At 39.5% G+C, this 72,089-nt stretch overlaps 1 long non-coding RNA gene across 1 annotated transcript; it reads left to right on the top strand.

The window, feature by feature from the left end:
* The first annotated feature begins 31,085 nt into the window (after nucleotides 1-31,085).
* On the top strand, nucleotides 31,086-63,982 carry LOC120638428. Its single transcript, XR_005660086.1, has 4 exons — nucleotides 31,086-31,586; nucleotides 38,337-38,461; nucleotides 45,897-46,021; nucleotides 63,704-63,982. It is a non-coding gene; the product is annotated as an uncharacterized LOC120638428 (long non-coding RNA).
* The last annotated feature ends 8,107 nt before the right edge of the window (nucleotides 63,983-72,089 follow it).

The following is a 72,089-nucleotide window of genomic DNA, read 5'->3' as shown; positions in this document are numbered from 1 at the left end:
TGTACTCTCTAAATACCTATCAAGAGAGCCCAGATTGCATGATTATCAGCAAATTCCCACTCTGGTAAATCAAACAATAAACCCACAGTATGCCATTGAGCTTCAATTAATACACAGCCTGTGAACAGCAACTGCAGTGCAGCACTATCCATATTTAACCAGCATCAGAGCTAGACAGAAGTGTTTAGCAAGATTTTACAGCTATTCCATAGATGCTCAGAAAATCCTGAACAAAACATTATTCAAAATAGTTCAAAAAGAAGAACACACTCATGGTAAATATTGAATGTACAAAGACTGCATACCTGTTTTTCCTAACTTCAATAATAAGTAACTACTTGGGTAAATACAGAACAATAAGATCAGACCCAGTCCCTGACCCTAATGAGGCTCACAAGAATATATACCATCTCCATATTAGAAATGATGAAATTTATTATGATTAATACATTTATATTATAATTTATGAGGGATAGCATTATAATTAATATTCTTACAAGAATATCAATATCACTAATATTAGTAATATGACTGATAGTAATTTTAAATGTGGTATTGTTAAGCGATTATAAATTCTGGGGTAGATACAAGATAATCAGGTTGGATAACGTTTCTGTCCCACATGAGGCTCACAGTCTCAATCCCCATTTTACAGATGAGGAAACTGAGTTACAGAGAAGTGAAATCACTTGCCCAAAGTCACACAGCAGACAAATGGTAGAGCTGGAATTAGAACACAGATCCTCTGTCTCCCCTGCCCATGCTGTTCCACAAGACAGAGAGAGGTTAAGTCAAAAATCAATGGTATTAATTGAATGCTTACTTTCTGCAGAGTGGTTGGTGGAGTATACAGTACAGTAAAGTTAGTAGACTTGTTCCTTGCCCACAAGAAGCTTGCAGTCTAGATGTGACTTGATGAAGATAACAGAATAAGCCAATGTCTAAGGTGGGAGTGGAACCTGCATCTTCTGACTCTGACTGATATTTCCACTTAGCCGTGCTGCCACCCTTCTTTCTGTCTTTTTTGTCAATATCATGAGCCATCATTTATGTCTCGTTAACTGTATATCTGTAATTTAATGTTCTTTTATGCCTTGAATGGGTCTGATGCTGTCCCGGTTTTACTTTTTCTGAATGCCTCTTGAAATTGTAACAGACATATTCCCCTTTCATTTTCCATCTCTTCCTCCCATCTTTCATTTCCCATTTCCTGATGCTGTCCTCCGCAGTTATAGTTGAGATCAAAATTGATTTCATTCAGTGAACTTAATCCTGAAATATGTGTGTGGAAGAAGAAGAAGAGAACATAGAAGAAGAGTATGTAAAGGGGATAGATGTATGCCTAGTTAGGTCTTCTATAACACAACAATTTCATTACCTGAAAATGTTTGCATAACTGCTTTTTCTGATACTATACCGCACTGTATCTAGCAGACATATTTTTCCAAATAACATTCCCTAATCCTGTCATTGAATTCTAGCCAAGATATAGTAAAATATATCTTGTCAGTCTCTTATTCATATATAAATTTCCTTATAAAAGGTGCTATTATAATTTTAAAATTGTAGTAGTGCAATAAAATTTAAACTCCATCCTTTCATTTTAGAATGACCAGTAGTACTTAGTGAGGGATTATGAAAAACATATGCAAGCAAAAAATTTTCTTCCTATTATAACTAATAATTGTAAGTTTTCTCAACATAAAAATCCCTTTTCAGGCAAGCTTCTGGATACCTACAAATATTTTGTTTTCCTAAGAGAGATATTGGGTAGCAGTAGCAGAATAAGTGCTTTGAATCATGTATCTTCTTTTCAGGCCTTAGTTCAGCTTCATCCATGGAAGTTAAATTGCTGTTTTTTCTTACTGTCAAAAGGACTCACAAAGAGGAATTTATTACTTATAGCTTCTATGTAGTGTGCAGTTACTGAATTCAAAGGACCAAGCAGATCAGCTTTGAAAGCTATTTAGTTCAGTTGTGCAAAGTTTCAGAAATCCAGATTGATTGTGGGAAGGGAACAATGACAGGAAAAAAGGGTGGAAATTATATATTTTGGAACAATTTATTTCAGCATGTGGGCTATACAATATCACAGTTTCACAGATAGATACAGTCAGTCTATCTACTTCTAGGCTTCTCTAGAGCATTCTTTGAATCTGGAGGGAGGCTGAATCCCATTTATACCTAAATGAGGATATTAGTCCAAGAGATGGAACCAGAAAGAATAAGTGGCTCAAAATTAGCAATCTATGAATTTAGCATTGAAAAGGGAGAACTAAACAATCACTGGTTTGACATGAATGTCCTAATGAAACATTGGATATAATGACCACATTTTCAGATATCACTTCTTGAATGTAATGGTAATAACCAATGTAATTCTACATCTTAAGCAATGCAAGCCAAAAATAGCAGTGACCAGTAGTACAGTTAGTACAAAGTTTGTGATAATGAAAGTACTGTAATGAATTCTGGGGTACCACAAAGCCAATCAGAATTTATGAATTAGGTTTCTCCAGTTTAACAAGTTCCTCAAATACTGACAATTTAAGTGACTTGTCAGAGTGACTTCCTCAGGCTCGGTTTTGCCACTGCTAGCAAAGACAGGGTGGGAGGAGAACGGAGAAGGCAGAGAAGGACTCCGTCTTCAGCCAGGTCAGGGCAAGCAGTTAGAGGTTCAGTGTTCTCTGTTTTACCAGAGTGATTAATCAGTCCATCAATCAGTCATATTTATTGAGCCTTTACTGTGGGTAGAGCACTGTTACCCAGTCTGCTCACTTTGCTCCTCTAATGTACCTATTCAATGTACCTCAGTCTCATCTATTTTGCCACGAACCTCTCCCCCACATTCTACCTCTGGCCTAGAACGCCCTCCCTCTTCATATGCAACAGACAATTACTCTACCCACCTTCAAAGCCTTACTGAAAGCAAATCTTCTCCAAGAGGCTTTCCCTAACTAAGCCCTTATTTCCTCTTTTTCTACTCCCGTCTGCATTGACTTCACTTGCTCCTTTTAATCACCATCCCTACTCCCAGCCCCACAGCACTTATGTACATATCTGTGATTTGTTTATTTTAATGTCTGTCTGCCCCTCTGTACTGTGAGCTCATTGTGGGCAGGAAATGTGTCTACTAGTTACAAGTGTGTAACCCAACAAAAATCCCCTACAGTTGCATGAACTCTTATGACAATAAGTATTTTTTCTAATGTGTAAAGCCCTGCTCACAGTAAGCTGTCAATAAATATGATTGATTGTGCATTAAGCATTTGGAAGAGTACAATATAACAGAGTTGATAGGCTGCCCACAACAAACCTAGAGCCTAGAGGAGATTCACTTCTCACCTCCATAGTGCTGCACACATGATCCGGATCTGCTACTTTCTCTCTCCTCACTCCTCACTCCTTTGGGACCAAGGACAGCACTGGACTCTGGTCAGGCCAAGCAGCAACAAGCCCAACTTGTCTTAGACAACATGAGGGACTTATGCAGATTTTACCACCAAGCAGATCATAGGGAACACAAAACAGGCAGATTAGACCACAAATCATAACCTGCCTGATGAAACCAATCAAGGCCGGGAACAGATGAAAAATCAATGTTTTGAGAAGATAAATCCAAACAGCATTTGTTATGAGAGTTGTAGATTAATAAACCACTTACCTCTACACTCAGGAGAAGCAACAGATAGAGCATGAGACTGGGAGTCAGAAGTCATGGGTTCTAATCCTTGGTCCACTACTTTTCTGCTGTGTGGCCTTGGGCACGTTACTTCACTTACTCATCCTCACTTACCTCATCTGTAAAATGGGGATTGAGATTACAAACCTAACATGGGACAGGGACTGAGTCCACCCCAATTTCCTTGTACTTCAACCCAGCACTTAGAGCAGTCCTGGCACATAGTAAGCACTTAAAAAATACCATAATTATTTATATTTTAGTCATATGTTTGTTACTATAGCTATTTCTTTAAGTCATTATTTCAGTGACTTTAACTTGTAAAATAGAGAACATGGGAGGGTCTCCCCAGTGAACGTCCTGATAGTAGAGATTATTTGATGGTTTCCCCAGTAAATTCTTGAGGGAACAGATCATGGGTGTGTCTTCCTACTTTCTTTTTAATGGTATTTGTTAAGCACTTACTATGTACCAAGTGCCATTCTATATGCTAAGGGAGATTGGCTTAGGGGAAAGAGCACGGGTTTGGGCATCAGAGGTAGTGAGTTCTAATCCCAGCTCCACCATTTGCCAGCTGTGTGACTTTGGGCAAGTCATTTCACTTCTCTGTGCCTCAGTTACCTCATCTGTAAAATGAGGATTAAGACTGTGGGCCCCACAAGGGACAACCTGATTACTTTTTAACTACACTGGCTCTTAGAACAGTACCTGGCACTTATTAAGTGCTTAACAAATGTCATCATTATTATTATTACTACTAACCAAATACCACACCTATCTGTAATTCATTTTGATGTCTGTTTTCTACTCTAGATTATAAAATCTATGAGGTCAGGGACCATGGTATATTAGTTGAATCAATCAACCAGTAATATTTTTTAAATATTTCCTTTGCACAGAACATTCTCAATAAATTGTACATTATAATTACAGTCAATACTTGACTATTAAGTAACTGACCATCCAATTTTAAAATTGTTTCCATCCTTATATTTCTTTTTCTGCTCCTTTACTACTTGCTGTTTTACAATTTATCAAAATCTCCTTCACATGGTTGGTGTGGGATGGGAAAGTAATTGAAACTCAAACCACTTCATTTTGCTATTTATTAGTAATTTTTGAAAGCGGTTGATGAGAGATTGAAGCTTTAGACTAAAATTAGTTTCACATCATCTACATCATTTTACATCGATTAGACTGTAAGCCCGTCAAACGGCAGGGACTGTCTCTATCTGTTGCCGACTTGTTCATCCCAAGCGCTTAGTACAGTGCTCTGCACATAGTAAGCGCTCAATAAATACTATTGAATGAATGAATCATCTGTGGCTTTAAATTTTTAATGGTATTGCAACCAATCATGAAAGCTGATGCCATTGGATTTCAGATCATTAAACTTTTTTATTGATTAAACATTGTACTTCTCAGTACATTTAGGCAAAGAGGAATATCAAAATATGAAACTTCCCAGTAATAGATGACTAAGCAAAAGCAATGAGAAGTTATGAGCGCTTTTCCATATGCTGCATTTCTAAAGGCATGAAATTACTGGCTCGAAAAAAGGATTTTGTATTTTTTTGAAAAAAAAAGCTTTTCATAAGTTTGCTGTTTTCAGCATTCTGAATGATTCTTTCTTGGCCAAAAATTTGTGCTTTCATCACTGATTGGACAGAGTGACTTGAAAAGAAAAGATTAGTGGAGAGAGAATAACACAGAAAGAAATGACAAAATTGTTTTATGTAAGTATCCAAAAATATTGATCAGAAAATGTTGATGTCACCCTCTTAGTTACCAGAATAATGTGTTCAAAGGAAGTTGATGCAAACAGCTCATCGGTATTTTTAGGCTTGACTTTGCAATGTTTTAGAAATGATTTACTTAATATGTAAATGTATTTCTTTTTCCCAGTTTATTTGAACTCCTATTGATCTTCTATTTTTCAGCAATAGAAGTATTGTTTAGCAATGGTTACTTTGCATGGGGTTTAGTTTATAATGCTAATGGATTTCATAATACTTAGATGTGTACTTCAAAGTTCATCTGCCAGCACTGGAAGAGTATAGTTTAGTGGATAAAGCATGGGTCTGGGAGTCAGAAGATCCTGGGTTCTAATCCCAGGTCTGCCACTTGTCTGCTCTGTGAACTTGGGCAAGTCACTTCACTTCTCTGGGTATCAATTCCCTCATCCTTAAAATGGGATTAAGATTGTGAGCCCATGTGGGATAGGGATTGGGTCTAATCTGATTACTGTATATCTACCCCAGTATTTAGAATAGTGCCTGGTACAAAGTAATCACTTTACAATACCAAAACAAACAAGCAAATAAACAAGAGCTGCAGTTATTTGCTTGATTTGTGATTCACTGTGTCCCTACCTGGGAGAGAGCCTTTACTCTCAGCACACTGGCCAAGGAAACGGTAGCCATTGTTTTTAATAGGAGTAATGCACCCTAACTACTTTGGCAGTGTCTGAGGAAAAAATTATTATTGGTGCTACACAGAATAGGTACTCATTAAAAGGGTGGAATGATGACCCCAAATCAGACCCAAGCTGGAAGAAATACGGGTGTTATACCTACCTTCACTAGTTCTCACTTCCAACCAGACATATTCTTAACTGGAGGAAAGACAGCACAGCTGCAATGGGCTAGATGCAAAGTAAAATAGATTCAGAGTGAACATAACATTGTCTTTAATAATAATAATAATTTTTGTATTTGTTAAGTGCTTACTATGTGCTGAGCACTGTTCTAAGCGCTGGGGTAGACAGAGGGGAATCAGGATGTCCCACGTGGGGCTCACAGTCAATCCCCATTTTCCAGATGAGGTAACTGAGGCACAGAGAAGTGAAGTGACTTGCCCACCGTCACACAGCTGACAAGTGGCAGAGCTGGGATTCGAACTCATGACCTCTGACTCCAAAGCCCCTGCTCTTTCCACTGAGCCATGGTCTTTCTTTACTAGGCAGCACAATTACAGCTCTCATCCAGGTCTGGCACTTGTCTTTCCAGGAGGATTTGGCCCAGGATATATAGGGTAGTGTTCACTACAATGCTTGTAAATATAGAGGGGTATTTCCCACAATTCTCCCACCCCACCTAATTTGGGTTCATAATATAGCCTTACCTCAACATATTGCTGCCAATATATGTAACAGGAAACTGAGCCTCAGTGAACCCAACTTTCTCATTTGCCTAGATTAATCAATAACATTTATAGAATGTCTGTTGCATTACAGAGAGAACTCAGTGCATCTTAGTGCATTTGTCATCCAAGGGATGGCAAAGATTCCTCAATTGATAAAGAAGTAAATCAATCAATATTTATTAAGAGCTTACTATGTGCAGAGCACTGTGTGCTAAGTGCTTGGTAAAGTACAATACAATACAGTTGGTAGACATGTTTTCTGCCCACAAGGAGTTTACAGTCTAGATGTTAAAATTATTTTCAGATATGTACTTGTGTACTACAGAGCTGAGGTTCAGAAGAATATTAAGTATTTAAAGGGTGCAGATCCAAGAGCATAGTGATACAGAATGGAGAGGGAGTAGGTGATATGAGGGTTTAGTTGGGGTCACTGTCTTGGAGGAAATGTGATTTTAATAGGCCTTTGAAAGTGGGGAAAATGATGATCTGTCACAGATGCAATGTCATTTTCACAAAGGCAAACTCCCTACATATCTGTAGTTATGTCATTTGTAAAATGGCTGGGAGCAGGTCAGAAAAATTAAGTAGTAATTCCTGGTCAGTTTTCTATAGTGCCTGTTTCTCTCATTCATTCAGAAAATGTAATCCCCTGAGCTAAGCTGAGTTCCAGTCATCTTGATGCTATTGTATTTACCCCATTATTTATAACACAATGCCTAGTACATAGAAACATTTAATAAAGATGATAACTTACTTGATGTTCTACCTCTGGCAGAGGAAATAAAGGATCCTTGGAATTATCATCCTGAACACTTAATCCCCTGGTTTTGAATATATTTTCGAATAGTCCTCACTTTGTCATCTTGAATCATATTTATGCCCTTCTTGAGCCTCTAACAATCCTTACTTTTCCAACCAATACCCCGTATCAATGAATTTATCCTAAACTTCGTGATCAACCCACCTATCCCAGTCTGTAATACCCAACCTCTTTCTAGTTTGATAGATTCAATCGTGATTTTTGCAAACTTCCATTTTTCTAAAATTATAGGCCTATTCTTATGTATCTCTATATGGAAGCTGTTTTGTTTTCCTAATATTATCCTAATCATTTTGATGATTCTTCTCTGCCTGCTTCCCTATGCCTCTCTCTACTGATTTTTATTGTAGACTGGATGCTAGGAAGCCAAGTCCCATGTAGGATTCTTCCCTAAGAGTAGTCATTTTGATTTCAGAGGCATGTATGGGAAAGAGGAATTCACCCACCATCTCTGGAGCTCCATGGTTGCATTATTCCACCCTCTAAAGACTCACTGTTCTGAGCATTAATGAATAATAATAATAATGATATTTGCTTAGTGCTTACAATGTGCTAAACACTATTCTGAGCACTGGGGTAGATACATCCTAATCAGGTTGTCCCAAGTGGGGCTCACAGTCTTAATCCCCATTTTACAGATGAGGTAACTGAAGCATGGAGAGGTTAAGTGACTTGCCCAAAGTCACACAGCTAACTGGCAGAGCCGGAATTAGAACCCACGACCTCTGGTACCCAAGCCAGTGCTCTTTCCACTAAGACACTCTGATATATTGTCTGTTGAAGTGGAGATTGTTTGCATTTTTCAATGAAAAAATACTTGCTAAAAATGTAAAAGGAAGTTGTCAAGCCTAAACCTAAACCTCCTCATAAATACAGTTAACTTAGACATTGCAACTTTGATAGACTAGGTGATTATTATTTGATTTATATGAAAGCAAATAGTTTTAAATAGTCATATAATTTGTTTTAGAATTTATGGAAAACATTTTAATTAGAAATTTAGTTTTACCACAGTACTCTAGGGGCCCATTTTATGAAGCATATATAAAGGCAATTAGCAGTTTTACAAACTGTTTCAAGCAAATAAAAATGCAGGAATTCTTCAACCATATTATCACAATGTTCTACTCCATCATTTATTGTCAATTTGCTTCTCTTTTGATCATTGTACAGTTGAAATACCTTATTTGAAAGAACAGTAAATAAAACCCATTTTTCAGTTTCCTCCTTGGAAAAACATTCTTCCAGTTACAGAATTAATCTTCAGAGTTTCATTCTTTTAATGACATTTTTTTAAGCGCTTACTATATGGCCAGTGCCATATTAAGTGCTGGGTTAGATACAAGATAATCAAGTTAGGCACAATCCCTGTTCCCATTTTAAAGGTGAAATAACTCAGCACAGAGAAGTCAAGTGATTTTCTCAATAAATTAAGTCACTTGATCAAGATCACACAGCAAACTAGTGGCAGAGCTAGGTTGAGAACCCAGGTCCTATGACTCCCAGGACTGTGCTCTTTCTACTATTAATAATAATAATGTTGGTATTTGTTAAGCGCTTACTATGTGCAGTGCACTGTTCTAAGCACTACGGTAGACACAGGGGATTCAGGTTGTTCCACGTGGGGCTCACAATCTTAATCCCCATTTTACAGATGAGGTAACTGAGGCACAGAGAAGTTAAGTGACTTGACCACAGTCATACAGCTGACAAATGGCAGAGCTGGGATTCGAACTCACAATCTCTGACTCCAAAGCCCGGGCTCTTTCCACTGAGCCATGTTGCTTCTCAACTAGGCAACACTGCTTTTCAATTGCTGCTATTATTAGCCAAAAGCCAATTAATAAATCTTAATGTTGATTTGGAGCATTTCATAGTGCAACTAATCTCTGAATTATTCACCTAAGTTCCTGAAGTCAAATAAAACAGCCACATTTTCAAGCAATCTGCCTAAATGCAAGTTTGGCACCTTTTTTTTTTCTAGCAAGGACCACTTCATTTTTATCTTTGTTACTAGGTTTTTGCTTGTGGCTATCTGCCTTTTATAGTGATGAGCCACTTAACCAAAAAATTCTTACCGATGTAGATACAGTATTACTCCAATTAAAAACCTTAAGCATTTTACCAAAGGCACTCCTCTGTCCTTACTTGCAGATTTTGCATCTGAACCCATTAGGACTTAACTAAATAATCCCAACACTATATGCATGTGTTGACACTGTTTCTGGTTACCTCTCCAGTTTGGTGGTTAGTGATCTCATGGTTATCAGTTGGAAAGGGCAGTTTAAAGGCTAGAGCGTGGGCCTGAGATTAGCAAGGGCCTGGGTTCCAATTGGGGCTTAGCCACATCTCTGTTATGTAACCTTGGGCAAGTCACTTCGTTGGTTCAATAGTATTTATTGAGCACTTACTATGTGCAGAGCACTGTACTAAGCGCTTGGAATGTACAAGTTGGCAACAGATAGAGACAATCCCTGCCGTTTGACGGGCTTACAGTCTAATTGGGGGAGACAGGCAGACAAGAACAATGGCAACAAATAGAGTCAAGGGCAAGAACATCTCATATAAAAAGTGGCAAATAAATAGAATCAGGGTGATTTACATCTCATTAAACAAAATAAACAATTAATAGGGTGATAAAGATATATACAGTCGAGCGGACGGGTACAGTGCTGAGGGGGTGGGAGGGGAGAGGGGGAGGAGGAGAGGGAAAAGGGGGGAGAAGATAAAGGGGGATAGAGGGAGCAGAGGGACAAAGGGGGAGCTCAGTTTGGGAAGGCCTCTTGGAGGAGGTGAGTTTTAAGTAGGGATTTGAAGAGGGGAAGAGAATTAGATTGTCTGAGGTGAGGAGGGAGGGCGTTATAGAACCGCGGGAAAACGTGGCCTAGGGGTCAACGGCTGGATAGGCGAGACCGAGGGATGGTTAGGAGATGGGCGGCAGAGGAGCGGAGCGTGCGGGGTGGGCAGTAGAAAGAGAGAAGGGAGGAGAGGTAGGAAGGGGCAAGGTGATGGAGAGCCTTGAAGCCTAGAGTGAGGAGTTTTTGTTTGGAGCGGAGGTTGATAGGCAACCACTGGAGGTGTTTAAGAAGGGGAGTGACATGCCCAGATCATTTCTGCAGGAAGGTGAGCCGGGCAGCGGAGTGAAGAATAGACTGGAGCGGGGCGAGAGAAGAGGAAGGGAGATCAGAGAGAAGGCTGACACAGTAGTCTAGCCGGGATATAACGAGAGCCCGTAGCAGTAAGGTAGCCGTTTGGGTGGAGAGGAAAGGGCGGATCTTGGCGATATTGTAAAGGTGAAACCGGCAGGTCTTGGTAACAGATAGGATGTGTGGGGTGAACGAGAGAGACGAGTCAAGGATGACACCGAGATTGAGGGCCTGAGAGACGGGAAGGATGGTCGTGCCATCCACGGTGATAGGGAAGTCTGGGAGAGGACCGGGTTTGGGAGGGAAGATGAGGAGCTCAGTCTTGCTCATGTTGAGTTTTAGGTGGCGGGCTGACATCCAGGTGGAGACATCCTGGAGGCAGGAGGAGATGCGAGCCTGAAGGGAGGGGGAGAGAACAGGGGCGGAGATGTAGATCTGCGTGTCATCTGCGTAGAGATGGTAGAGCGAATGATTTCACCGAGGGAGTGAGTGTAAATGGAGAACAGAAGAGGGCCAAGAACTGACCCTTGAGGAACTCCAACAGTTAAAGGATGGGAGGGGGAGGAGGCGCCAGCGAAGGAGACCGAGAATGACCAGCCAGAGAGATGAGGAGAACCAGGAGAGGATGGAGTCCGTGAAGCCAAGGTGAGATAAGGTGTGGAGGAGGAGGGGATGGTCGACAGTGTCAAAGGCAGCAGAGAGGTCAAGGAGGATTAGAATGGAGTAGGAGCCATTGGATTTGGCAAGAAGGAGGTCATGGGTGACATTAGAGAGAGCAGTCTCGGTAGAGTGGAGGGGACAGAAGCCAGATTGGAGGGGGTCCAGGAGAGAATGGGAGTTAAGGAATTCTAAGCAGGAATTAACTTCTCTGCACTTAAACGTCTCTGTGCAGCACTTAACTTCTCTGTGCAGCAGCGTGGCTCAGTGGAAAAAGCTCAGGCTTGGGAGTTAGAGGTCATGGGTTCAAATTCTGGCTCTGCCACTTGTCAGCTGTGTGACTGTGGGCAAGTCACTTAACTTCTCTGTGCCTCAGTTACCTCATCTGTAAAATGGGGATTAACTGAGAGCCTCACGTGGGACAATCTGATTACCCTGTATCTACCCCAGGACTTAGAACAGTGCTCTGCACATAGAAGTGCTTAACAAATACCAATATTATTATTATTATTGTTCAGTAATCTCATCTCTTCCTTGCCTATTATTATGGATTGAAAACCGGGCCCTCCTAGTGGTAATCTCTGCTAAAAGTCTTTATGCTTGAGAAAGCTGGTCCCCCCGAGTGGGGATCTTCTCTGCTAAAAGCCTTCGTGCAAACCCACAGATGTGAAATATCACAATTCTGAACCAAATTTCTCTCATTACTTGCATGTTTTTCCATTGCCAAAAGAAACTTTAAAGATTAATCTTTAGGATTTAAGTTTTTAAGAAATAATTCAACAAACAATAACTTTAATTCTGTTAGCATATGACATGTTTTGTACTGAGTATGATGTGCATACAATAATATAGGATCAGTATATAATTTAAATGTCATTCATGAAAGAATTTAGTCTTTGTTAGGATGAGATGGTGATAAAAATCAGCAGAGATTCAAGGTCTGAAAAATAGATTGTGAATTGAAATTGGACCTGGGAAAGAAAATTATTAACAAAAATGGAAAACTATTCCTCCACTCCTCTATCAAATAGGCAATGTACTTTTTTTGGCTATTTATAGTAACTGCTATCCCTTTATCACAATAACTAGGATAGAAAACATAATGAGCTTGTGGAAATTTCATAGACAAAACTAGTTTAATTCCAGATAAAGCTAAAAAAAATTGGAAAGTAGGGATGAGATATAATTTGGGAAGCACCATAATATTGTGAACATTATTGTCAGCTGCATTATTTCGAGCAGTTTTCAGAATAAAAATGTCTTTCGTGAGGGAACATGATCAAAATGAACTTCACCCTGGATTCTATACTCAAACCTAGTTTTATCCATTAACATGAGCATAAACTATTGTTGATGCTTTAGCCTGAATGTGTTACTTAGCTTCAGTCACTCCATCCTCCCTTTGTACTCCTCACAACCCCAAACTAGAGCCTGGCACAAACAAAGAAAAATACCAGTTAAGTGCTTCACTATGTATCTGTAGGGAAAACTATTTAAAAAAAATTGAAGTTACCAGAAAAATAAATGCATTTGAATTACTTTAGCTTTAAAAATGTATTAATAATAATAATGTTGGTATTTGTTAAGCACTTACTATGTGCAGAGCACTGTTCTAAACTGGGGTAGACACAGGGGAATCAGGTTGTCCCACGTGGGGCTCACAGTCTTAATCCCCATTTTACAGATGAGGTAACTGAGGCACAGAGAAGGTAAGTGACTTGCCCACAGTCACACAGCTGACAAGTGGCAGAACTGGGATTCAAACTCATGACCTCTGACTCCAAAGCCCGTACTCTTTCCACTGAGGCACACTGCTTCTCTAATAAATAATATTAATAAAATGTCATATTGCTTATGTCAGTAATTAAAAGTTTTACATAACAGATTAATAGCTATCAATGTGCCTTATTTTATTTTGGTCAATTTAGGAATTTGAAATGACTAACTCTGTATTGAAATTGTGAATCTCCTCACTTCTACATTTAAAGTAAAATTGCATTATTTCAGTATATATAGAAAGAGCCGTTCTACAACAAAACAAAGGACAAAAGGGTTTGTGAGGAAACAATCCTTTGAAAAACTGTTCCTGGGAAAGTAATTGGGGAAATTGGATTCTTTGAATAGGAAATAAAGATGCATTCGTTTTTCCAAATGATAAAGCAGAGGATGTCCGTGAAGTTAGAGTAATACTATTTTACAGGAGATGTAGTCATGAGAAGTCATTTAAATGGTTTGAAATACGAATAGAACTAGTATATCGTCTAACTCCAGAGAAGCAATCAAGTACCTTCCAACCACCCTTATCAAAGAGACATAACTGGTGATATTTCTATCCCGGAATTTAAAGGAGTTCAGGCATCTTTTATCTTTTTATATTGGATCCACCATTCCCTTCTTATTTCTTTATTACTGTAATCAAACCCCTTTCTTCACTACTCTTCTAGAATCCTTTTGATAACAAACACAGTCCTGAAAGTGGCAGTTAGTGCCAATTACTAATATAATATGTAAGTTATATTCATGAATTTGATTATGGAAATTTGGTGGTCTGAAGTGAACACTGCAAGTTAGCAAACTGAATTCTAAAATATTGTATTGATTTTAAATTCACACATCTGAGGCTAGCCAGAGTTTTGCAAAGTGAATCTATTCTTACCACTCCTCAAAAATTTACAAGAAACAAGAATGACAATTTGTTAACAATGAAACCTCAACAGCTATTATAAATTAATCAGAGTTGTTTGAGTCCAAAGAAGTACAGTCAGCTGGGGCTTCCAGGGATGAGGTCAACTGCACAGGAATCTATACTTACCGTTGGGGAAAATGTCAGCAAAGGAAAACAGAAGGATAAAGAGAATGTGAAAGGCAAACAGAGATGCACACAGGCAAGAGGGATAGAAATTAATTTGAATGACTGCCATAGACACATACAAACACAGAGATGCACCTAAACTCAGAAAAATATGCAGCAGACTCTGATAATTATGTGGCCACTTCCTAGATGAATTTATTAAATTTGAATTCAAATGTGAGAAGTATTCATTCATTCACTTAGTCGTATTTATTGAGTGCTTCTGTGTGCACAGCACTATACTAAGTGCTTGGGAAAGTAGAATATTCCCTTCCCACAGTCTGAAGAGTAATGGGAGGCAGGCTACAAGGAGGAGGAGCTGGGTTGTGTATTCATTCACTCACCCAATAGTATTTATTGAGCGCTTACTATGTCCAGAGCACTGTACTAAGTGTGTGGAATGTACAACTCGGCAACAGATAGAGACAATCCCTGCCCAATTATGGGCTCACAGTCTAAACAGGGGAGACATACATCAAAGCAAAACAGAACAAAACAAAACAAGAAATCATCATCAAGATAAATAGAATCAAGGATATATACACCTCATTAACAAATTTGGACTGTTCCCAGCCCAAATGCCCCACCATGGCCACCTCTATCAGGCAGCGATAGGGGCTTTTGGGAAAGCCAAATATATTCTGCTCTGTCAGCAGGGAATTGTGCATGAGAAAAATCTACAGACTCAAGACACAGAAACCAAGTTCCTAGGGTTCTCTGTTTCCCACTCAGATGACTTCAAAACCTTGTACCTATCCTATTATGCCATCTATTCTGAGCAGGAGCAGTCACCTGAGGATGGGCTATGTTTTTTTCTTGGATCCTCCTTATCACATACAGTCTGTTAGGCAGCTTGAAGCCCTGTCCTGTGCAGGATCAGGAAATGGCTAGGTGGAGCCAGGGCACAGAGCACCTGAAGCTGTGGACCCTTGAATGCAGGGGCAAGGGTTGGACCCTGATAATGTATGCCAAGATATGAGCAGCCAACGTGGAGAAGGGGAGTGCACAACTGATGGTGACCAATCTCTCTCAGGCCTTCGCCTCTGTTTTGGCCCCAAACTGGCCCTGCCATCTGATTGTTTAGAGGTCTTGGGTGTGTGATCTGGATAACAAGGCAAGGATGGGTCAAAAAAACTGTGGTAATTTAGGATAATAGAGCATATGGGGTGGATGGAAGTTTAAATTATTAAAAGAAATAAGTGGGGTAACAAGGCTTGGAGGAAGTCTTTCCATGGACCAATTCAAGAAAAATAAATCAACAAAAAGGTTTAATCTGGCTGCATCCCATTTAATGTTGCTCAATGTTTCTGGCAGATAATCTTGTACACATAACTCCAGCTCTCTAGAGCTTCCACCTCATTTGCCCAGTATGAAACCAAAATAAACTTCTTTGCTACCAGTGGAGGTAGCAAAGAGCATTAAGCAACTGGGGGTATTAGTAGTGAGTGGCTTTCTTGCTCACTGGACTGGTATGAAAAGCAAATGGGTTCTGATCACTCAGAAAAATAAAACTGGTGAAAAGACATCTTTCATAGAAATCAAACATTTAATGAACTTTACCTGATTAGGGAAGTCTTTCACCCATAAAGCAACCAGACTTTGCTTTGTAGCAGTTAGTTGGTTAAGACGCAAACATGTTTCATTTGATTGCTAAGAAAAAGCCTTCTTGAAAGTCTAATAATAGGGTTTATTTTTGCTTTTGTTTAAAGGATAAAGATTTTATGACAGAATAGCAAAGTATGGGGGAAATATCAGTTAACTAGAACTTCCAGAGTACATTATGAGAAATATTGATTCAAACAAAAAAAAAGAAAAGAATTACAGTCAACAGCACTTCAGTAATTGTATGACTTTTAATTCTATATTGAAAAGTAGAAAGTGTTTTAAATTAGTCTTATCCTATACTGCATGTGTTAAGAAATTACTTATATGGGCACACTCATACATAATATAACAATAATAATAATAATGATACTTATTAAGTGTATACTTTGTGTCAAGCACTGTACTAAGTGCTGGGGTGGATACAAGAAAATCAGGTTGGACAAGTCCAGTTTCATGTAGAGGACACAGTCTAAGCCTAAGAGAGACCAAGCATTAAATTTCCATTTTAGACGAAGAAACTGAGGCATCAATAAGTTAAATGACTTGCCCAAGGTCACACTGTAGGCAAGGGGCAGAAGCAGCATTAGAAACCAGGTCCTCCATCTCCTAGGCCTTTGCTCTATGCTGCGAGGCAGTAAATTATGTAAAATTAACCTCTTTGACAACTAATCGACAAAAGTAAAATATATCACTTTTTACTTTATAAAGTATCAAACATCATTAATATTTATTGAGCAACTACTTGTGTAGAAAACTTCATTGAGCACTTGCGAGAATAGACATGGTCCCTGACCTCACATAGTTTAAAATCTAGGAGGGGAAAAAGAAACTAAAATGAAGTACTGATTTACTAATAGGAGGAAGAAGGAAAAGGTAATATAATGTAAATTAATGTTGTGTGAGCACCTCAGTGTTTAAGTGACAAAACTGCTGACATGGTAATTTGAAGGCATAAGATGGGAAGAGTATAATTTAATTGGCTATAGCCCTGTGGAGGAGATGTTATTTCAGAAAAACTTAGAAGATTTGGGAGTTGTAGTTTTTTTTGTATCTGAAATGATGGAGAGCTCCAGGCAGGGCAAGTTGTGAACAAGATGCTGACTTTGGGAGAGATGAGAATGAGACACTATATTGTGGTAAACTTAAGAATTAAGTTTAAAATTTAAGAATGCAAGCGGGGTGTAGTTGTAAAAGAGAGTGGATAGAGGAAGAGCACTCACTGACTGCCTTAAAGCAAATGGTCTGGAATTTCAGCTTTATGAGGAAAGGAATGGGGGGCCAATGGAGATTTTTTTTAGCAACATACTCACTTCTTCCATAATGTGTATTTTCAATACATATCATAGTGGTTAGAAAGTGATTGGGTATTAAGAACTATTCTTTCAATAATATGAGTTTATTTTGACTAGGCGTGAAATGTTGTAGAAAAAAACCTGCTTAGGCTCTTGGGTTTTTTTGGGTTTTTTGGTAATTTTTAAAAATATCAGAACAGATGAGTACTAAAGTACAGATTTTCCTAAAGATGAGATCTCACAAGAACACAAACTCACACTGTAGAATAATAGAGTGTATAACATTATATAAAAGTGCCTTAAGACATGTGTAGGGGCTGTAAAAACAGAATACATGATTGATAACTATTATAGATCATTTATTTGATTCAGAATATGACTTGAGAAAACTTATTAAACATGTGTTACTTTTCTCCTAGTTCAGACATGGCAGTCTCCAAATATGGCATAGCAGGTTTCCAAGAAAGGTACATGTCATTCTAGTTAAAGCACCAATATTGACTTGTGGTGCTCCAGTTTAATGTCTAGGTTCCTGGTGGTTATCTTTATTTAGATAGAGGTCATTTCTACATAAGTAGAATATTTTTAGTAGCTCTTTTCACCTCTGAAAATGGAGGCTAGAAAGTAAATTGCTGAAACAGGTACCCTCTTTCTGTCCTCTCACAATCCAGGGTTCAGGAAAGATGACCTTGTTTTTGGTGTTACCTTTGATTCACTTGTCTCATTCACCCCAAATATTCAATCTATTCAATCTGAAACCAAGTCTTATTGGTTCTACTTTCACAACATCACTAAAATATGCCCTTCTAAAATATGCCAATCCAAACGATTATCACATCCCACCTTGATTACTGCATCAGTCTCCTCCCTGACCTCCCTGACTCCTATACCTGCCCAGTCCTGTCCATACTTCATTCTGTTGCCCAGATCATTCTTCTAAAAAACCATTCAGTCCATATTTCACACTCCTTAAGAGCCTCTAGTGATTGATTGCCCATCCACTTTTGCATCAAACAGAAACTCCTTATCATCAGCTTTAAGGTATGCAATCTCACCTTATTGATTCCTGCTATAGTCCAGCCCAAACATTTTGCTTCTCTAACACCAGCTTGGTCACTCTGCTTTGGTCTCATCTTTTATCACCACCAAAATATTTCCTATTCCCTCCCTCTTGGCTGCAACTCCCTGCCCTCTCATATCGGACAGACCATCACTCTTACCCATCTTTAAAGCCTTACTAAGGTCACATCTCCTCCAAGAGTCCTTCCCCAATTAAGCCCTCTTTTCCCTCACTCTCTTTCCCTTCTGCATCACTTATGTCCTTGGATCTGTGTCCTTTGAGCACTTGATATTCATCTCACCCTCAGCCACATAGCACTCATGAAACAAGAAACAGTGTACATACAGCATGGGCTTGGGAGTCAGAAGGACCTGGTTTTAATCCTAGCTCTGCCACCTATCTGCTGTATGATATTGGGCAAGTGACTTAACTTCCCTGGACCTTAACACTTTAGTAGGCACTAAACAAATACCACAATCATTATTTTATCATTATTTATTATTGTATCCATAATTGACATGCTTATATTAACGGCTATCCTTCCCTTTCTAGGCTGTATCATGAGCAAATATCATGTGTACCAACTCTGTTAATTGTATTTCCCAAGAATTTAATCCAATGCTCTGCCCACAGTAAGCACTCAGTGAATACCACTGATTGATTGATTAATTGATTGATTGATTGAAACAAATGTTTGACTTAATAGTCAGAGTATGGGAGTCAGGGGGCCTGAGTTATAATCCCTGCTCCACCACTTGCCCTCGGTGTGACATTAGGCAGGTCATTAAACTTCTCTGTGCCTTAATTTCCTTATCTGTAAAATAGGGATTAAATATCTGTTCTCCTTCCCTGTTGTACTCTGAACTGTATCATCAGTATTGTCATTATTATTGCAATTATGGCATTTGTTAAGACCTTACTGTGTGTCAAGCGTTGATCTAAACTGTGGGGTAGATACAAGTTAATCAGATTGGATGAACACAAGGGGCCCACAGTCATTGTAGGAGTGGAAACAGGTATTTAATGATGGAAAAACTAGACAAAGGGAAAGAAATACGCAAATGTAAAAGAGAAAAACAGTTTCTAATAGTCCAAGAGGAATAGTTAAATTATCCATGGAGTTTTAATAAGCAAAACTATGTCACCTAACCACTAGGCACCATAGAATTAAATGCTATAAGAGTAAACATTTATCATTATAGTTTAACTAGTAAGTCTATACTCAAGGCTTTAAGAGAAGAATAAAATATAACTTTTACAAATATAAAGCCCATGCAATTTCCCCCCCCAAAAATAAAATGCTACACTAAAATCAGTCATCCGTATTAATGCAGTTCAGCAAGGTCATATCTCCCTGGGATGAATGTAATGGACAGGCTTTTCTCTCAGAATGTCTTCGGTAGTTCTAAAGATGATAGAATTATCCAGTTGCTGTTTCTCATTTTTTTTTTTTTGTCAAGCCTGTAAGGGAGCATTGATTAAATGAATGATAAGGTCCAAGATAGATTGATTTTTCACGTTTTTTAATTTAGAAGGCAAAACTTTCTATCACAGTTGAGTTTTAAAATTATGGCTGAGATAATAGGGGTCTGATTCCAGAGGAAGTTAAAGAGGAAAAAGTTGCCTCTCAAATGTCAAGACACCTTGTGGTCCAAGATGATTAAAACTAAACAGTTTGCTATATGAATCCCAAGGTGCTGCTATATTTCAGCTTTCATGACATTTAGCCAGTGACTTTTCATAGCTTATTAATAATGTATAGCTGTCCCGATATAAATTTTCTTGTGATAGAACTGGCCTGTAATAGTCAAGCTGTTAACTAGATTTATTCTGAAAAAAAATCAAGACTAATGTTAAAAGAAGCTGAACTTTCTAAGATTATTTGATTTGAGGCATTCAAAACATTGGAAGGTTTTACCTTTATTTCTTGTTTTCACTAATGTTCTGATGGGTCTGCAATGAAGTATTTCCTCAACATTAATTTTATGATAAGGATGAATAAATATTCATTCATTATTTCAAATATATTGAAGTACATATATTTGTCTTTTATGTTTGAAACTACTAATACCCTAAGAAAAAATAAAGTGATCTGTGATCCAGGAAAGTTGTTAATCCCACTAGGTAGGGTGAATCAAAGTTGTTTATAAAGGTTAAAATGCATATGCTGTCTCTGCAGGAAGTCTCTTTTATTAATTCTCCCAATAAGCCCAGTAAACTGCTGTGTTTGTATTTAATGCCTGACAGTTACACAAATTATTCATAAGCTCTGAAATGTCATGAGAGATGCAGAGTGAGAGAGAGAAAAGAAGGTTGGCAAAAGACATAAAGAATAATGGGTTTGGAAGGAAAGTTATGTTGTGGTCAGAACACCTAAACAATAGAACATCAATATGGCAGTACTAAGCAAAATTCTTAAAAAGAGGCACTTAAGGGAATAAATCTGGCTTTTCTGAGAACAAACTACACAAGAACTCCCATTGGAATCAATTAATGCCTTACCCTCACTCTATAACTAATGCGGAGAAATTATAGTGTAAATAAGCCTCAGTGCATATGCCCTGGTGTGTGATTATTTTTAATGAAATTAGGCTCCTCCTCTAGACTGTCAGCTCCTTGTGGGCAAGGAACACTTCTAACAACTCTGTTGCTTTGTACTGTCCTATGTGCTTAGTACAGTGCTCTGTACACCCAACTTCACAATAAATACCATTGACCCATTGACAGATTAGGCCAAATTTAGACAATGTCCTTCAGTTTTATCAGAAGAAAATATACTAACTGGAATTATCATGTTTAAAATCAGAGTTGGAGTCAATCGGTCAATCAATCAATCATATTAATTGAGCATTTACATTGTACTAAGTGCTTGGGAGAGTACAATATAAGAGTTGGTTAGACACATTCCCTGCCCACATTGGATTCCCATTTCAATTATTCAAAGCAGTAAAATATTAATTCCATTGATACTTACTAGTTTCATTCATTCAGTCATATTTATTGAGCACTTACTATATGTAGACCACTATACTAAGTGCTTGGAAAGTACAATATTTATTGTTTATTGTCTTCAGACTTTGAATTTGATCAGGTCGCCCCTTAATCGAGTCTACCCCCGACCCTGATCATCACCCCTTTTATTAACACGACTATATTGTATCATACTGTATCATGTTGCTATATTAGCACTACTGTATTGTATCATATTGTATCATGTTGCTATATTACCGATTTCATTTATTACTGTTTATTGTTGTCAGTGCTGCCACCCACCTCTCTGGCCTCGCCATGTCCCTCCTCCCCCCCTCCCCCCTCCCGCCCCTTCCTATCCTCCCCTTCCCCTTCCCCTTCCCCTCTCTCGCTCAGCTCTTTCCCGCTCTCTCCTCTGTCTCCTCCCCCCCTCCTCTCTCCCGCCCTAGAACCCCACTTTACCAGCGCTACCCCTCTTCCCCCTCCCCCTACTCTTCCCCCCACCTAACCCCCTCTTCACCCCCTCCCCCCTTCTCTCTTCCCCACCCATGCCCCATCCCAGTCCTCTTGTCCCACCGCCACCCCTCATCCCCCTCTCCTCGTCCAGAGCCCCGCCACCTCCTTCCCATCCAAACCCTCCCCTCCCCCCGCCCTCCCCCCCTCCTCCCCTTGCACCCACAGCTACTTTCAAGTGTGGCCTCTGGAACCCCCGCTCTGTTACAGGCAAGCTACCTTTCATCCATGACCTTTTCCTCTCCCGCTCTCTCCTCCTCCTCGCCCTTTCGGAAACGTGGCTCTCTCCCGAAGACACGGTCTCCGCCGCCGCTCTCTCCAGCGGAGGCCTCTCCTTCTCCCACTCCCCCAGACTCACCGGTAAGGGAGGAGGCGTCGGCTTCCTCCTCTCGCCCCGATGCCGCTTCCGCACTATCCCTCCTCCCCCCCCCTCTCCTTCCCCTCCTTCGAAGCCCATATCATTCGCCTCTACCACCCACTCCAGTTACTTGTCGCCGTCATCTACCGCCCTCCCGGTCCCACCTCCGACTTCTTCAACCACCTTGACCCCTTTCTCACCTTCCTTCTCTCCTTCTCTCTGCCCACTCTGATCCTCAGAGACTTCAATATCCATATGAATGTACCCGATGACTCCTCTGCTGCCCGCCTGCTATCCCTCCTCGACTCTGCCGACCTCCTCCTCCACCATACCGCGCCCACTCACCGACTCGGTCACACCCTCGATCTCGTCATCTCCTACCGCTGCACTATCTCCTCCCTCACCAACTCTGAAATCCCTCTCTCTGACCATAACCTTCTCACCTGCCTCATCTCTCACACTCCCTCCCCCCGCAAATCATCGCTACTGCTGCACAGAGACCTCCGCTCTCTCGATCCCATCCGTCTTTCCAATAGCATCTCTCCTCACCTTGCCGCCCTGCCCTCTCTTCCCACTCTGGACGAGCGGGTCTCCGCTCTCAACTCCACCCTCTCTACTCATCTCGACTCTCTCGCCCCCCTTTCCCTCCGCCACTCTCGCTCCACTAACCCACAGCCCTGGATCACCTCCTCCGTCCGCCTCCTATGCTCCTATGCTCGAGCTGCTGAGCGCCGCTGGCGAAAGTCCAAGCACCAAGCCGACCTCACACACTTCAAATTTATCCTTTCCTGCCTTAACTCTGCCCTCTCCTCCGCCAGGCAAAGCTTCTTCTCCTCCCTCATCGACACCCATGCCCGTCACCCCCGCCGATTGTTCCGGACCTTTAACTCTTTCCTTAGGCCCCCTCTTCCTCCCCCTCCCCCATCTCTCACCCCCAATGATCTGGCCACCTATTTCCTCACGAAAATCAACATGATCAGGTCTGAGCTCCCTAAAGTCACCCCTCCGCCTCCCCCCTCCCCCCCACCAACCCCCTCCCCTACTTTCCCATCCTTCCCTGCAGTATCCTCAGAGGAGATCTCCTCCCTCCTCGCAAGTGCCACCCCCTCCACCTGCGCCTCGGACCCCATTCCCTCTCACCTTCTTAAAACCATCGCCCCTGCCCTCCTCCCTTCCTTAACTTCTATTTTTAACCACTCGATCTCCAAGGGCTCCTTCCCCTCTGCCTTCAAACATGCCCACGTCTCCCCCATCCTAAAAAAACCCGCTCTTGACCCCACTTCCCCCTCCAGTTATCGTCCTATCTCCCTACTACCCTTCCTTTCCAAAATCCTAGAACGAGTCGTCTACAATCGATGCCTAGAATTCCTTAACTCCCATTCTCTCCTAGACCCCCTCCAATCTGGCTTCCGTCCCCTCCACTCTACCGAGACTGCTCTCTCTAAGGTCACCCATGACCTCCTTCTTGCCAAATCCAATGGCTCTTACTCCATTCTGATCCTCCTTGACCTCTCTGCTGCCTTTGACACTGTCGACCATCCCCTCCTCCTCCATACCTTATCTCACCTTGGCTTCACGGACTGAGTCCTCTCCTGGTTCTCCTCTTACCTCTCTGGCCAATCATTCTCGGTCTCCTACGCTGGAGCCTCCTCCCCCTCCCATCCTTTAACTGTTGGAGTTCCTCAAGGGTCAGTTCTTGGCCCTCTTCTGTTCTCCATTTACACTCACTCCCTCGGTGAACTCATCCGCTCTCACGGCTTTGACTACCATCTCTACGCAGATGACACGCAGATCTACATCTCCGCCCCTGTCCTCTCCCCCTCCCTTCAGGCTCGCATCTCCTCCTGCCTCCGGGACGTCTCCACCTGGATGTCGGCCCGCCACCTAAAACTCAACATGAGCAAGACTGAGCTCCTCATCTTCCCTCCCAAACCCGGTCCGCTCCCAGACTTCTCTATCACCGTGGATGGCACAACCATCCTTCCCGTCCCGCAGGCCCGCAATCTCGGTGTCATCCTTGACTCGTCTCTCTCGTTCACCCCACACATCCTATCCGTTACCAAGACCTGCCAGTTTCACCTCTACAATATCGCCAAATTCCGCCCTCTCCACCCAAACGGCTACCTCACTATTACGGGCTCTCGTTATATCCCGGCTAGACTACTGTGTCAGCCTTCTCTCTGACCTCCCTTCCTCCTCTCTCGCCCCGCTCCGGTCTATTCTTCACTCCGCTGCCTGGCTCATCTTCCTGCAGAAACGATCTGGGCATGTCACTCCCCTTCTTAAACAACTCCAGTGGTTGCCTATCGACCTCCGCTCCAAACAAAAACTCCTCACTCTAGGCTTCAAGGCTCTCCATCACCTTGCCCCTTCCTACCTCTCCTCCCTTCTCTCTTTCTACCGCCCACCCCGCACGCTCCGCTCCTCTGCCGCCCACCTCCTCACCGTCCCTCGGTCTCGCCTATCCCGCCGTCGACCCCTGGGTCACGTCCTCCCGCGGTCCTGGAACGCCCTCCCTCCTCACCTCCACCAAACTGATTCTCTTTCCCTCTTCAAAACCTTACTTAAAAATCACCTCCTCCAAGAGGTGTTCCCAGACTGAGCTCCTCTTCCCCCTCTACTCCCTCTGCCATCCCCCCTTTACCTCTCCGCAGCTAAAGCCTCATTTTCCCCTTTTCCCTCTGCTCCTCCACCTCTCCCTTCCCATCCCCACAGCACTGTACTCGTCCGCTCAACTGTATATATTTTCGTTACCCTATTTATTTTGTTAATGAATTGTACATCGCCTTGATCCTATTTAGTTGCCATTGTTTTTACGAGATGTTCTTCCCCTTGACGCTGTTTAGTGCCATTGTTCTTGTCTGTCCGTCTCCCCCGATTAGACTGTAAGCCCGTCAAACGGCAGGGACTGTCTCTATCTGTTGCCGACTTGTTCATCCCAAGCGCTTAGTACAGTGCTCTGCACATAGTAAGCGCTCAATAAATACTATTGAATGAATGAATGAATATATAGAGACAATCCTTACCCAACAACAGACTCACAGTCTAGAAGTGGGAGACAGACAACAAAACAAAATGAGTAGACAGGCACTATTGCTGTGATCTAACCATTAAGACATCTTATCAGTAGCCATGATCCGAGTAGGCATTAGATTACTATTGTTCATGCAGATTATCATATGAGAAAAGGCTAAATCATATATGTGAAACAGTGTAGCCTAGTGGAAAAAAACATGGATCTGGGGAGTCAGAGCACTTGGATTCTAATCTCATCTCTGCCACTTGCTGCTGTGTGACCTTGGGTAAGTTATTTAACTTCTCTGTACCTCAGTTTCCTCAACTGTAAAATGAGGATTTTATACCTGATTATTGATTCTTTGGCTCAGTAATAACACTTAAATGAGTTTCCAAAAGATAGCTACAAGAGAAGCCGCCATAACGAAAAAACAAACACTGGTAAAAGGATTCTTGGAACTCATTAAGAAGGAGCTCTACTCTGAATGCTCTGAATGCTGGACCAAGTCAGCTGTGTTTGGAGTGTGTTGAAGTCTTCTACCATCTGGACCACTGAAGGAACTCTGGAGATTCTTTACCAAAAAAACTGATGATTGAGAAGATAGATTGACATCTCTGTCAGGCATGGAAGACCAATGTTTTGGTTGTTCTTATCAGAAAAAACTTTAATACATTAACATTACCATGGGAAGTTCACTAAAAGCAACCCCCCAACTATCTGTTAGTATCTTTAATGAGGAATATGTGAAAGGGTTGGATGATAAAAATTTAAAGACTGAAGAACTCTATCCAAAAGTTCCTAATATGTGATTATGCACCTTTTCTCAAGGCACATACACTATGATGAAAGGACAAAGTTTCTATCACAACATTTGCACTTAAGTATTTGGGATTCTTTCTGAAATCAGTTTTGCTATGCCCTACTCCTAAAATCACATTTTATCTTCCAAAGGAGATTAGAACGTTTTATTTCCTGTAACACCAACCAAGAATCTTTCATGAACTGACTAGCTCCAGTATTAGAAAGAAAAGTGTCTGGCCATCTTTCTTTTTTAATAATAAAGACAGAAAAGAACTCAATTGCTTCCAGAATCCAAGGAAATCTCGAGTATATGAGGGAAATGCATGTATTCCTTCTGCACTTGATCTGAGATCACAGTGCTTCTTGCAAGATCCCACAATGTCTCTTCAGTCTCACCAAGCCCTTCTAGATGCTAGAATCCTGAGGGATCTTTAATGGGTATGTGTATGGGGAACTGGTGCTTTATCACCAATTGATCAATCCAGCTTTTAGGCAAAGGGATTAAAGAGAAAGGTTGGAGTTGTTTTTATCTACTCATGTAATACTAAGAAAATGATAGGAAATAAAGTAAATCAGCTCAAGCAATAAGAAAGCAAAAGGATACTCAGACCCCAGAAGGGAATCACAATGATCCAGTGCGAAAGAACAATAGAATTATGGGCAAACAATGAGGAGGATAACCAAGTAAATCCAATGACAAAGAACAAGAAAAATGAAACAAGCACAAATCGAATACACCCAAGGAAAAGCAGTCACAATAAACCAAAAGCGTGGGGGGGGGGGGAGGGGGAACAAATACAAATCGTGGGTGACAAACTAATGCAATCAGGGAAAGATGGTACATTTGAACAGTGGATGGGGATACAGAAGATACAGTCAAATAAGTGGAAGGATGTTATAACAGCTATTTCAGCATTGTCATGGCCAGTTGAACAAAATGCTTCAATTCAGAGGACATTTTCTTTGCAGGTAATAATAATAATGATAACAATAATAATAAGGATGGTATTTGTTAAGTTCTTTCTATATGTCGAACAGTCAAGTATTAATAATGATTATTGTAATATTTGTTAAGCGGCTACCTTATTACAGTTAAGCATTGTATGAAGCTCTGGAGTTAATTCAAGACTATCCCATCAAATTTAGTCCCCACATACAGTGCTCACAGTGTAAGAAGGAAGAAAATGGTATTGATTCCCATTCTACAAAAGAGGAAAATGAACTTCAAGAGGTTAAGTGACTTGTCCAAGGTCACACAGCAAGTAAGTGGCAGATCCAGGTCTGTTGACTCTCAGGCCCGTGCTTTTTCTACTAGGCCATGTTCGTTGTTAATGGATTGTGTTGGTCTCACAGGTGTCCACAGTAGGATTCAACTTTCCAAAGTTATCCTTGAGGTATAATTAGCAATGTATCCTGAAGTCCCTGGTCCTCCAAAGACTGGAGTCACCTATCTGAAGTGTTACAAGGCACACCGCTTTGGCTGTGATCCATTAGTTAACTGCCAGTCATCAGTCAGACAGTCTTGTAAATCAAAACTCTCTTGGTGAGCTTGGCAACATGACTATCTGTATGTGGCTCAGAAAATATTGGTGTTATCTATTCAGGGCATCCATACAATGCAAGTTATTGGTTAATTATTTCCTTGCCTGGGTAGATTGGAGCCAGAAACAAAATATTTTTTGTTAGAAATTTCCTTTCCAAAAGTGTATTTGTCCCATGAAGTTGTGATTATAATTTCTTCTTCATATGTGGTATTCTACAAACTGCATTTATTCTTTCTTATTCAGATTTGATATTTTCCACAGGTTGCATTCAGAGGCATGTCAGCTCATTTGAACTGGCGGGTTTGGCTATTGGTGAATACATGCTGTTACAAACAGCAAGGCTTAGTCGAAAGAGCATGGGCTTGAGAGTTAGTAGGTCTTGGGTTTTAATCCTGACTCCACCACTTGTCAGCTATGTGACTTTGGGCAAGTCACTTCCATGTGCCTCAATTACCTCATCTGTGAAATGGGAAATATGACTGTGAGTCCCACATGCGGCAACCTGTATCTACCCCAGCACTTAGAACAGAGCTTGACATATAATAAGCGCTTAACAAATACCATTATTATTAAGCACTTAGTACAGTGCTCTGTGCACAGTAAGTGCTCAATAAATGCGATTGAATGAACATTCCTTATTTCAAGTTTTTTCACCTGGTTAATGGTGAAGTCCCTGCTCAGCTACAGGTTTTCTGTGTAACCTTTATCAAATCACTCTACCTCTCTGGGTCTCCTGTTCACCATTTCTAAAATGGGATGTTTCCCTCTCCCTAACTCTCAGGAATGATGGAGGAAAAAATATTTATAAAATCAAGATATATATTTTTATTATAATTGTTATTACAGTATATTTCCTGAATCACCATTCATTATAAATTTCAAAGCATAGAAAGGCATTGTCATCAGAGGTCAAAAGTATGCATATATATATATATATATATATATATATATATATATATATATAGTTAAATGGTGTATATGTGATAGAGGGTTTTTTCATAATTTATTTTTGATAATTCCCAGACTTATAGAAACATATTCTCTTTTATAAAAGATCCCTCTAGACCGTAAACTTGCTCTGGACAGGGAACGTATCTACCAACTTTGTTCTGTGGCACACAAACAAGCACTTAGATAGTACTCCGCACACAGTAAACTCTCAGTAATTGATTGAAAGGAGAAATGTTTAGTTTGGATCTAATCTGTAGTCAATCCAACTTAATGAAATGGTTTCTCTGCATTTTACTCATTTTTCTAACATGAATATGTGATGTGATGTATGAATTTTAAAGTAGACAACGTGGGTTCTCAACTGAAAGTTCCATTTCATCAATAAAAATATAAATTTCTGACTTTGGGCAAATCTATAAGAACTAGAAGATATTTATTGTTTTCTAGGCTTTATTCGTAAACATGACTTTATTTCGTACTGGCATTAGCAATTTTATGAAAAGGGGTCTTTTCCCACTCACCCACAAGAATGCGTATTTTATTAATATGAATATTAGGAGGCACATACAAGATATAATTAATCTCACTGAAGTGCAGTGTTTGCCCAGTAATTGAAACATTTTAGTTAATTTCATTATTCTACTTTAAGTGATTGAATAAATCAAAAATGAATTTGTTTAGAGAGAACTATATGTAATTTTGTTGCTGATAAAATTAGGGTAGGATTGAAAAGGAAACAATTATGAATAGCCAGGGCACAAATAATGCCTGGTCATTCTGAATGTTCTTGCTCCCAATAATTTGCCATAATGTTGGCATTATGCCAACAGATGTAAGGGAGAAAACTCTCCACTATTTCCTGGATTCTCAACTTTAGCCCTGTGCACACTAGCAAGGGAGAGTTTGTATGTCACACCTGAAAGTATATTACTCATAGTTATAAACTGAGTGCAGTATACAATTAGAAAGTAATAGTAATAATATTTATTAAATGCTTACTGTATACTAAGCACTGAGGAAGAATAGACAGGTGGAAATCAGACATCAATCAATCATATTTATAGAGGTCTTAATATGTGCAGAGCACTATACAAAGTGGTTGGGAGAATACAGTACAACAGAAGTGGCAGAAACGTTCCCTGCCCACAACGTGCATACAGTCTAGAGGGGAAAGCAGACATTAATATAAATGAATTAATTATGGATATGCACATAAGTGCTGTAGGGATGTTGGAGGGGTTACTTGCATGTGGCGAAGAACCTAGCTTCCACCCATGAACACTTCCCATTCAGAAAGAATTCACTTATGCGTTACTCGCATGCTGGAGAAGTTCTTGGCCATTGTGTAGCTCTTGTCTGTTAATCCTTCCCATTTGGGAGGAATTCATTTATGTTTTACACATACTTGGTGAAGCTTCCTTGCTTTCAGCCCCACGAGAGTTGAGCAGGATGTTCATCTGTCCCATAGACCATAACCACAGCCGGCGCTGCAAGTCTCGATCCACTGGCCAGAATCAGAAGCAGTAGGTATTTATTAACTGTACTTTTCAGCTGTTCAGGCTTCTGGTTTCTGATGGTCCGACTTCCTTCCCCCTTTCCCCCACCAACTCCTCCATACTTCATTTAGTTGTCACAGGGGTGAGGGATACCTTCTTACACATTCCTGGCCTGGTGTGTACTGTGGCTTCAGTCACAGGGGAGATGTATCGCCCCATGCTTCTGTGTTATGTTTGGCTAGCTTGAGTAATCATAAGATAACATTTTAACCAGAAGCAGCATGGCTTAATGACAAGAACCCGGGATTGGGAGTCAGAGGTCATGGGTTCTAATACAGGCTTTGTCACTTCACCTGCTGTGTGACTTTGGGCAAGTCACTTAACTTTTCTGTGTCTCAGTTCTCTCATCTGTAAAATGAGGATTAAGACTGTGAGCCTCACCTGAGACAACCAGATTACCTTGTATCTATACCAGTGCTTAGAACAGTGCTTGGCACATAGTAAGCACTTAACAAATGCCATCTTTTATTTTTTTTTTTAATTCACCTTGGAACACTAACCCAGTTTTAGTACAGTGCCTCTCTCATAGTAAGTGATTTACAAATACCACTGAAAAGTAAAAAGTCGCCACAGTAACTGCTGCAGCAGCAGTCTCCACAAGCTTCCTGAGGTTTTGTGGAGAAGGGACAACAATAATAATAATAATAATGTTGGTATTTGTTAAGTGCTTACTATATGCCAAGCACTGTTCTAAGCTCTGGGATAGATAGAGGGTAATCAGATTGTCCCACATAGGACTCATAGTCTTCATTCCCATTTTCCAGATGAGGTAACAGGCACAGAGAAGTTTAGTGACTTGCCCAAGATTACACAGCTGACAAGCAGCAGAGTCAGGATTAAAACCCATGACCCGTGACTCCCAAGCTGGTGCTCTTTCCACTAAGCCACACTGCTTCTCTATGTCTGTTCTGCTCATTCCCTCAAGGATGGCACAGGGCAGGTTGGGATGGATGCTTCTTGCTGGCGTAGATTTGAGGTTATCTGGGATCCTGTGGAGTCAGCATGGACGTCCAGTTAAGGATGATCCGAAGGACTCTTCATGTCAGTCATAATGGGAAAGTTCCCAAGGGATTTATGTGGTCATCTGGTGGAATGTTAGACAATGATAAGAGTATGATTTAGGGAGGAGCAGGTGCGGAGACAGTGAAATTGTAAAATCTGATGGAGTTCCTTGAAGTCAATATAAGTTAATTTTGTTTGATAGGCAGTGACTAGGCATTTTGAGAAGTTTGAAAAGTTTCCAGAAAGGGATTTGGGCAGTAGCATAGAATACAGACTGAAGGTTGAAGATGCTGGAGGCAGAGAGACCAGTGAGGAGACTTAAATGTTTCACTGTGATATAATGACAGATTGACCTATTTGGGTTGGAAACAAAGGACAGATCCAGGAATCATTTTAGGAAAAGAAGCAATAGGATTTAGCAATTGATTGAATGTAAGAGATGAAAGAAATTTGTTGAGCCTGTTACTAAGATTGCTGCCTTTTGGAACAGGGAGGGAGAATAGCAGTGTCACCAACAGAGATGAGGAAGTTGGAAGTGGAAGAGGATTTACAAGGATGAGAATTGCCATTTGCACACTGAGTTTGGCCATGTCAGTGTACCATTTCAAGATCAGCCTTGTGAGTACTGGACTTTGGGACATAGAAGAATGGTTTAAATAATAAATTGGAAAGGGGAGTAAAACATTATGGAATTGCCCAACATAACTAAGATTACCTATCTATTCCTGAGGGAAACTTCCAGTAGATAGTATGTTCCTAATGGCAGGGATAGTGTCTACAGGGTTACACACACAACAAATGTTTGAAAATACAACTGATTGACTCTCTGGGCTTCTGGGTGGCCTTGGGACTGCCAAAACATTTATCGAACCAGACCTCTAGACATCCATATTGTTATGTAGGCCCTTTTGCCCAACACAGGAATGGTGTACAAGGCAGTAATAGCATGCCTTAAGTCAAAAGTTCCTCATTCCATTCAAATATAGAATGTCAGCTCCAAAAGAATTATCCCCAGAAAATAATCTACCTGGGTAACTTCACATGCACACTATTGAAAAACAAATCACAGTTTTAAGAAAAGCATTACATGTCTGCATTTAGATTTAGTTTGCTGTGCTTTAAATCAAGCCAGTAGAGCATGATATCAAAACATTTATAGCATCTTTTTTGACAGCTGCCTCAGTGACAAAACTTTGTCTTTGAACTAGATATTGTCATCCTTTTACCAGGGAGAAATAACATAACATGGGACCTTGTCTCATGCAGGACAATTTGCCTCCAATGTAGATAACTGCATTCTTATAAATTTGAAATGGATATAGCCATATTGATAACTATAGATGTTTAATATAGATTTAGAGCTTATATTTTTGGATTTTGTTTTTTCCCTTTCCTCTGTTCTTTTTTCATTTCCCCCAGTGCCCTACTTGGTGCCTGCTATTCTTGAAAACCTTTTTATCCAACACTGAGAAAGTGCTCTGGGGGAATTAATTTAATCTTACCTATCTATGCCTCAGCTACTGATTCTTGTATTTTTAAATATTCTTATTGAAGGTAATTTATTTATCTTTTCTTTGTGAATGTCTTCATCTATATTGTGAGTTCCCTGTGGGACTAAAACTGTTTCAGAATAATACATATTCTATTCACTCAACACAAGTAGTTAGTCATTATAATCCACAATTTAACCAAATAAACAATCTCTGAACTGCACTCATATTTTTGAAGAGAGGTGATGCTTCCTGTTGTTCTGTAAGAATGGACATTTATATAGAAGAAATATATAAAATGTAAAACATTATGGAGCCTCACATGTGGCTTCAAGGCTTTCAACAAACCTTTCTCAGTTTACATGTCAGCACTCCCCTGCTCATTTTCTTCAAGTTCCTAGTACTTGAAGTCAACACCCCCAAGTAATCTCCAACACTTGTGCAATTATTTATATCATCGTAAGCCTGGTTTCATGATTGCTATTCAGTTGTGCATTCAATTACTAACTTTGACTACTCTCCAATCAGATACCTGGCCAGGACTGTAGGCTCTAGACTCTAGACTGTAAGCACATTGTGAGCAGTGAATGTGTGTGTTTATTGTTATATTGTACTCTCCCAAGTGCTTAGTACAGTGCTTTGACACAGTAAGCACTCAATAAATATGATTGACTGACTGACAGGAAGGAGGGATTGTGCTACAGAGTCCAGGGTGCCTGGTGGCTGGCAGATAAAGATAGAGTCAGACAGATAGCAGCAAGGTAACCAGGCTAAATGGAGTTCAGAGCTGTAATCTAGGTGTAGGAATGTGAAGAGCTGGGGAGGCAGAAAAGCTCCTAGTACTAATAGATGGGGATAGATTGAGGAGAGAACTCCACAGAGTTCTTTTCAATTTCCTGTTAGGTCAGTCATCTTTATAGCAGCAGGAAAATAGCAAATGACCTGCATTCAGTCTAGGGGAAAGCAGCATCCCAAGTTCAATGTTTTGCAGTACACCCACATTTTAAGGGAATACATTAAATATAGGTCCTGGGATATGGCACTGTTAAGTCTTTTTCTCTTGTTTTTCCTGTGCAAATGTTTAAATCACCAGTTGTGGTACTACTGATGGGCTCATATTAATTGGGTGAAGCAGCAAGTTTTAGGAACATGTTTCTAGTCCCTTTCTGCAATCGCCTAAATATGGTAGCTCTGATATTCAGGGAACTGCTGAACAGCGACCAAACAACAAATATCCTGAAACACAGATACATCCTAAAACCATCAAGAGAACAGGAGGCCTGCTAGGAGAGACATTCTCAATTAACCAAATTAAAGCCAGATGAAATATCAATTAAAACCTCTCAACAGCGGCACCTCATATCTGACACACAGTGAAAATATGAAGCCTATCTATTTACAAGTTATGAATACTTATACAGTAACACCCATCCCCTACACTAGGTATCAGAAAGGGTTAACTTCATTTCCCCAGTCAACAAAACATCACTTTCTAGATCATCTCTGTCCTCTGTTCTAGCTTATGTTGTCTCTTTTCTTAGGTTCTCTGAACCTTATTTTTTACGATGATAATTTTGATATTTATTAAGTGCTAAATGCTGGGGTAGACTTAAGATCATCCGATTGGAAACAGTCCCTGACCTACTTGGGATTCATCGTCTATGATATTTTATTCTCATTTTACAGAAGAGGTAACTATGGCCCAGAGAAGTTTAGTGACTTGCTCAAGGCCACACAGCTCTCTCTCTCTGTTTGAAGTTGCCTTATCTCAATTCCTTTCTATTATCCACTACTGTTTGCTAATTAATTAGCAACCTTGATTTTTCACTAATAATTAAGGACTAGAATAATATTTTTTGATCCCTATGTAGACAAACACAGAAAGGAATCTTTAATGAGCAAAAGATTTTACCAAAGTTACACTACTATTCTTAAAGCTACTTTTAAATTGTTTTGATTTATAATTTTTAAAATAAAGAGCACACAATAGAGTCACTTGAATAGTATATGTTCTTCATTTTGCCTGAAATCAAATGAACACATTTAACTCTTTCCTACTATTAAGTTGAAGCATTGCTTGCTCTTTCTAGATAACATTTGGCAATATCACCTTCAAACATAAGGCCTGGAGTTAAAAAACCTGGGTTTTAGTCCAGCTTTTTATTAATACAATTAACCTTTTACTCCTTCTGTTCCCTCTTACGTAAAATGAGAAAATAATATCTGAACTTCTACATAGAAATGTCGTAGGAAAAAATGAGATAATACTCATGTACGTAGTTCCCTGAATATCAGCGCAACCATATTTAGGTGAATGTAGAAAGGGACTAGAAACATTTCCCTAAAAAGTCATGAGAAAAAAAATAAGTATTCTATATAAATTCAAATTGATATATATGAGTTCATGTCCCAAGTTAGGAACAAGTGAGAGGATACTTTCGATTGCTCAAGTACTAAAAATTTCCTATCTGAAATTGTTTAGACTGTTCTTCATTAAGGTTACATCTTCTGAACGAAAACATTTTTTACTTGAATTTTAAATGCTCTTTGTAGCAGCAGTTCTTTCATTTTACCTTGAAAAAGTATTGCCTTTTGAAAAGCTGGTATGACAAAGGTCCACTACTGAAGGCACTTAGAAATAATGTATTTAGTGCTAGCTATTTTGTAATCGATCAGAATCACTTTGTAATGCAATTCCCACCTTGGTAATTATCAAGCCACATTCATATGCAATTATGTCATCTAAACCAAGTGAATTGAATACTATAAATGGTGGATGTACTGTTTACCAGAAAAGGAATTCTTCAAAGTCTAATACCTTCTTCGGGAATTATTAAGTATGCTTCAAATTAAATTACAGTCTAACCCAATAACGATGGAAAAAAAACATATCTCTAAATGTAATTGGATTGTTTAGAATGGTAGTTTAGGAATTTTGGATGCTTTCTTAGGTTAGCGTTTCCATGCCAGTGGAAGTTTTATTCATGGAAAGGTACAAAACTAGGATCCAGAATATTATCATCCTCGTACTTGAATTTGTACCTTTTATTGACCTCACCCTCATCCCCACAACACAGTGTACATATCTGTAAATTATTTCATGTCTGTCTCCCTCTCTAGACCCTAGGTTCCTTGTGGCAGGGAACATTTCTACCAAATCTACTATATTGTACTACCCCAAGCACTTAGTACAGTGCTCTGCTCACAGTAAACTCTCCATAAATATGATTGATGGATTGATTGATTGATGGGTGTGTGTTCTACTCCTGTTCTCCACTTGATCGCTATGTGATTTGACAAGTCACTAATTTCTCTATGCCTAAGTTTCTTCACCTATAAAATGGAGATTAAATACCTGTTCTCCTTCTACCTTGTAACGTGAGCCCATGTAGGACAAGTTCCTTGTCTTATCTCATAAGCACTTAATACAGCACTTGGCACATATTAAGAATTTACAAATTTACAAAAATACCAATTTTTAATTGTCTAGGCTGCTTTTTTTATTGTACACTCCATTAATTTTCATTTAAGTGTATTTTAAAAGTAGGTAAATACACAAATATATAATAAAATTGTAATTATATGCATTGTGTATGTTAAAAATGAAACGTGGTCACAGATCCAGGCTGTACATTTATTGCTAATTAAAGTTGATATACTGAACTCATACCATGAAGTTGCATTTTTATGCTTGCATTCTTTTCAAACTTAATTTTTATTACTTTTAAAGAAGATAAATAATCTGTCAATGCATTCAAATTTTAATTATGTCTCTACACACTATATATAATATATAGAGACTAGAGTAAGAAAAAAGCACAAGGAAAAATAAGGGGGGAAGAAGAAAGTTATAAAGGTGCATTATTGGTAAGGGGAAAGACAAAGAGGAATATGAAGGAAAATAAATTGTATTCCCTGTCAATAGGGAAGATAAATCAATCCCTGGATAAAGCCCCTTTTCTTTTACCCCACTCCCTTCTACATCACCCTGTCTTGCTCCCTTTATTCTTCCCCATTCCCCACCATAATGTACTTATACACATATTTGTAATTTATTTTATTTATATTAATATCTGTCTCTCTTCCTCTAGACTGTAAGCTCGTTGAGGGCAGGGATCATATCCGTGCATTGTTGTATTCTCCCAAGTGTTTAGTACAGTGCTCTGCACACAATAAGCATTCAATAAATATGAATGAATGAATGAATGAATGAATGAACATGAAGCTCACAGTCTTAATCCCCATTTTACAGATGAGGTAACTGAGGAACAGAGAACCCAGGTCCTTCTGGTTCCCAGGCCTGTGATCTATCCACTAGACAAGTCAGAAGGAACTGGAGTTTAATCTCAGCTCTGCCACATATCTGCTATGTGACCTTTGTCAAGTCACTTAACTTCTCTGGGCCTCAGTTACCCCATCTGTAAAATGTGGATTAAGAGTGTGAGCCTCATGTAGGACAGACAGTTCCTCTCTGACAGATGATTACTGTCCCCACTCAAAGCCTTACTGAAGGCACAAGCCCTTCACAAGGGCTTCCCTGTGTAAGCCGCCATTTCCTTTTCTCCCAGTCTCTTCAGCATCACCCGGACTTGTTCCTTTTGTTTGTCCTTCCTCCCAGCACCTCAACACTAATGTCCATATCTGTAATTTATTTATTTATGTTAATGTCTGTCATTAATGTGGACATGGAATGAATCTGTTTATTGTCATAGTGTACTCTCCCAAGCATTTAGTACAGTGCTCTGCACACCATAAGTGCTCAATAAATGTGATTAAATGAATGAATGAAGGACAAGAGACTGTGTCCAACCTGATTAACTTGTATCTATCCTTTGCTTACAACAGTGCTTGGCACAGCGCTTAACAAGTACTATTATTATAATAGTGGCTCTTTTTAATAGTTTAAATAATAATAATGATATAATAATAATAATAATAATGTTGGTATTTGTCAAGTGATTACTATGTGCAGAGCACTGTTCTAAGCTCCGGGGGAGACACAGAGTAATCAGTTTGTCCCATGTGAAGCTCACAGTTTTAATCCCCATTTTCCAGATGCGGTAACTGAGGCACAGAGAAGTGAAGTGACTTGCCCACAGTCACACAGCTGCCAAGTGGTAGAGTCAGGATTTGAACCCATGACCTATGACTCCCAAGACCAGGCTCTTTCCACTGAGCTACGCTGCTTCTCTGCAAGCACTTATTATGTTCCCCCTATTATTTTAAGTGCTGGGGCAGGTTCAACACAATTAGGTTGAGTGAAGCCCTGTCCTATTTGCGGTTCACCATCTAAGAAGGGAAGAGAATAAGAATTCAATCCTTAATTTACAAATGAGGAAACTGAGGCACAGAAAATTAAATGATCTGCCTGAAGTCACACAGCAAGCAAGTGTTGGAGCCTGAATTGGTACCAGGTTACCTGATCCTAAGCCTGCACTCTTTCCTCTAAGCCATGCTACTTCTAAGAAGTAAGGAAATTGACAGAATTCAGTGTTGTAAAACCAGAAATATTTGAACTGAATTTTATTTCCATACTGCTTGAATACTGTTTGATTTATCACGTCAGATCAACAGAGGTTACATAAAACAGGATGTTGAAGTATTTATTGAAAGATCCACACAGCACTTTGGATGAGAGATTTTCACAAACCCTCTGAGGCAGAGAAGATAAGGAATCATTTCATCAATATTCTTGAAGAGGAACCAAGCAAAATGAGTTTCAGAGATTCCCTCAGGTCTCACAATTTTGACAGACTGGATTTATAATCTGAATAACTTTGCCCAATAATTAAGAATTAATTATTGCCACTTGATTTTTTTAATGTGTTTAATGTTTGTCATTAAAAAGTAGGTACACTGATATTCTCTTTGGTTCCAGGTGTCCTGCTGGATTTTCTGGATATTTTTATGAAAAAGATACAAATGAATGTATTTCATTACCTTGTCTTCATGGTGCAACCTGTGAAGAGCATGCCAGTGGGTTCATTTGCAAATGTCAGAAAGGTAATTAACTAGGATACTTTATCAGACATACTATCTTGAGTTGAAGTAAATGATAGTTGTATAATAAAAGCCATTTTTGCCAAAAATATAATTTATTAAATTAAAATTAAGGATTAACTTGCATTTTCATCCTATGAAAATGATAATATTTTTGTCCTTTGTCCTTATATTTAGAACTATGTTTTTTTAAACTTCATATGGGCAGAGAATGTGTCTGTTTGTTACATTGTACTCTCCCAAGTACAGTGCTCTACACACAGAAGGCACTCAATAAATGTGATTGAATGAGTACTAAATATGCTCTTTGCACTCTTATCCTGTAACATTACATATGTATTGTAGTTTGTCTAAATGTATAGTTATTCTTTTTTTTTTTTTTTTAAGAATCAGACAGATATTTCACTGCTGTCCATGTGAGTGTGACTGAAAAGACTCTGAGTGGAGCACTGTGCTAGGCACTTATGAGCATTTAAGAAAAGTAATAATTGTGGGATTGGTCAAGTGCTTACCATGTGCTAAGCATGGATGTCATCAACTCAATAAATACAATTTCTTTCTAAATTCAAGGAATGTATAAACTACGGAGAAGATAGATGCAGATTATGTACAATGCAGGGTGAAAAATAATAGAAATATGGATTCATCTGTTAATAACCTCCTATGGCTCTTCCTCATCCTCTGATTTCAGATCAGTTTATACCTCCGTAATGCTAAAATATTTGCTTTAGATCTAACCATTCCTTTCAGATTTCACTTCAAATTTTCTTTCATTCATTCAATCATATTTATTGAACGCTTACTGTGTGCAGAGCACTTTACAAAACACTTGGGAGAGTACAATAGAAAAATAAACAGACACATTCTCTGACGACCACGAGCTCACAGTCTAAAGGGGAAGACAGATTTTAATACAAAAAAATTACAGATATAATAAGTAAAATTTGAAATATTCTGACCATTTCTGTCCAATTCTTTGAACAGCTGGATACACTTTCTGTCTCCACTTCTAAGCCTTACCTTATCCATTTGAAATTTAACCATTCCTGCCTTAACTCTGCCCTCTCCCCCACCAGGCAAAACTTCTTTTCTTCCCTCATTGACACCATTTCCTCTTCACCCAAATGGCTATCTTACTGGTACAGGCTCTCATAATATCCCAGCTGGATTATTGTGTCAGCCTTCTCTCTGATCTCCCTTCCTCCTGTCTCTCCCCGCTCCATCATTCCGCTGCCTGGCTCATCTTCCTGCAGAAACACTCTGGGCATGTCACTCCCCTTCTTAAAAACCTCCAGTGGTTGCCTATAAACCTCTGCATGAAACAAAAACTTCTGACTCTAGGCTTCAAGGCTCTCCATCACCTTGCCCACTCCTACCTCTCCTCCCTTCTCTCTTCCTACTGACCACCCCGCATGCTCCGCTCCTCTACCACCCACTTCCTCACTGTCCCCTGTTCTCGCCTATCCCACCGTCGACCCCTGGCCCACATCCTCCCGCTGTCCTGGAATGCCCTCCCTCTTCACCTCCACCAAACTAACTTTCTTCCCCTCTTCAAAGCCTTACTGAGCGCTCACCTCCTCCAAGAGGCCTTCCCAGACTGAGCTTCCCCTTTTTCCTCTGCTCCCTCTGCTGCCTCTGTGCCCCCTCTTCACCTCTCCTCAGCTAAGCCCCCTTTCCCCCCTTTCCCTCTGCTCCTCCCCCTCTCCCTTCTCCTCCCCTCAGCACTGTGCTCATCTGCTCATTTGTGTATATTTTTATTACCCTATTTATTTTGTTAATGAGATGTACATCCCCTTGATTCTATTTATTGCTATTGTTTTTGTCTTTCTGTCTCTCCCGATTAAACTGTAATCCCATCAATGGGCAGGGATTGTCTCTATCTGTTGCCGAATTGTACATTCCCAGCGCTTAGTACAGTGCTCTGCACATAGTAAGCGCTCAATAAATATTATTGAATGAATGAATGAATAAACCTTTTAAATCCATATTTTTCACCCTTCAATCTACTCAAAATGCATTCTCCAATATCACTCCTTAACTCTCATTACTTCATAAATTTTAGCAAAAAAAAAGAGCCACTCCTTTCTTAATAGCAGAATGCCATGCTGGCCTATTCATTATATTTATTAATTGATATCAATTAAGATTATGAATGCTCTATTAGCAAGCATTTTAACATTTATTTTGCCTCTACGCTGTGCAATAAACTGAACTCAGGACTAGTATTTGATTAATTTCAGAGATGGTGCCTGTGTACTTCTGGAACTAACATCCATTCTCTGGTAACACTTTTTTTCTTCATTTTTCATATAATGCATCCTATCTTTTCTTCCCATAAACTGAAAGTAATCAATTCCTTTAGTTCATTTCTATTGATCCTTTTGATCTTTTTCTCTATGTGGTCTGTCCCACTTTTCTTATAGTTTTTATTATTGAATGGAGTTGTTTGTTTTTAATAGCTCAGAGTCAGTGACATAAGGCTACAGAGAGCAAAAGGGTCATCAGGGAGTGCTTGCGGTCTCTGTAGTATGAACCAACATTATATCTATCTAGATACCTAGATATGTATTAATCAAGGAAACCCTTTCCAAGTTTGGGTAGTAAAAATTCAATAGAAAGATTTGAAGACAAAGAATAATAAGGCTCATAGCTGAAAGTAATAAAACTGTTCAAATGGTGGTGATATTTCTCTTTTTGTTAAATGAGCACTTATATTGTTGAAGATGGGTTTATAGTCAATGGTATTCTAAGCTTCAAGAGAGGTTTCTGTGCATTCAAAATAACATTCCTTAACTTTTTCAAGACTTTGGAGAATAGGTGGTACCACTTGCATTTTAGCAGAGACCATGCACAAATAGGGCTATTCTTCAAATAGAGCACTGGAGCTACCATTGAATTGCCTGCCTGCAAATGTGTTGCATTTTTGAATGAGTTGATGCTTTTCTTGTCATCCTCCTTTCATTCATTCATTCATTCATTCAGTCGCAAATATTGAGTGCTTACTGTGTGAAGAGCACTGTACTAAGTGTTTGGAAAGTACAATATGGCAACAGATAGAGACAATCCCTACCCAACAACAGGCTCACACCTTAGAAAACTCAGCATCCACATTCTGATCCTGCAGACGCCCATCCAGTTTCTCACTTCTTCACTTCTTGATAATACTGAACTTCAAATATTGCCCTATATCCACTCACTCATTCATTCATTCAATTATATTTATTGAGTGCTTACTGTATATAGAGCGCTGTACTCACTGCTTGGAAAGTACAGTTAATCAGCAAATAGAGACAATCCCTGCCAACAACAGGCTCACAGTCTAGAAGGGGAAAGACAGACATCAAAACAAGTAAACAGGCATCAATAGCATCAGTATAAATAAATAGAATTATATATCTATATACATCATTAATATAAACAAATAGAATGATAAATGTATACATATATACACAAGTCCTGGGGGGGGAGGGTGGTAGAGCAAAAGGAGTGAGTCAGGGTTTTGGAGAGGGGGGGAACAGAGGAAAAGTGGGGGAAAAGGAGGTCTGGGAAGGCCTCCTGGAGGAGGTGAGCCTTCAGTAGGGCTTTGAAGGGGGTAAGTGTGATTGGCAGATTTGAGGAGGGCATTCCAGACCAGAGGTAGGATGTGGGCAAGGGGTCGACGGCAGGACAGGAGAGAACGAGGCACAGTGAGAAGATTAGCACCAGAGGAGGGGAGTGTGTGGTCTGGGATGTAGGAGAGAAGGGAGGTGAGGTAGGAGGGGGTAAAGTGATGAAGAGTTTTGAAGACAATAGTGAGGAGTTTTTGCTTGATATGGAGCTTAATAGGCAACCACTGGAGATTTTTGAGGAGTGGGTGAAATGCCCAGAACGTTTCTGTAAATAGACAATCTGGGCAGCAGAGTGAAGTATGGACTGAAGTGGGGAGAGACAGGAGTTTGGGAGATCAGAAATGATGCTGATGAAGTAATCCAGTCAGGATATGAGTTCTCCCATCTCAGCATAAATTCTACCCTTGACACTTCCAAACATGCTTTTGGATAGCAGCAGATGTAGAAATAGCATGAATAAATTGTTCACGGGGTTCAGTGCTGTATACTAAGTCAATATCAGCACATCCTCCCATTGTCTCAAACCCATAACTTCGGCATTATTATTGAATCATTTCACTTGAGCAGCTTGTCTCAGTGGAAAGAGCCCGGGCTTGGGAGTCAGAGGTCATGGGTTTGAATCCCAGGAGGTCGTGGGTTCGAATTCAGGCTCTGCCACTTGTCAGCAGGGTGACTGTGGGCAAGTCACTTAACTCCTCTGTCCCTCAGGTACCTCATCTGTAAAATGGGGATTAAGACTATGAGCCTCACATGGGGCAACCTGATTACCCTGTATCTACCCCAGTACTTAGAACAATGGTCTGCACATAGTAAGCACTTAATAAATGCAAAATTTTTTTTCCATATAATGTCACTCACCAAATCCTCCTAGCTCATTTTTCATCATATCTCCAGAATCTGCCCCTTCCTCACCATCTAAACTCCTACAACGTGGTCCAAGAATTTAACAAATCCCACTTTGACAACTGAATCAACTTTGTCATTGATCTCCTTGCCTCCAAACTCTCTCTTATCCAGAACATAGTTCGTTCATGCCTAGATTATTATTTTAAAACATTGGTTTGTTCAAGTCCCCACTCCCCAAGAGTCTCCAACAATTTCCCATTGCACTAAACATCAAGTACAAGCACATCAAAGCTCTCCTGAAGTCACAGCTCTTCTAGGAAGACTTCCCTAATTATCCTCTCATCTCCTCACATTATTTCCCCAACCATACTACTATTTCAGTACTTCTGCATCACCTAAACACTTGGGTACTTATCCTCAATTTAAGAGAACATATGCACCTATCTTTAAACTCTGTTGCTTCCTCATATTTGTAATTCATTTTAGTACCCTTTTCCCTACTAGAATGTAAATTCCTTGAAGGCAAAGATCATGCCTACTGTCTATATCATAGTATCCAAGCACTTAGTACATAGTACATTCTTTAAGATGCAGCATGGCTAAGTGGAAGGAGCACGGGCTTGGGAGTCAGAGGTCAGGGGTTCTAATCCCAGCTCCGCCACTTGTCATCTATGTGACTTTGGGCAAAGCAGTTAACTTCTCTGTGCCTCAGTAACCTCATCTGTAAAATGGGTATTAAGACTGTGAGACCCATGTGGGACAACCTGATTACCTTGTATCTCCCCCAGTGCTTAGAACAGTGCTTGGCACATAGTAAGTGCTTAACAAATACTATCATTATCATTATTATTGTAATCATTACTACATAGCTCTGTTCAGCAATTATAGGTGTAAAACAAGAAAATGACACATTTTCTGTCCACAAGGAGTATATACTCTACCAGAGTAGATAGACATAAAAATATTTACAAATAGGATAGTTAAAATAAATCCATAGAAAAATTGAGTAAATGTATATGCATAAATGCTGAGGAAAGGTACTTAGATACCAAAGCATGTTGTTTGGTTTATATGACTTGCAATGCAGGAAGTCAGGAAAGATTTGTTGGAAGAGATGGAATTTCCAGAAGGCTTTGAATATGGTGGGGATTGTAGTCTGTCAATTATGGGGAATGAAGTAGTTCCAAAGTGGTGGGCAAACTGTGAGTGAGGAGACTGTAAACAATCCCTACAATTTATCCATGCCTCAGTTTCCTCATCTGTAAAATGGTATTTCAATATCTCTTTTCCCTTCTACATAGACTGTAAGCCTATAGGGATGGTGTCTGACCCAGTTATCTTAGGTTTACCCCAACACTAACTACAGTGCTTGTCATTCAGTAAGCACTTAACAAATAATTTTTATTATTATTATCATCATCATCGTCATGATTATTATCATTACTCTGGCATTTTACCTCCATCCTGCTCACCCTTCTTTCCTCTCTAAATGTGTCCTCTTTCTGACCAAATATCAATCCATCTGAACTTCCTTTTCCTTTTGATGATTGATCAGTCTTTCTGCCTGGAAACTGTTTTCCCTTTTTTATTTTGAGGATATAGCACTATAAGTTTTTATTCAGTCTGTCAGAACTTCTTTTTGCCATCTCCATCCTTTTATTTCACAAATTCTTCAGAAAAGTTGCTGGAGCAGGATGATCTTTCAGAGATTATCAGTTCCCCTGGATCCTCTGCATTTACCAAATCTGCATTTCCCAACCTGGCTTACAGTCTTGTATTTCCTTCTAACTTTATGGAATTTCCACCTGGATCAGTCACCAAGAACATAGACTTCATTTATCATCAAAAGCCATTCTTCTTCTAACCTTTGCTTCATTATCGATTACACACCTGTTGTTGTTCTCTCACAAGCTTGTTGTAATGTTTATGTTCTTATTGATTCATGCCTCTCATTTGGCTTCTACATTCAGTCCATCTTAAATTATTTTGTCTTTTCTCAGTAATATTTCACATACATATCCACTTCTTGGTATACATCACTACATTCACAATCTTGATTCAAGTCTTAAATGTCTCCATTTGAAAGACTGTCATAGCATTCTTATTGGTCTCCCTGATTCAAGAGTCTTCCCACTTCACCTCTTGCATTCAGCATCATAAATTTCCTTTGTGTAGCTTCTATTAGAGCACAACTCTTCCATTCTCAGAAATCTTGATTGCTCTTTTTCCTCTGACACAGTACTAAAAACTTCTAACAAGTGTTTTTTACATGTTATTTTTTGTATATTTTTACTTTAAAAAATATTTATAGATATTAAAAACAATTATTGTGTAAATGCCTGCTTGTCTTCCTCATTAAATAAGTCACTCAAAAATGCATTTTCTCTTGTACTACTATAGAGTCCCTATGTGCCTTGGGCAATGTTCTGCACATAACTGACATTCTGCACATAACTGGATGCAAAAAGGTGGGAGGTTCTGCACCATAATATGGTGAATCCTGTAACCTTTTAACACCTTGTATATTTAGGAAATCTTACAAGTGCACTTGATAAAGCCCCATCCATCAAGTTGTCCAGATGATAGAAAATACAAATTGATGTTGTTGGAGAAGGTAATAGAACTTCCAGAAAAAAATAGTGAGATTTCCTACTACATCTTGGATACCACTTACTGAAACTGTGTAGAGAATATAATAATGTTGGTATTTGTAAGCACTTACTATGTGTGGAGCACTGTTCTAAGTGCTGGGGTAGATACAGGGTCATCATGTTGTCCCACATGACGCTCACAGTTAATCCCCATTTTACAGATGAGGGAAATGGCACACTTCTCTTTGGCACAGAGAAGTGAAGTGACTTGCCCACAGTCCCTCAGCTGACGCTTTCATAATGATGGCCTGAAGTCCCTTTGATATCTGCCTTTATGCTTTACTGAAGTTGTTCTACTTGCTATAACTCTATGTTGAATTTTTGTTATGGCAGGATGGGCAGGACTCCTTTGTGAAGAGGACATTGATGAATGCAGGTCCAACCCCTGTATCCATGGGATTTGTGTCCAGAGTGGGCCTGGCTTTGGTTATTCCTGCTTCTGTTCACCTGGATATGTGGTAAACTTATGCTTTTCTCTTATTTTTCCTGCAAGTCATTATTAAGTTCTGCAGCGAGCAGAGGGTTCTTATTCCCAAAATGGGTTGCAAATGTTTGCTTCTTGTGGGAAGCTGTGGGAAAAGTTTTATTTGAGTTTAACTATGTAACAACACACAATAACAGGTGCAAATTGCCAATACTGTGTTGATTAAATTACAGGTATACCGGGTGCCCCTACTTGATCACCCACCACCCAATTGAAGAGGTTGATTTAGGACCCACTAATGGGCCATATCCTCTCTAAACTATAAGCTTTCTGTATGAAGGGAATGAATGTGGTTTCCAACTCTACCAAGCACTCAGTACAGTGCTCTGCAATAATAAGTGCTCAATAAATAGCATGGTTGATGATGTTGATGATCCTCTGATTGGCACCTGCAGACAGATCTGATTGACTGGAACATCTCCTATTCACACATTTTATTTTCTCTCCCATTGCTATTTGCAATTACAGCTGATGGAAAGAAATTTCAGGCCAGGATTTTTTATTATCTGTAGAATACCCATGTCCCAGCTCTTCAGGATGGGGTGTCATCCCTGTGAGCCTTACAACACTGTCCCGGCTCCTCTGGAAGCAGGCAGGTCATCCCCTTGAGCCTCACACACACCCTCAAGCCTCACAGTACCACATCACTGCTAATCATGGAGGTGTCATGTCTGCTGCTACTCTCTGGGACATTCCCCTCCAAAACCTCCTCTAAATTGAAAGATCCTCATAGACAGGGAACATGTCTAACAATTCTGTAATAATCAAATGCTTAGAATAGTGTTCTGCACACAGTGAGCACTCAATAAATATGATTGATTGATAACTCCCAGTCCCCATGGCCCACCCCTCCAAAGAACAGGGAGAAGGTTGTGGGTTGGTGTTGGAGGAAGCACAGAGAAACTGTTGGAGGGATATATTGGGAGGGATATATCCCACCTCTTCTTCTCCAGCTCTGGCCCCTTGTAATTAGGCCAGTGACTAATATAGTTTAAACGACTTAGACAATGAGGTAGTAAGAAAGGCTGTCATTTATCGAGTCTTCTTGAAGTACTTCACCAGATAAAATGGGTCATTGTTCAAAATGATGATAATCCTATGTGGAACCTACCTATATAGCCTCAGATGATTCTCTATTCTTTGATATCTGCTTAGCTGTGCTACTGGTTAAAATGTCTATGGAACTCTCATATAACAAGTGTTCCTGGGAGTAGACATAAAATGAAATGTCTACTCAAAGCATATAAGAAGGCACATTAATTTGTTACACACACTGAAAATATAGAAATCTTAGAGGACTAAAGATACTTACATAGTGCTGATTGCTATGCAACAGAATATATACAATACTGAAATTTTCCACTTTATCAGTTTCCTATAAATAATGATAAAAAAACAGTTTAGAGGAGTTAGTATAGCTAAGCCAAAACATATTAAATATGGAGGAATCATGCCAAAATTGATTTTGTTTAATATAATTACAAGATTATTAGGCTAAAGAAGTTTGGTAGGTTGTAATACGTCTTCATTTTAGTAAGGCATTTGCTAAATTAATTTCAAATTGGTTTGGATATAACCAGTCTCACATGGGTTTGAAAACTGGATGAAGAACCATAAATGAATTATAATGAGCAATAGTAAGGTTTCTGAGTAAATATCATATGGCTACATGTCTAAAAGAGCTTTGAATAACTCTTTCAATTCCATGGTGGGGAAATGAGTGATTCATATAATAAAGGAATTCATAGATCAGTTTATATTTTTATTGAAATCAGATGTTGAAAATTCCAAATAATGTCTAATAAGTTGCATTCATCTTTAAAGTTCAAAGCAAGACTGCATTATTTAAAAAGGTAAACTACCGAGTCTGATTAGTGACAGCTACTTGTGTCAACTTTCAAAATATTAAACCCATTTCTGAAGAGTAACATAGCATTGTTCACTTTCAACAATGGTCAGCTTCAGGGCTATGCTTCTGGAATTTTAAAATGTTCTCAGGATATCCTTTTCATTTTACTTTTATATGAGATGCTTGAAAAGCCATTAATTAAGTTGTCATATAAAAGTTGGTGATGAGACTTGCGGTTTTATAGGATTAGAGATGATTATTACTAGAAATCTTTGGGAGATTCTTAAAGCTATAAGTAGCATAGAAATTTAACAACCCATGTTAGAGGGAAGAAGGGAGTTTGATTCTAATTTTTGTATTCTTGTAAATTAAAATTTATGTAAAGAAAGGAACAAGTATCCTGCTAGCTTTATCAAGGCTTTGTTATCATTTTTAAAATGTGACATTATCTGACAAAATGGTAATTAGTGTTGGTTACTTTTTTTGCAGAACAAACTGAGAATGGGAAGCAAAACAACATTAATGTACTTATAAAGCTTATATAGCTATAGCTTATAATTATAAAGTTTATATAGCTTTAAAATTCACATATTCTATTCTGCCCTCTCTACTTGCTAAAACATTCAAGACAAATCATCTTCCTGTTTTATTTGATCAGAAATTCTCATTTCCTTTCTGCGGTTGCTTTTCTACCAAACAAGACTGATCCATATGATTACTGACTGACATAATATGTCACTGGATTCTCTTCATTGAATTATGCAAAAAATTGCAGCCAGTAATGGTGGTCATTGGGTTATTTAAGTGCAAAAACTACTGTATCTCTAGAAAATAAACTGCAAAGATTGTAAAGACAATTTAAAGAAAGATACCAATTTTTGGCATTGCACAGAGCTCAGTTATATTTGCAATTTCAATTTGCAATTGTTCTTGGGTCATATTTTTTAATTAATGATACTTAAATTTCACTTTGTGTAAGTGTCTGAGTGCCCAGTAACAGTTCAATTATATATGTCATGTGATTCAATGCTAGCAGCCTGGATTCTAGTTCTATGGCACTGTGATTTTGACAAATCCTTATCTTAAGCATATTTACAAGACAGAAAGCACTATTTGTGGGCTATGTCATGAGTATGAGGGATGAAAGCCATAAAGCTAAGTAAAGGTGAGATGTGACTAGAGAAGGTAATACAAGACTCAAAATTAATATATGGTACAGTATGCTACAATACCACATCTAGCTCTGAATCTCTACCAGGGAGTGCAAAGACAAGGTAGAACTAGTACTCTTGATTTGGTATTAGTGATGCCCAAGTCATTCTTTATGGAATAGGTCCTACCACAGTCATCTTTGCAAAATAAAAAAAAGTCAAAGATTTAGAGAAGTAACAAGGAGTAATGGTAAGATCCTGGGTCTGGGAGCCAGAGGACTTGGCTTCTGATCACAACTCCATTCACTCATTCATTCATTCGATTGTATTTTTTGAGTGCTTACTGTGTGCCGAACAATATATAAGTGCTTGGGAGAGTACAATATAACGATATACAGACACATTCCCTGTCCACATTGAGCTTACTGTTTAGAGGGGGAGACAGACAATAATATACAAAAATCAATTACAGATATAATGATAATTATGGAATTTCTTAAGCACTTACTATGTGCAAGGCACTGTACTAAGTGCTGGGATGGATACAAGTAAATCTGGTTGGACACACTCCCTCTCCCACATGAAGCTCACAGTCTCAATCCCCATTTTATAGATGAGGTAACTGAGGGATAGAGAAGTGAAGTGACTTCCCCAAGGTCACACAGCAGACAAGTGGAAGAGCAGGGATTAGAACCCATGACCTACTGACTCCCAGGGCCATGCTGAATGCACTACACCATGATGCTTTGCCAGTATAGGTACATATGTACTTGCTTCTTAGCGCTGTGGGCTGGGAGGGGGAATGAATAAAGGAAGCGAGTCAGGGCAACGCAGAAGGGAGTTGGAGAAAAGGAAATAAGAGTTAGTCGGGTAAGGCCCCTTGGAGGAGATGTGCCTTCAAAAACGCTTTGGAAAGGGAAAGAGTAATTGTCTGTCGATTATGAGGAAGGAGGGCATTCTGGGCCACATTCAGGATGTGAGCAAGAGGTCGGTGGTGAGATAGACAAGATCAAGGTACAATGAGGAGGTTCACATTAGAGAAACAAAGTGTGCAGGCTGAGATGTAATAGGAGAGTGATAGGATGGGGCAAGGTGATTGAGTGCTTTAAAGCCAATGGTGAGGAGCTTTGGTAAGATGCAGAGGTGAATGGACAACCACTGGTAGTTCTTGAGGAGTGAGGATATATGGCCTGAATGTTGTTGTAGAAAAATGATCCAGGCAGCAGAGTGAAGTACAGACTGGAATGAGGAGAAAAAGGAGGTAGGGAGGTCAGCAAAGAGGATGATACAATAATCAAGGCAGGATAGGATAAGTGATTGTATTAATGTGATAGAGGTCTAGATGGAGAGGAAAGGATAGATCTTGGTGATGCTGTGAAGATGAAATTGACAGGATTTAGTGATGGATTAAATATGTGGGTTAAATGAGAGAGAGAGGAGTCAAGGATGAAAAGGTTAAAGGCTTGTGAGGCAGCAAGAATGGTAGTGCTGTCTACAGTGATGGGAAAGTCAGGGAGGAGTCAGAGTTTGGGTGGCAAGATAAGAAGTTCCACTGGAGGTGTATTAAGTTTGAGACGACAGTAGGACAACCAAGTAGAGAGACATCTTGAAGGCAGGTGGAAATGTGAGGCTGCACAGAGAGAGAGATCAGGGCTGGAGATATAGATTTGGGTATCATCCACAAAGAGGTGGTAGTTGAAGCCATGTGAGTGAATAAATTCTCCAAGGGCATGGGTGTAGATAGAGAATAGCAGGGTACCCAAATTAAACCTTGAGAACCCCTACAGTGAAGGGGTGGGAGGCAGAGGAGGAACTCCCGAAAAAACAGAGAATGAGTGGCCAGAGTGATAGGAGGAGAACCAGAAGACAGTGTTAGTGAAGCTGAGGTTGGATAATGTATCCAGGAGAAGGGGATGGTCAACAGTGTCAAAGGCAGCTGAGAGGTACAGGATTAGGATGGAGTAGTGGCCTTAGGATTTGGCAAGAAGGAGAACGTTATTGAGCAACTGGTTAATCTTGGGCAAGTCAACTTTTCTGTACTTCAATTCCTCATATGTAAAATTGGGATTAAGACTTTGAATCCTATTTGGGACAGGGAGTAAGTATTACCTGATTAGCTTGTATCTTCCCAGAGTTTGCTATCATATAGTAAGTGCTTTACAAACACCATAAAAAAAAAGATTTTCTTAGGGTCCTGCTTATCACTGAGAATGTTATTTGAGAAAATGTGGCCTAAGAAATTTCCCTGAGTCATTTCCTATAGTTATAAATTGGAACTTTGACTCTGTCCAATGATGGGGGGCAAGGCTTTCTTGTATACAGCTCCAACGTGTTACAAAGACCCGTTAGGATTAGGAATAGGGGCATATGTCCAGGCAAAAGGAATCCCTTAGCCTTGAAGTAAACCAGGAAATTGTAAGAAGAGCTCTACATGGAAGAGAGCATCTAATAACTGTTCGGTTGTTCAGCCTCTAGACAGGCTATGCGAAATAGAATGTTAGGAGAACACTGTCCCCTGGTAAAGAGATTTAGATTATAACGGACTCTGTCCCCTACCAAGTTTGAAGGATGCAAGATGTTATATATATAAAAAATTCTTAAATAACCTCAATGTCAATTCTGTCTTGACCCCGTTCTGTCTTAGTTTGGGTTTGTGTCAGGAAAATGGGTATCCTGGAAACAGAATGTTTGCTGGAGGCATCTATTAACCAGCATGCCTATGGACACTGAAGGAAGGGAACTATGTCAACTCTTTATTCTACTGTCAATCAGGTCACACTGGGATGCTTTTTCCAATTGGCATACTCAAAAATTGTTTGTCCAGGGTGGGAGAGAAGAGAGGACCCTCTATATTGGGAATCCTGTAAAAATATTTTTACTTACTCCTCTGTTCCTTCCAAGTTATTCCTGCCCAGTGACATCTAGGAGCCCCCAACAAGCTATTAACAATCAATCAATAATATTTATTGAATGCCTTCTATGTGCTGAACATTGTACTAAGCGCTTGGGAGAATACAATGTAAAAGAATTAGCAGATATGTTCCCCAGCCATAATGAATTTACAGTCACTGTTAAAGGCTATTAAAGTCAACTACTGCTATGGATTTGAATGATCATATCGTTCTGAACTCTGGCCAGATCGGAAACCACATTTTTGGAAGTTCTGCTTGTTCTGAGTTGTAGTCAGTAATTTAACTGAAGCAAAATAGATAATATATCAATTACTAGGCTAAGCAGCCAATCTCAGTGTATTTAGTAGGAAATAGTTCAATTTATCTAGGCCCTATATTTCTTTCTTCTCTCCCCTTGTTATATCTTTTGTGGCATCACTCCTCAAGGCAGTCTGGTTCAGATGTCTATTCCAGAATCCTGAATGTCATGAAACCACATGCAGCTATTCAGACATGTCTGTACTCTGCCACCAAAATGAGTCCTTTTTCTTTTTTGCTTCTTCTAGACAGTAAATGCATGACTTTCTAGTGAGTTAAATTGAATTCCAATAATTTTGCATAAATGCTTGTTCCATACAGAGATTTATTAATCTGAAAAACTTTTTAAATGAAAGTTTTAAATGTAATAAATTGACGCCTGTATTTACAGGTAATCCATTCCAATTACATTTCAAACATGCATGATACTTGGCAGTGTTTGTGTGAAGGTATCTTATAATAATAATAATAATAATGTTGGTATTTGTTAAGCGCTTACTATGTGCCGAGCACTGTTCTAAGCGCTGGGGTAGACACAGGGGAAGCAGGTTGTCCCACGTGGGGCTCACAGTCTTAATCCCCATTTTACAGATGAGGGAACTGAGGCACAGAGAAGTTAAGTGACTTGCCCACAGTCACACAGCTGACAGGTGGCAGAGCTGAGATTCGAACTCATGAGCCCTGACTCCAAAGCCCGTGCTCTTTCCACTGCGCCACGCTGCTTCTTTTATCTTATCTAATCTTATCTTATCTAATCTAATCTTATCTTATCTAATCTTTCCCATAACCACTGGAGTGAAAGCAGGTATATGTTAGATCTGGTCCATTTAATCTATGCTTCACCTCCTGTTAGATTGTAAACCCTCACGTGTAGGAATTGGAATTACTCCTTCTATTGTAATTATCCAAGTACATAGGGTCCTGTACACTGTAATATGTTCTATAAATATCATTAATTGATATTTGAGGATGCAAAAAAGGAATCTCAAAACTGATGTCCAAATATACTTCCAATCCATTGAGAAGAGGAATAGGCAGGGGAAGGAAACAGGGTGGGTTAGGGTTCTATCTGGGTTTTCAGGGAGATTCACAGAAAAGCAGGAAAAATGCTGCTGGTTTAGGTCCTGCTGAAACCACTGCCCCAGAGACCAGCTTTCCTGGTTCAGGAGTCTGAGTCCCAGCTCCTCTTCCCCACCCACACTCTCCTCATTTCTTTTCTGCCCTGCTCTCGGAGAAAAAATAAACTTCAGATTTTTCCAGAAGATTTGTGGGAAAACAGATGAAAAGCTTTATTTGCAGTTTATTATGGGACAATTAAAAGTATTTAGGTTTTAAATGGGAGGAGAAAAAATATTTACTTCCACCCCAAATTCCAGTGATCCCATCCAAACTGTTTCCTGTTAATGGAACTGGTACTCAGGAGACCTAGGAAAGAGAGGATGTCCTGCCATGAGAAGAAAGATATAGTAGTTACTGAGTTCCCACTGTATTTATCCTCGTGCATTCAAAGCCAGAGGGGACTGCATTACTGGTGCAGGAAATCAACAGATAGATTTTACACCAATCAGATCCTGCCTGAGGGAACCAATCAGAAGAGGAGCAGGAATTTCTAGACAATATTTAAATTGGAGGAACTCAATTAACCAAAGTTTTCTGGAAGTCTTTCAATTGTTTTAGAAGTTGTAGATTAGCAAGGTGCAAACCCATTGGGTACGCAAAACTGATGCAAGCCTTGTGTAGATCAAACTCATTTATAGACTGAGGTTTTTTCCATAAGTGCAATATGACTGCATATCCATAATATATTTATTAATATTCATAATGCATTTATTCATTCATGATTTATTTATTCATACCATAATTTATTTATTTATATTGACATCTGTCTCCCCCACCAGACCACAAGCTCATTGTGTTGTTATATTGTTGTGTTCTTTCCAACAAACTTAGTACAGTGACCTGCACATAATAAATGCTCAATAACCATTGGTTGATTAATTGATATGTTGGTCATATATTAGTCATTTTAGCCACATTCACTCATGAGCCCCATCCCTGTCTTCCTGTCCCAGTGCCACCCCTCATCCTCCTCCCCTGCCACCCTCATGTCTCTTCCTCCGTGCTGGCTCCCATCAACGCACTACCATCCTAACCCTCCCATCCCTCACGCTGTCCCCTCCACCCCTACCCTCTCCAGAGCTCTAAGTATCACCTGTGGAATGCCTGGTTCATCAAGGGGACACTCCTTTTCATTATTGACCAGTTCCTGTCTCAGTCACTCCTCACTATCACTGAAAACTGGCTCTCCCATGATGATATGGTCTCTCCTGCTGCTCTCTCCAGAGGGAGCCTCATCTTTTCCCACTCCCCCAGACTCACTGGGAAAGGAAGAGGTGTTGAGCTCCTTCTCATGTCCCAGTGCCACTTTTGCACCAATCCACATCCCTACATTCCTTTCTTTCCTTCCTTTAAAACCATGTTATCTGCCTCTACACCCACTCCAGATTCTATAACTGTTGGCTACTGACCCCATGTCCCACCTCCAACTTCTTTAATGATTTAGGTCTCTTTCTCATATTCCTTCTGTCTTTCTCCATGCCCACATTGATCCTTGGGGACTTCAATATCCACAGAGCTGTTCCTGATAACCCTTCTGCTTCCTGCCTTCTATCACTCTTCAATTCCACTGACTTCCTGCTCCAGCCAAAATTGCCCACTCACCAATTTGGACACAGACTCAATCTCAATATTTCTTACCACTACACAATCTCTACTCTCACCAACTCTGAAATCCCTCTATCTGGCCACAATCTCCTCACTTGCCTCCTCTTCCACACACCTCCTCCCCATAAATTTGTACTATTCCCCCACAGAGACTACTGGTCTTTGAACCCCATGCAATTTTCTCAATTCATCATGCCCCACTTAGCCTCCATACCCAAACTACCCTCCCTTGATGACCAAATAGATGTTTTCAACACCACCCTCTCTACTGAACTTAACTCACTCTATCCCCTATTCATTTGTTTATCTTGTATCACTAACTCACAGCCCTGGATTACATGCACAGTTCACCTCCTTCACTCTTCTGCTCAAGCAGCAGAGTGTTGCTGGCAGAATTCTAAATATCAAGCCAAACGTGACCATTTCAAGTTAATCCTTGCGTGACTTAATTCCTCCCTCTCCTCTGCCTAGCAGAACTTTTTCTACACACTTATTGACACCCATGTCAATCACCCTTGCCATTTGTTCCAGAGATTTAATTCCCTCCTGAGGCCTCCTCCATCCCTCACCCGGAGTGACCTCGTCACCTGCTTTATTAAGAAAATTGACACTATCAGGTATGAGCTCCCTAAAATCACCCCTGCCTAAGGGGTCCCTCCCCCTTTGGGTACCCTCTTCAACTCTCCCATCCTTCCCAGGGGGATCTCTAGAGGAGATCTGCCTATTCTCAAAATTCATTCCCTCCACCTGCGTATCCAACCCCATTCCTTCACACCTAATCAAAACTCTCCTCCACTCGCTTCTTCCTTCCTAACAGCCATCTTCAACCATTCACTCTCTAATGGCTTCTTCCCCAATGCTTTCAAACATGCCCATGTCTACCCTATCCTAAAAAAAAATCCTGGACCTCAAGGCCCTTTCCAGTTATCGCCCCATCTCCCTCCTACCATTCCAGAGAAGCAGTGCGGCTTACAGGAAAGAGGATGGACTTGGGAGTCAGAGGTCATGGGTTCTAATTCTGACTCCACCACTTGTCCGTTGTGTTACTTTGGGCAAGTCACTTAACTTCTCTGTGCCTCAGTTACCTCATCTGTAAAATGGGAATTAAGACTGTGAGCCCCACGTGGGACAAGCTGATTACCTTGTATCTACCCCAGCGCTTAGAATAGTGCTTAGCATATATTAAGTGCTTAACAGGTGCCATAATTATTAATATTATTATTATTATTCCTCTCCAAACTTAAGGGAACTGTTTACACCCACTGTCTCAAATTTGTCTCCTCCATTTTCTTCACTGACCCTCTCCAATCTGGCTTCCATCCCCTTCACTCCACAGACACTACCCACTCAAAGGTCATCAATGATCTCCTTCTTGCATAATCCAATGTCCTCTGCTCCATGCTAATCCCCATAGACCTGTCAAATGCTTTCAACACTTTGGATCAACCCCTTCTCCTGGAAATGTTATCCAACCTTGGCTTCACAGACTCTGTCATCTTGTGGTCTCTGTCATCTCCTGGTTTTCCTCTTACCCACTCCCTTGGAGAACTTATTCACTCCTATGGCTTCAACTACTATCTCTATTTGGAAAATGCCCAAATCTCAATCTCCATCCCTGATCTCTCTTCCTCTCTCCAGTCTAGCATCTCCTCCTGCCTTCAAGACATATCTACTTGGATGTCCTCCCATCACCTCAAACTTAACATGTCCAAACCAGAACTTCCCACCGAAACCCTGATCTCCCCCTGTCTTTCCCATCACTGTAGAAGCACACCCATCCTTCCTATCTCACAAGCCCATCACCTTGGCATTGACTTCTTTCATTCATCACCAAATCCTGTTGGTCCTACCTTCATACCATAGCTAAAATCTGCCCTTTTCTCTATATCCAAGATGCTACCAAATAAATACAATCACGTACCCTATCCCACATGGATTACTGCATCAGCCTCTTTGCTGATCTCCCAGCCTCCTGTATTTTCCCACTCCAGTCCAGTTCATTCTGCTTCCGGGATTGTTTTTCTACAAAACTGTTCAGGACATGGCACCCACTCCTCAAAAAACTCCAGTGGTTCCCAATCCACCTCCACATCAAACAAAAATCCTCTCCATTGGCTTTAAATCTCTCCGCCATCTTGCCCCTCCTATCTCACTTTATGTCACTCCTTCTAAAACCAGCCCACACACTTTACTTCTTTAGGGCTAACCTTATCAATGTGCCTTGATCTCACCTATCTTCAATTAAATTCAATAGTATTTATTGAGCGCTTACTATGTGCAGAGCACTGTACTAAGCACTTGGAATGAACAAGTCGGCAACAGATAGAGACAGTCCCTGCCGTTTGACGGGCTTACAGTCTAATCGGGGGAGACGAACAGACAAGAACAATGGCAAGAAATAGAGTCAAGGGGAAGAACATCTCGTAAAAACAATGGCAACTAAATAGAATCAAGGCGATGTACATTTCATTAACAAAATAAATAGGGTAATGGAAATATATACAGTTGAGTGGACGAGTACAGTGCTGAGGATGGGCTGGGAAGGGAGAGGTGGAGGAGCAGAGGGAAAGGGGGAAAAGAGGGTTTAGCTGGAGAGGTGAAGGGGGGGTGGTAGAGGGAGTAGAGGGAGAAGAGGAGCTCAGTCTGGGAAGGCCTCTTGGAGGAGGTGAGTTTTAAGTAGGGTTTTGAAGAGGTGAAGAGAATCAGTTTGGCGGAGGTGAGGAGGGAGGGCGTTCCAGGACCGCGGGAGGACGTGGCCCAAGGGTCGATGGCGGGATAGGCGAGACCGAGGGACGGTGAGGATGTGGGCGGCAGAGGAGCGGAGCGTGCGGGGTGGGTGGTAGAAAGAGAGAAGGGAGGAGAGGTAGGATAGCTGTGCTATCTCACTGCCAACCCCTAGCTCACGCACTGCCTCTGTCCTAGAATGCCCTCCCTCCTCAAATCTGACAGTTACCCTCCCCCTCTTCAAAGCTTTATTGAAGGCACTTTTCCTCCAAAAAGCCTTCCCAGACTAAGCCCCCCACTTTCTTATCTCTCACTCCCTTCTGCATCACCCTGACTTGCTTCCTTTGTTCTCTTCCCCTCCCAGCCTCCAGCACTTATGTACATATCTGTAACTTTTATATTGGTATTCATGTCTGTCTCCCTCCACATACACTGTAAGCTCATTGTCGGCAGGGAATGTGTCAGTTTATTGATGTATTGTGCTCTCCCAAAGGCTTAGTATAGTGTTCTGCACACAGAAAGCATTCGGGAAATAGGATTGAATGAATGAACGAGTAGAATTTTGACATCAGTGTCTTCATCTTTGAACATAAAGCACTGCTCTATGACAGAGAGACAATGTGTCTTAGTAGGTTTGGTCATGCATTTGTTCCATATTCCAAAATGCCCAGTGCATTTTTTTCCTTCATTCCTCAGAATTGTATACTATATTTTCTCATTGCCTATGATTTGTATTTTTTAAATAAATGAAAATCAGCCAGTGAGTCAGTGAATCGTATTTATTTACTGTTTGCAGAGCATTGTACTAAGTGCTTGAGAGAGTACAATACAACAGAAACATTTCCTTCCCAAATTGAGCTTACACTCTAGAAGGGAATATGTACTTCAGTGCCGCGGGGCTTTGAAGGCAGAAGCGTAATTATTGGATATGAAGAGAGAGGGCATTCCAGGCCAGATGCAAGACATGGGCTAGAGCCGGTGGCAAGAGAGATGAGATTGAGGAACAGTGAGAAGGTTAGCTTTAGAGAAGTGAAGCAATTGTCTGAGTTGTCATAGGAGAGTAGTGAGGTGAGGTAGGTAGGGCAAGGTGATTGAGTACTTTAAAGCTGATGGTAAGGAGTTTCTGATTTATGCAGAAGTGGTTGGGCAACCACTGGAAGTTCTTGGGGAGTAGGGAAAGTTTCTGCAGAAAAATGAACTGGGCAATAGACTGAAGGATGGACTGGAGTGAGGAAAGACAGAAGGCAGGGAGCTCAGCAAGGAGGCTGACACTAATCAGAGTGGATAAAATTAGTGGATTAAATAAAAATGCACTAGATAGATGCTAGAGTATTTCATAAATAGCTAGAGACTATGAAGGGATAGTACCTAAAACTGCAAACCTGCATTATTTTGAGGATTAAAACCAGTCTTTTTTTTCCTTCTTCGGGCAATAAAACTGAGAAACAGCAAATTTTAATGCTTCTCTAGAGACCAACACATCTTTTTACATTCACGCTCAATGATTCCAGTTTTTTTAAATTAAAATTAAAATGAAAGCAAGAAAATAGTCAGGCTTCATGGAATAAAGCAGACCTGTTGCTAGTACCACACTAAGCCCCAAGGAAGGCTGGTATTGAGACCAGTCTACTGATAGCTGTGCATTATTATGAGCATTCTGTATTGTTCCTGTACCAGCATAATTGGGTAAGCATTTGGCAGTGAACCAGAGTGTTATTTTGGAGAGATGTTTTCACTTGGTTTTAGAAAAGAGTCAGGTGAAAGATGAATTTTGTACTGCTATAGAGAGCTTGAAGCTGTGCTTCAAACAAACTCAATCCCTCCCTTGGCTTAGCAGCTTCAATCTGGAGACAGAAAGATCAAATATATCAGCACTGTGGGATATAGGAAATGAGATGTTCGGGTAGTCAGGACACATCCATTTTAAAATGTTAAAAATTAGGGCCATGGTTTTTAAGCATTAACTCAATTCTGGCCTGTTAGAGAAAGCAAATGACTAGTGTGTTGCCAACTTACTGTTTCCGTGGCTTTCTTGGTATTTCCGTCTTAGATTTTGCCTGGGGGTTAATGAGTCCTTGGGTTACTGATGTCACACTGATATCATTTTCTTTTAGGCTGAAAAGTAGTGGGAAACAGTTTCATTTATCGCTGCTGCTTGAGAGCCCAGAAATATTGATGAATGTAGAGGAGACCCAAGTGACTTGAACATTTCTTGGCAGAACATAAGGAGTTGGTCTCATTTTTTGGCAGATCATCCAATTCTTCTCCATGTCCACTTTCATTACTTGCTTTCTTTTGGGTTTAAAATGACGGGATTTGTTCCATATTTTGACCTTTGTGACAGACTTGAGTGTTTTGTAAATACAAATTTGTGTATCACCCAAATGAAATCCATGAAACTCAAGTTATTGGGGACACACATGAATAATAATGATGATAATAATAATAGTAACAATAATAATAATGATGATTCATGTCCTGATTCCCATGAATTAGGTCATGCTGAGGAATGCCAAATAGGTGCCTGTGCATGCAGTGGGTAGGCATACAATGAATACTTTTGATTGACTGTCTGACTGTTCTGCTGGGTTCACAGGACTCTCACATGGATGAATCAAAATATATTTCTCTTATTTCAAAATATATTTCTCTTATTTCCATTCCTTGCTCCCTAAGGGTCTTAGGTCCCTTGGCAATCTTTGCCCCGCTAAGGCATGGGTGGAACCCCTCATTCTCAGGATGCTTTACCTGCTCCAAAAAACAGTGGAGCAGCTGGAGAATTGGTTGGGGGCAGGATTAGGGAAATGTACATCTCCAGAGTTGATTCTGGGCATTAGATTGATTATTGGTTTTGTAATAATAATAATGATAATTGTATTTGTTAAGCACTTACTATGTGCCAAGCACTCTTCTAAAAACTGGGGTAGTTATAAGGTAAGCAGGTTGTCCCACATGGGGCTCACGATCTTAATTCTCATTTTATAGATGCAGTAACTGAGGAACAGAGAAGTTAAGTGACTTGCCCAAGGTCACACAGCAGGCAAGTGGCAGAGCTGGGATTAGAACTCATGACCTCTGACTCCCAAGCCAATGCTGTTTCCACTAAGCCATGCTGCTGCTTCAACAGCACTACTAAGAGTCTGTACATACCCTTAATGAGGAAAATAGGGTTCTAAACTGATCTAAGCAGATCAATTCCCAATCATTGGTTTAGGCCAGGAATTCATAAAAAGATGGAAATTCTTAACAACAATGTCCATTTCGAAAAAGGTTTGAGTTGTTTTTGCTATAGTTCTGAAGACTATTAAGAGCAGAATTCCACATGATTAAAATTATGATTTATGCTCCTCATGTACGAACACATTTACATCAGCTTTAAAGAAGAAGAGGATGAAGGAATCTTCATAGTAACATCTAACTGTTTCAAAATGAAATTGTTTATTTGTGTAAATTAAAGCATGGTCTCTTTATTTGTGGGGAAAATAGCTTATTTTTTATAATATAAATGTTATTCTCTGGATTGCTTTCTCTCATCTTGAATTTATTTCCATAATGGCTAAAACTAGTGGAATATTCTTCAGAAAGTTAAAATTAAAAAGATAAATAAAACATTAAGCAGTCATTTATAAGCAGAATTTTGGTCTAGGAGTTCCTTCAGAATATACCACTAATTATTTTAATTAACAAAAATTGACAAATTCACTTTGTTGGCACTGGTAAAGAGTTTTCAGCTACCTAGAAATGTAGCTCATATAGTGATTAAGTCTGCAGGAAAAACTGACAGTTTCTTGATTTTTGTTTACCTACCTAGCCTTTATAATTTTACTTGGTGCTCAGAGACATGAGTGTACCAAAGCAATCCTGTAGATCATCCTTTATCAGTAACTAGGACTTCTTCTATTGATAAGAAAAAAAATCATTCGGGGGCCTAATTTTCAGGGGATTTCAATCATGTTTCCTTTTAAAGGATGTACACAAATTCACCCTGAAAAAAAAGTTTTGTATGTAAAACTACATTCATACATCAATAATAGAAGCAATCTGATACTCAAGGTCTAAAATATAAAACCCCTAAAGTGGTACAGCTATTCTGCTCTTTTATATACATAAAGTGCCTCTATTAATCAAATTTCACCATCACCTGACTACAAGAAAAGTGTGTAATAAAAGCTACTTTGTTTATTTCATATTATATAGTCAGACTGAATTAGGATTGTCCAAGCCACTGGGACAACTGTACTAGGATATATTATAAATCTTTCACAGAGTTTTTCTTAAAAAAAAAAAGACATGTTCTAAAGAACTTTAAGCAGCTGTTGATAATCCCATGATTCTTATACCTTGGTAGAAATGAATCAAACCAAAATCTATTTAATTGGTGTCCAAATTACCTAAAACAATCAATAAAAAGGGGGTTTATTTGAAATAGAACCGAGGGGTAAACCCATAGGGTAAACTACAAACAGTGATAACCTTCCTGGGATAAAACTACAATAATTATTTGTAAAGTACCCACACAGAATAAGCATTCAGTAAATACCATTGATAATGATGATGATAAATAGTAGAATTATATTGTAAGGAAGGGGATGAAGGATGTGAGACTTTAAATATGTGACAGTTAAGCTTTGCGGTCAATTCTTCTTTATATTTCTTGCTTCAGAAAACAATGAGTTAAATTATATCGAAATAAATAGTGGTGAAGGTCACGTGGTGATTTCTGCAAATATTTTGAATTCATAAACTTAGACAAAAGGAAAAATGGTTTTCCTAGGAATTTCATAAAATATAAAAAGGACAAGAGAGCACAGACTGAAAGATGCCAGAGATAAAATTTAAAACAAGACTGGGCTCAAATGTCAGTGCAAGTGCCTTTTAATCTTATGTGGCACTGGAGGAAGGATGCTCAAAATAAATATATGACTCCTTCCTTTACCTCAGGGTTATAGTCTGACATCAAGGAACAATTAATGCTCTCCCTCTCTCCTCACACATCAGTATTTATCTGGTCTCAAATAATAACCCGAAGAACTACTCCACAGTTACTGAATTTTAGAGAGATTCTTTTAAGTGCACATGTAAAACAATTTAAATGGAGAGATCTCTATTGTTATGCATCATTTTTTTTTCTTTACAATTGCTGCAGAAATAAAGTTGTGAGTATTATTATATATGATGCAAGTACCTTGGTAGTTACAAAATGGAGAGATTCATTGAGGCTCATCTGAAATCGCTTAGGCACGCATAACAATTCTCCCTTTTCTATGTGATAACCACTACTTTATTTTGTGTCTTTTTTTGTGAAAGGATAGCAGCAACAGGCTACGCAAAATCAACTGCATAAAAAACATTATTTTTGACACCAATTTAACATATTGGAGCATCAAAAAAATGTGCTTTACTATAATTCTGCTGCACCAAAGTTAACCTCCAATCAACATACACAACTTTTGAAACTTGTTATTTGTATAATATTTATTTGTGACATAGAGAAGTAGCGTGGCTTAGTGGAAAGAGCCTAGGCTTGGGAGTCAGAGGTCATGGCTCTTTCCTGGCTCTGCCACTTGTCAGCTGGGTGACTTTGGGCCTCAGTTCTCTTTTGGGCCTCAGTTCCCTCATCTGTAAAATGGGGATGAAGACTGTGAGCCCCACGTGGGACAAACTGATTAGCTTGTACCTATCCCAGTGCTTAGAACAGTGATTGGTACATAGTAAGCGCTTCACAAATACCAACATTATTATTATATTGAATGTGTACTTCAGTAAAAGTGATATATATTTTTTCCAAAGAGCTTAATACTTAGCAGAAGAGCAAGATGGGCTAATTGCCTTTCAATTGCATAAATCTATGCCATAAGTGATGAGTTGTAAAAACTTTATATAGGTTAATTTAAACAAACTGTTTTTTAAAATCAAAAGAAGATAATAATTTGACTATTTAATGTGACTATGAAAATGAAAATAGCATTCAAAAATGGCTTTTAAAAATTCTCTTTCAGGGACGAAGCTGTGAAGTTAATTACAATGATTGCCTACTACAAGCCTGCTCCACTGGGTTTCTTTGCAATGATGGAATAAACGATATCACCTGTGTACCAGCTAGTGCCCAAAGGAGCAGTAGCACGTACACTGACATGTCTGGAGTGACCCCTGCTGCAGAAAATTCGAACTACAACTTTCCACCTGTACAGTCTAAAGGGCTCTGGGGTAAAATGATTGCATCTGCTATCCTTAAAATTTGGATGTCCTAGAGTAAGTTAGGGAATAAATGCACAAAGTTTTGAAAAACCTTCAGAGTGGTGATTCATTCACTGCACAAGCTATCTCTTTCAAAGGAATATGAGTGCATGATAGCTTTCTTAAACAGTACCATCTTACTCTTCTGGGTACATTTTTTCAGCCTATCTTTAATTCTCACTTAATTGCATGTGCATTAATTGAGAATGTTTCATAGTATTATTTTTCTTTGCTACTATCTGACTCAACCAGTGGAGAAAATATTACATTTTCACATACCTTCGTTTATTTAAGTGCAATTTAATGTGCTACATATTGATTTTACTCCATCTGAAACTAATGCCAGATGTGCTGTTCCCTGTTTTTCAGTGAACAGATAATAAAGTCTAATGAGAGACCTTGTACTGTCTGCTATTCACGTTGTCATTGAGTGTATCCTCACATACTTGAGAGCCCTTTTTTTTTTTTGGCTTACTTTTACCACTTTGTTTTGGATTTCTATGGTAGGAATGTCCTCTCCTGTCTATTCTTCAAATCCAGACTTGAAGTACATAATGCTGAGGAGGCTTTTGGAATGTCATTTGGTTATATTGTAGCTTATTTATTCAATAGATGCTAGTGAACAGAATACATGTCATCATCAATTTTTAAGCCCGCTATCCATGAATTCACGTCATTCACAGTGACTAGTTTCATAAGCTATAAGGTCAGTTGGACCTTATGTTTGTTTAGACAAGGCTATTTCATGGGCCTTCTGATTTTCTAAGATGAGGATTATCTTTTCCATGTTTAACCCCCTTTTTATGAAAAAGTTGAGGTTAGGTTATGTGTTCCTTTCTGAGAAGAAATAAACTATGAATGTGCCAATTAGAAAATATAATTAAATCTGTATCTTTTCTAACACATCATACATTTTCTGAAGTTCTCAATGGCAAAGATTTATAATTCATTCATTTTATATTGATTCATGGGGGCAATTTGATTTAGAAAGTTTAATGCTTCTGTTCTGATGAATACCATTTGTTCTGACTTTGACCCTCACAGAATGTGAATAATGGGAAGGTTTGCATTTACTCAACTCTTGAGGTCACTAAAATCTATCCCATTTTTATTAACAAAATGATTTATGGAGTTGTATTTTTCTGCTGTATAATGCCTTGGTGGGAATTAATGGGTTTGGGAATGGCAGAGCAATTTGGTGAAAATTCACCCAGGGCCAAAGTTATTCATTTTTAATTTTTTTTCCTAATTCATTCTTTTTCTCCAAAGGTCCAAAAAGGATGGTCATTTCCACCCACAAAGCCCTTCCAACACATTTTGCAAAATCAAGTGTCGGAATGTCTACTGAAACCTATGTACCAGAGGAACTAATTGACACTGGAGAGCATTCAACCATATTCAAGCTAGTTTCTTCCACAGATGTGCTCTTTTCTCAATTTCTGAATATTGGTTTGCCTGTCCCAATGCTGAACAAATCACAGCGAAAATCTGCATCACATGTGGCTTTTAAAACTTCTAAGGAAACATCAGTATTCGTTTTGCAGGCTAAGGTTGATACAACTCCATTTATCACCACTTCCTTACTGACAGTTTCCATTTTTCCTACACAAGTTTCATCATTAGAGAACCATCAGGCTGTTGCATTATCTGCTACAGACATGAGTTCAGTAATTAGTAGCATAGTAGGGTCTGAGATTGAATTAAATAGTCGCTCATTACTCTCCCTTGGATTCCTGCTTACAACTGCTGCTCCGAGTGCACCTCCATTTCTCTCTAGGAGGCCTCAAGAGAAAGCTGGGAAATATTCAACTGTTACCTCCACTTCAGTAGGAGAACATGGGAGTTTGCTGATCTCTTCGGTAACACATGTTTCTCCTGTTAAAGCTATCATTCTCAAACAGGTGACCACATCAAGCTCATCAGTTATACACAAAGGAAGCACTCAAGCCCCCCTTCTCAGTGAATATTCGATCATGGCTGTTGCATCCAGCAAAGGCAGGCTCACAAACATCAAATCACAGTCTGCTGATTCTTTAAGTGAATTAATCCAAACATGTGCAACATGTTCTATGACTGAAATAAAACCCTCTGATGAATTCTCACATCAAGTTTTGCATAGCAAACAGTACCAGTTTTATGAGACATTCTGGATGAACTCAGCAATATTAACCAGCTGGTATACACTAATGAGAACTACAACTATCACTTCTGGGCACTCATTTTCTCCTGCTACTGAAATAACATCATCAGTGGAATTCACAGAGCTCTCATCTTCATTTCTCCCTAAAATGAGCACAGACAGATTTCCTGCAGGAGGAAATATTTTTTTCACACCCTTGGAAGAATCAAGAAGTTTTTCAAGTAATTTGGATAGTGATGCATGCTTGGACTCTATCTGCACTTATATCATTCCTTCTCAAGATAATGTTTTAGACCTGCCATATCTAGCTCCAACTAAAAGTTTAGCTGAAGACGATCAGCTGATCACTCAGAACACTTTGGGTCGATTAGAATCAAAACAATATGATCTAATAATGGCCACCTTCAAGCTTCCAAGTCCAGGCACTATTTTAGCCACTCAATTGGCTGTAGAATCTCTAGGGCCATTTCATGGGCTACTAACAGGTAGTTCTGAGTTTAAAACTAGCTTAGAGATCAATCCCAGTTTGACTTTAAACGTATTTTCAGAAACCATTCAACCAAGAGATCTGCTAACCCCAGATCTCCCTTATATTGATTTAGGAACAAATATTTCAGAAAAGCCTTCCCCCTTAGCTGTTGGTGAAATGCCTCATTCGGTTTCATCAGACCAATCAATCCCTCGACAGATAAATCTTCCCAAATTGTTAGTGACATTAGATCTGTCACCTCAAACCTATTATCCAGTTTTGGATTTTCTTTCACAAGAAGCTGGCAGAATGACCTCTGGCTGGTCAACATGGATAGACCAAACTCAAGTGAAAAATAAGGAACTTAAAGCAAGTCTGAATGCCCCCTATACAGGATCTCTTGCTCTGCCAGCACTGGACTCTCATCCTGAACTGCATCAGTTGATCCTTTCTGGTGAGTGTCTCCTTTTCTATTCTGTAAACTTTTAAAGATGAATGTTTTATTTTTTTCATATATACAGAGATAAAAGAACCTGTCATGATTGCCAGGTGCTCTAAACAGTTCCATTGTAATCAGTGCAGCAGCCATTCAGTGGAGATGGCACCTGCTGCTGTACCTGACACAGATATCTATTCTTCATGCACTTCCACAAAGGCTACCAGATCAATAGAGAAGTCGGTTGGAAATAGCTCTACTGCTGGCAAGCAGAGGCTGAACTAGTTCAAATCACTACAATGAGAAATGATTCTCATTTCTTGAAATAGTATCCTGAGCTTGTATACAATATGAAATTCAGTTTTGTACCTTTGTTCCGGTTCTAGATTTCTTGTATTACAAAGGTAAGAGAAGAAGACATTGTTGGACCTTAACCTCCCCTCCATGTCCCAATCTAGTGTTTTGGGTGAAAATGGCAAAGTGGCAAAGATTTTGTTTTACTTACCTTTACAATCAAATGAGATTCATTTACGATTTGATGGAAAAAAATGGGTGGTTATTGCACCTCATCAATTTGAAATTCATAACTGTGTTTAACACTAAGTGATAGCCTAATTGCATGATCTAGCATGAATTTAAAATATATAACTTTGGCACACCTCACTGACATAATCACTAAAATGAAATAACAGGATACCTTAGAAGCTTTCTCAAGTGGTGAATATCTTGACACCAATGCCTTTATGAAATTGAAATATTATAAATCCAAAGAGGTGTTTATTAGTAATATACAGAGGTCTTAGGATTCATTAACACTTGAAGTAGGCCTGGCTAAAAGGCTAGCAATAGAATATTTGAGAAAGGAAGGACCAAAAGAACTACAGAAGCCAGGTGCAATGCTCAGGTTACACCTACTCCTATAGAAGAAAAGGCCACAGGCAGAGTGGAGCTTTTCCATTATTGGGAAAAAAGCCTACTCCTCCCAAGAGATTTTGGGGTATTCAGGGAGGATTTGGGCTTTACTACCAGTTGTAGAAGAACTCCCCTTCTCCCTGGCCTTTTCCTCAGAGAGAACACTGGGGGAAAAAAAATTGTTTGATGTCTTTTTTCAGACTTGTTTCCTTCATGGAGCAGCTAGAGATAGAATTCCACACTAAGGTGTATTAAGTGTACCTTCTTCAAAAGTACACCTGGGATAAAAAGGAAGTGAATGTGAGCTAATTTAGGGCTATTTTGGTTCAAACAGTTTCCAACTATTTTCTCCAAACAAAAGACAATGTGGTCTGAAATTTAGTGAATTGATTCTGAAAGTCAGAAAATCAGCTTTTCATATGCAGCTTTGAGCCTCACTTATATTCTGTAAACCCCAATTGCATCTCTTTATTGGTATTCCTTCACAATTTGTAATATTGATTAAATATTGATTTTAGCCTTTGGGAATCTGGTTTGGGAATCTGGTTCAGCCATAATTACTAAGTGATATGAAAGTTAGCAACAGGTTGTTGGCTGGAATTTTTAATCCCACAGCTTCCCTGGATTATTCTAAATGGATGGTCATATTTCCATCCTAGTTTAGTATTACTGTTAAACTGCTCCATTAATCTCCCAAAGCAAAAACTTCTGAGACTAGCATATTTACTATTTACAAACTCTTCCCTCCTAAGGAGACAAAATTATTTCCATTATTTGTAATATTTTACAATAGTTTTCCTCAAATTGGGGCATATTAAAAAGCATCTTGGATATTGTTTACAGGAAAATATTTTGCAGTAAAGCAGTCTTCCACAATTTTGGGTCAAAGCACATGTAACTGATAAATAAATGAACCACAACAAAGCAAGTTCAACAGTCAAATAGAAGTTGAAATGAACATTGCAGTAACAAAAGTGGAATATAATAGGTGACTAGAGAGAAATCTTAGCTCTCCAGAAGCAGCCATCAATTCTGTATTTAATTGGCTTCTTTTGTTGCAGAGTTGCTTTAGTTTTGGGGTTTTTTTTAAACTGGATGCAGCCAAATTGGCTGATTGCAGACATCAGTATCCAATTGGCTAAGTCTAAGTGAGAGAAGTGTCATCAGCTGCACTTCATTAGAGAAAAAGAAATTTTAGCCTCTACTTCAGCACACTTCAGGCTCAGTTACAAGTACTGACTCTTGTACTGAGTTTGTGAGTGTCATGAGAAAAATGTATGCTAAAGGGGTAACTTCAGATTGTGTTGTGAACTGGTAGTTGTGCAAGACATTTTTAAGGTCTCTAACTTTGAATTAAGTACTTTAGCTCTTCCTTTCTGAGGGTAGATAGCTTGGCACTTATCTGACTTTTTTTTCCCTCTCAAAAATCTATCCAGATTTTGTGTTAGGTGCTTTGATGTTTGGTTAATTTTTAGTGTCTAGTTTCAGTGTGGGTCTTGTTCACATTATCATTACTGATCCAGATTCATACAGATGTGGAAAAGGAAAGCAATAATTTTGGTGGAAGGGATGAGGGGAGTTAGGATTCCCTGGTGACATGCTGTAGGATTGACTGGAATTAATGTATTTCTGAAACATTTCACACATGAAATGCATTGTAATGTGCTGTCACATTTTTCTCCTTGTCTAATATTCAAAAGAGAAATCAGTAGCCACACTAGTTGTGCAGTAGGAAGCACAGGCATTTGAGTGTTATAGTACAACAAAATTGACAAATACATTTCAGTAAGTCTTAATTGTGGATGCAATCTTTTTAATGGTAAAGAGATAGGAAAGATTGTAGTTATTGTTAAAATATATATCAAACAGGGAATGAGTTTGGATTATCTCAAGTCAAAAAGTATAATCTGAAGTGTAAACTGCAGCTCACTGGATTATCTGACAATAATGCTGACTGCTGGTTTTCTTTTCATATAATGAAGCTATACAGAACTTAATCATTCTAATTCCATTCTCTTCCATGACCCCCTTGTGTGGGGTTAAGGGTTTGGGGATGAGCTGTCCATTTCCCTTTCTCTGTAATCCTAGTTGAAATCTGGAAAATGTCTTGTTAATTGAATGAAATTTTATTTCAGGTTTTGAATTTGTGATGATCTATGTTTTGGTATGTATAAAAGAACAAAGTGACAAATTTGAAAAGATTTATTTTCAACTGACTGTGAATGGTTTACTTGGTAAATTTTGTCTGAGATTTTTTCAGACTATAGTAGTATTAGTAGCTGATAATAGGCTGAACACTTAATGTGTGCAGAGCAGTGTACTAAGTGGTACAAAATAATACACAGATGGAACTTAGTGAATTGAAGTGAAATGATATGAGACTAATTTTCCACTCATAAAAACACTTGGTTAAATCTTTGTGGCCAGAAAAATAAAAAAAATGGAGAAAATACATTTTTGGATGAAAAATTGGCCAAATAACTGGAAAGCTATAATGATTGCTTATTAAAATAGGATGTTTGAAATTAGTGATGAAAATCTTGTCAACATTATAAATAATCATACTGGGTAAGAGCTATTGTTTGTTCTCCCTCTCTTCCTATTTCTTTCACTCATTTTACCTTTCTTGTTTCTTAATATCCAGCATTCTCTCTCTTCTCCAGTTTTTCTTCTTTTCTCTTCTCTTTGCAGTTCTCCTGTTCCTCCTCTTGCCACCTTAATCTTCCATCTCCTCCTCTTTCCATGTATGTGTCTCACTCCAAATACCAAAATTACTATTGTTGCTACTCCTTTTTTTCCTCTCATACTTAAGCCACATGGACAGCCACAAAGTGTACATTTTCCACATCACTTTCACAAATCCCCATGCTTGGAAAGATGTTGACTTGTAGAGGCAGAAGGTAAGGTAATCCTTTTACCCAGGGAAAAAAATGGAGGAAAGATAAGTGTGTGGAAATTTCAGGCTTTCTGCCTCCACTCCTACTTAAGGACATAATATAGTGTCCTTAAGAAGCAGCGTGGCGCAGTGGAAAGAGCACGGGCTTTGGAGTCAGGACTCATGAGTTCGAATCCCAGCTCTGCCACTTGTCAGCTGTGTGACTGTGGGCAAGTCACTTAACTTCTCTGTGCCTCAGTTCCCTCATCTGTAAAATGGGGATTAAGACTGTGAGCCCCCCATGGGACAACCTGATTCCCCTGTGTTTACCCCAGTGCTTAGAACAGTGCTCTGCACATAGTAAGCGCTTAACAAATATCAACATTTTATTTTTTATTTAGTGTTCAGGATTTACACAACAGTAACTCACATTCCTGGGTCACTGCCACAGTAATGATAATATAGTATTTGTTGAGCACTTAATATGTGCCAAGCACTGTTCTAAGTGCTATGGCAGATACAAGGTAATCAGGTTGTCCCACTTGGGGCTCACAGTCTTAATCCCCATTTTACAGATAAGGTAAATGAGGCATAGAGAAGTTATATTAAATTGCCCAAGGATTAAAACCCAGATCCTCCGTCTCCCACACCCATGCTTTTTCCACTAAACCACACTGCTTCTACAGTCCTTTGCTCTTGTGAATGAGCTACAGTGTGATCGTGGCAGAAATCCAGATGTCAGGCCAACCTAGTCCTTTTCTCGAACTCATCCTCACCTGCTTTAACTCTGCCTTCTTTTCTGCCTAGGAACAATACTTCTCCATCCTCACTGTCTCCCAAATTTCAGACATTTTACTCCTTTCTCAAACCCTTGCCTCACATTTATGCCCCTAAAGACTTTGCCTTGTACTTCATTGATTAAAATTGAAACCATTACTTGTAATCTCCCTAAACTCTCTTCTGCTCCTTTCCAATCCCTTCCTCTGCTGCTCCATCTTCACCTCTCATTTCTCAGAAGTATCTCAAGATCTGTCAACTCTTCTCAAATTATATAACCCCTCCACCTGTGCTTCTGTCTCTATACCTTCTCACCTTATCAAAACACTTGCTTTCTCCCTGACTGCAATCTTCATCTTCTCATATTACATTGGCTCTTTCACCTCTCGTTTCAAAAATTCACATGTATTCACTATGGCCCCACTGCTTCCCCTGTTATTGGTCCATCTCCCTCCTATCATTCCTCTCCAAACTCCTTGTCTTCTACTTACTGTTCCCAACTCTCTCCTCAACCCCCTGCAATCTAGCTCCTGTTCCCT

This window comes from Ornithorhynchus anatinus, chromosome 1 (genome assembly GCF_004115215.2).
Source record: "Ornithorhynchus anatinus isolate Pmale09 chromosome 1, mOrnAna1.pri.v4, whole genome shotgun sequence".
Classification (NCBI taxonomy): domain Eukaryota; kingdom Metazoa; phylum Chordata; class Mammalia; order Monotremata; family Ornithorhynchidae; genus Ornithorhynchus; species Ornithorhynchus anatinus.
The sequence above is the reverse complement of the archived record's forward strand: the minus strand, read 5'-3'. Positions and strand labels throughout refer to the sequence as shown.